The 64198-nt window shown below is 45.0% G+C and overlaps 6 protein-coding genes across 7 annotated transcripts; 2 read left to right on the top strand and 4 right to left on the bottom strand.

The window, feature by feature from the left end:
* Positions 1-15639: 15639 nt before the first annotated feature.
* Positions 15640-20528, top strand: LOC127601865 (uncharacterized protein K02A2.6-like). The gene is made up of 2 exons (XM_052067524.1): positions 15640-17013; positions 20200-20528. The coding sequence occupies exon 1, from the start codon at positions 15649-15651 to the stop codon at positions 16855-16857; it is 1209 nt and encodes a 402-aa protein (XP_051923484.1). The 5' UTR covers positions 15640-15648; the 3' UTR covers positions 16858-17013; positions 20200-20528.
* LOC127601864 (piggyBac transposable element-derived protein 4-like) lies at positions 17411-18885 on the bottom strand. Its single transcript, XM_052067523.1, has one exon. It carries the CDS (start codon positions 18882-18884, stop codon positions 17613-17615), a length of 1272 nt encoding a protein of 423 aa, XP_051923483.1. The 5' UTR covers position 18885; the 3' UTR covers positions 17411-17612.
* A 1683-nt stretch (positions 20529-22211) lies between the features above and the next one.
* tmem127 (transmembrane protein 127) lies at positions 22212-26334 on the bottom strand. Its single transcript, XM_052067327.1, has 3 exons — positions 25657-26334; positions 25409-25573; positions 22212-23499 (listed from the first exon to the last, which is right to left on the bottom strand). Exons 1-3 carry the CDS (start codon positions 25892-25894, stop codon positions 23189-23191), a joined length of 714 nt encoding a protein of 237 aa, XP_051923287.1. The 5' UTR covers positions 25895-26334; the 3' UTR covers positions 22212-23188.
* An 868-nt stretch (positions 26335-27202) lies between these two features.
* Positions 27203-33298, top strand: ciao1 (cytosolic iron-sulfur assembly component 1). Its single transcript, XM_052066863.1, has 7 exons — positions 27203-27621; positions 31551-31699; positions 31764-31875; positions 32185-32273; positions 32355-32556; positions 32634-32703; positions 32857-33298. Exons 1-7 carry the CDS (start codon positions 27483-27485, stop codon positions 33089-33091), a joined length of 996 nt encoding a protein of 331 aa, XP_051922823.1. The 5' UTR covers positions 27203-27482; the 3' UTR covers positions 33092-33298.
* snrnp200 (small nuclear ribonucleoprotein 200 (U5)) lies at positions 33219-47725 on the bottom strand. The gene is made up of 44 exons (XM_052066861.1): positions 47447-47725; positions 47090-47253; positions 46412-46583; positions 46125-46317; positions 45977-46032; positions 45796-45894; positions 45565-45717; positions 45387-45486; positions 45118-45254; positions 44943-45020; positions 43945-44118; positions 43711-43848; positions 43442-43597; positions 43167-43337; positions 42894-43087; positions 42667-42790; positions 42049-42198; positions 41701-41943; positions 41434-41622; positions 41147-41344; positions 40922-41074; positions 40743-40823; positions 40488-40571; positions 40260-40366; positions 40067-40185; positions 39832-39986; positions 39558-39747; positions 39289-39462; positions 39038-39198; positions 37597-37824; positions 37320-37511; positions 37055-37233; positions 36687-36838; positions 36487-36595; positions 35951-36059; positions 35685-35874; positions 35426-35590; positions 35123-35244; positions 34897-35040; positions 34638-34814; positions 34395-34555; positions 34170-34251; positions 33810-33902; positions 33219-33730 (listed from the first exon to the last, which is right to left on the bottom strand). Exons 1-44 carry the CDS (start codon positions 47489-47491, stop codon positions 33581-33583), a joined length of 6411 nt encoding a protein of 2136 aa, XP_051922821.1. The 5' UTR covers positions 47492-47725; the 3' UTR covers positions 33219-33580.
* A 1883-nt stretch (positions 47726-49608) lies between these two features.
* zfand5a (zinc finger, AN1-type domain 5a) lies at positions 49609-55538 on the bottom strand. 2 transcript variants are annotated; one of them, XM_052066929.1, is made up of 6 exons: positions 55298-55536; positions 52614-52775; positions 52074-52176; positions 51907-51992; positions 51348-51476; positions 49609-51209 (listed from the first exon to the last, which is right to left on the bottom strand). In XM_052066929.1, the coding sequence occupies exons 2-6, from the start codon at positions 52771-52773 to the stop codon at positions 51061-51063; spliced, it is 627 nt and encodes a 208-aa protein (XP_051922889.1). In that variant the 5' UTR covers positions 52774-52775; positions 55298-55536; the 3' UTR covers positions 49609-51060. The 2 variants fall into 2 exon arrangements, with proteins under 2 accessions (XP_051922889.1, XP_051922888.1); XM_052066928.1 differs by having other exon boundaries at positions 51907-52176; positions 55298-55538.
* Between the last annotated feature and the right edge of the window lie 8660 nt (positions 55539-64198).

The raw sequence follows: 64198 nt of genomic DNA, 5'->3' as shown, positions 1-64198 counted from the left end.
GACACAATGAGGGATTAGAGTCTTGAAACACTTGTATAAGGACCGCAAAAATTACGTACAAATCTAATAAATTCCATTGAAGGAAACCCATATTGATGGTTTAACTCTGGTGCTTTAAGAGGGGCGTGTCTGCCACTGACAGGTAACAGTTAGCGCAACGTATAAAGAGCAGCATCACAGTTAGTTTCAATCACGATTTGTTGCGTTCGCGATCGGCAGTTTAAGTAGCGTGTAAAGCCTTTCTGTAACAGTGGTGTCTTTTATTTAGTTATTTTTGCACAGTTGTCACGTTTGTGCGGTCGCACTACAATGTTTGTTTGAACTAAGTAATTTGCTTTACAGCTAGAGTCAATAATGTCGGCAGTTCACTTTCGGGTTTGGCCGTTGGGATTTGGAGTCTTTTTGCTCGATTTCAGTAATGTTTGCTGAATGCTTTCTCATGTTTGGAATAATAAATATTGATAATACATAGTTTAAAATCATGGTTGATTTAATTAATTTTTATGATTATTGTGAATTTGAAGGTATTAAATCAATTAATTTAGTATTAGTGGGCGTGGTAAGAATAGTAGTACTCAGAATATGTTTAGAGATCAGCCATCTCGTTACCTCTGCGTCCCGCGTCCTAGGCGCATAATTTTCCCACAGGACGCACAGTTCCAAACAATGTGCCAGTGTTGTGTCCATGGACCGGCAACCCGAGGCCAAGGCCAAGGACTTGAATCTGAGGCCAAGGCCAAGGACTTGGAAAATTTTCCGAGGCAAGGCCAAGGCAAAGGACTTGAGAAATTTTACGAGGCCAAGGCCAAGGACCAAGGACTTGCCTCCAAGGCCAGGGGACCAAGGACTGAGTTTGAAGCTGAGGCCTAGCCGAGGACATGTATAAAACAATGCTATCATACCACTTGGCAGGTCTTCATGATTTGCAACACCCCTCCAACATAACCCCTTGCACTCCCTAACGCTTGAATGAAGTGTTTTTATTCAAAGAGTAGAACAGTCAGGGTACGTGTTATTTATACTGAAAAAAACAAAGCATATGATATACATTTATGAATGAATGTTTTAGTGCAGTAGTTTCTTAATGTGAAGTAAATCAACACTCAACAGGCATGGCATGGCACGGAAGACAAGTTGAGAAATAACTTTGCATAAAAGTCAATCACTGAGTGCAGAAAAGGCGGTAATCTCTTAAGTGATAATTTTACAGTTTACCGGCAGCGAGTCCTAGGGACTCGCTGATCAGAAAAGTACGAGTCCCATTATGCATTGAGAGTCCCAAATTTCGAATTCTGAAATGGTCTACTTATTCAATTGCATATGATAATAACACAAACAACAACATATACATACAATTATAAACAAATGTTGCAAAATTTTAAATAATTCAGGAGCAGACCTGAGGATTTCGGCTCTTTGAAGTGAACGATGAGTCGTTTTTAGACGAAAAAAACGACCATATAGAGTAAGGTGTTTTTAGCCCCAAAAAAACCCGACGGTGTATATATAGTAAGGCGTTTTTAGACGAAAAAAACCCCCACCATGTATAGGAAGGCGTTTTTCAACGAAAAAAATGACCATGAATAGTAAGGTGTTTTGAGCTGAAAAAACGACCATGAATAGTAAGGCGTTTTAACAAAACAAAAAAAACAAAATAAGACCATATATAGTACGGCATTTTAGCCGAAAAAAAAGACCATGTATAGTAAGGCATTTTTAGCCGAAAAAAACGACCATGTATAGTAAGGCATTTTTAGCCCCCAAAAAACGACCATGTATATATAGTAAGGCATTTTTAGCCCCAAAAAACAACCATGTATACTACGGCGTTTTTAGCCGGAAAAAATGACCGTGTGTAGAAAGGTGTTTTGAGCCGAACCCCCCCCCCCCCCCTCCCCCGACCATGTATAGCAGGGGTCCCCAAACTACGGCCCGCGGGCCGGATACAGCACACGGGCACATTTGACCCAGCCCTCTAACCCTCCTGTTGTCCTCGGGTCAAAATGACCCGTCACTGTTAAAAACGCCCCAAAAAAACCCTAAATGATAATTTTTTAACTTGAAATTTATGACTTTTCCTAGATTGTCCCCAACTGCAGAAAATTTGAAATTGTGTTTTTATTCACATTTGAAGAACTCAGAGAGGGTTATTTAGTTGTTATTTATTTCATTAATAGTGTTATTATTTGTTTCCTGACTTTTTTTTCTGTAAAGAACTTGGAAAGGGTCATTTGGTTATGTGTGACTTTCTGGGAAACAATAAATTTTTTAAGCTCCCCTACAATCGTTGATGTTACAAACTGACACCGGCCCCCCATCAGAGAAGGGAAAAGTTATGTGGCCCTCACAGGAAAAAGTTTGGGGACCCCTGATGTATAGTAAGGCGTTTTTAGCCGAAAAAAAAGACCATGTATGGCACGCTGTTTTTAGCCGAAAAAAATGACCATTTATAGTAAGGTGTTTTTAGCCGAAAAAAACGATCATGTATATGTTTTTCGGCTCAAAACGCCTTTCCATACATGGTCGTTTTTTTGGGTTAAAACGCTTTACTATACATGGTCGTTTTTTTGGGCTAAAAACGCCTTTCTATACATGGTCGTTTTTTTCGGCTAAAAACGCCTTCCTATACATGGTCGGATTTTTTTTCAGCCAAAAACGCCTTACTATACATGGTCGTTTTTGGGGGGCTAAAAATTCCTTACAATACATGGTTGTTGTTTTTTTTGGCTCAAAACACCTTACTACACATGGTCGTTTTTTTTTCGTCTAAAAACGCCTTACTATACATGGTCGGTTTTTTTTCGGCTAAAAACGCCTTACTATACATGGTCGTTTTTGGGGGGCTAAAAATGCCTTACTATACATGGTTGGTTTTTTTGGCTAAAACGCCTTAGTATACATCAGGGGTGTCCAAACTTTTTGCCAAGGGGGCCAGATTTTATGTGGTAAAATGTCGGGGGGCCGACCTTGGCTGACATTCTTTACATTGAACAACAATATTGTTCAACAAATTTTAGTAAGCCAGTCTGTTTCACATTTCCATTTTTATTTTAATTTCAACAATCTTAAGAATTTCTTTTGGTTCATTTGAAACAGGTATATCACATGCAACTGCTTATTCACTTGACTTTTTCTTAAACAGAAGTCTCCTGAGTGCAAATTGATTGATTTGAAACATAAGATGTATCACCATGACTTTTCAATAGTCACAAAACCTTTGACTCGAACAACAGGGAAATGAACAAGCAATACACATATCCACAACTGCAAGGATCATTTGAAATATAACATCAGTCAATATAAACACGGAGTGATGTCTTGTTAACTCGTGAGTGATGCCCTCTAGTGTCTAAATGCTATTACTCATTTAGTGAATGCTATTACTCATTTAGCCACTAGAGGGAAGCAGTACTCTATGAAACATCACTCACCAGTCTACGAGACCTCAGTCAATGGAACAGGTGTTCCATTGCGCCCAGCCTGCGGGCCAGACGGCACTGACTTTATGACAGGGGCCGAGGGCCGGATGAAATTCGACCGCGGGCCGGATTTGGCCCCCGGGCCGGACTTTGGACATACCTGGTATACATGGTCGTTTTTTGGGGGCTAAAAACGCCTTACTAAATATGGTGTTGTTTTGTTTTTGTTTTTTGTTAAAACACCTTACTATTCATGGTCGTTTTTTTCGGCTAAAAACACCTTACTATACATGGTCGTTTGTTTTTTTTTTTCAGCCAAAAACGCCTTACTATACATCAGGCATGTCCAAAGTCCGGCCCGGGGGCCAAATCCGGCCCGCTGTCGAATTTCATCCGGCCCTCGGCCCCTGTCATAAAATCAGTGCCGTCTGGCCCGCAGGTTGGGCGCAATGGAACACGTGTTGCATTGACTGAGGTCTCGTAGACTGGTGAGTGATGTTTCATAGAGAACTGCCTCCCTCTAGTGGCTAAATGAGTAATAGCATTCACTAAATGAGTAATAGCATTTAGACACTAGAGGGCATCACTCACGAGTTAACAAGACATCACTCCGTGTTTATATTGACTGATATGTCATATTTCAAATGATCCTTGCAGTTGTGGATATGTGTATTGCTTGTTCATTTCCCTGTTGTTCGAGTCAAAACTTGTGACTATTGAAAAGTCATGGTGATACATTTTATGTTTCAAATCAATCAATTTGCACTCAGGAGACTTCTGTTTAGGAAAAGTCAAGTGAATAAGCAGTTGCATGTGATATACCTGTTTCAAATGAACCAAAAGAAATTCTTAAGATTGTTGAAATTAAAATAAAAATTGAAATGTGAAACAGACTGGCTTACTAAAATTTGTTGAACAATATTGTTGTTCAATGTAAAGAATGTCAGCCAAGGTCGGCCCCCCGACATTTTACCACATAAAATCTGGCCCCCTTGGCAAAAGGTTTGGACACCCCTGCTATACATGGTCGTTTTTGGGGGGCTAAAAATGCCTTACTATACATGGTTGTTTTTTTCGGCTAAAACGCCTTGGTATACATGGTCGTTTTTTGGGGGCTAAAAACGCCTTACTATACATGGTCGTTTTTTGGGGTTAAAAATGCCTGACTATACATGTTTTTTTTCGTGTTGAACCTACTACTGCGGAAGTCTCTCGTGGTTCATGTGTAGGCATCATTGCTGGTGACTACACGAAACGCCCAGTGAATCCAGGAACATCACTGATGATGTGTCCAGACTAGGCATCAGTAGATGTATGTACACAGCGAATACCCTGAGAGATCAGTGACAGCCAGGAAAGACTGGATGACAACCATGAAGAGCGTGGTGACGACTGGAGAGTCAGTGACAGTTCGGAGAGACGGCAACCGGGGCAGAACGGGTCAGCAACCCAATCTGCATCCTCTGAGAGGAGGGACCCAACCAAGCTACGATGAACTCAATGGAAAAATACCCCCAGGGGTGCCCGAGAGGGGGGGAGGATGAGCACCCCAGTCGGACGGACACAACGGCTACAGACCCAGGCAACGGACAATCGACTTTGAGTAAAACGTGTACATGCGGCAAAGTCTGCAAGAACATCCATGGCTTGAAGATCCACCGAGCGAGGATGAAGTGCCCGTTGGGAGCAGAAACAACACAACGCACAGGTGTTACACCTGGTGAGACGCAGGAGGTGCCAGGCCCGGAGTCACCCCACAGTGCCCAGAACCTCCACGTGTTGCAAACTAATCCCTCGAGCATCAAGTCTGAAACGAGGCGGATCAAATGGCCTGCAGCTAGCATGACCTCTCTCTGGAAGCAATTCGACGACGATGTCGACCAAATTCTGGAGGCTATGGCGAAGGGACACGCCGACGGGAAGCTACAAGCTATGACAGCAGTCATTGTCAGCTTCGCAGCAGAAAGGTTTGGCGAGGAGGAGAAGAAAAGCCCGGGAACAACGTACGCAAAGAATCAAAGAGCGGTAAGGATCCACAACATCAGGCAGGAGATGAAAACGCTGAAGTCCCAGTACAAGGCGGCAGGACAAGAGGAACGCACTGGCCTGGCCCAGCTAATGTGCATCCTACGGAAAAAGATTAGAGTTCTCCGCCGTGCAGAGTGGCACCGGAGGCGGCGACGCGAGAGGGCACGGAAGCGTGCTGCTTTCATCGCTAACCCCTTCAAGTTCACGAAGGATTTGCTGGGGCAAAAGCGGAGTGGCAATCTGGTCTCCTCGCAGGAAATCATAAACCAACATCTGAAGCAGACGTACAGCGACCCCGCAAGAGAGCAGGAGCTGGGAGAATGCAACATCCTCATAGACCCCCCTGAACCTGAAGAGCAGTTCGACATGTCGGAGCTGCAGCTAAAGGAAGTCAGGGAGGTTGTCCGCAGAGCAAGGGCGAGCTCTGCTCCAGGACCGAGTGGCACTTCATACAAAGTGTACAATCAGAATCAGAATCAGAATCAGAATCATCTTTATTGGCCAAGTATGTAGAACACACAAGGAATTTGTCTCCGGTATAACACGCTGCACTAGTATCATCGTAAACAACAAGATCATTGAACCATTTTAGAGTAACCACTAGTTTTGAAGTACCATTTTGTGGTGCAAGAAGAGTGACTACGTCAGTGACTGTTTAAGGAGTTAATGGCTAGAGGGAAGAAGCTGTTTAAGTGTCTACTGGATTTTGTGCGCATGGATCTGTAGCGTCTGCCTGAGGGGAGTGGCTGAAAAAGGTGGTGGGCAGGGTGCGGGGGATCCAGGAGGATTTTCCGTGCCCTTGTCTTGATTCTTGCAGTGTGCAAGTCCTCAAGAGTGGGTAGGGCGGTGCCAACGATTTTTTCTGCCGTCCTAACTGTCCGTTGAAGTCGGATTTGGTCCTTTTTTGTGGCGGCCCCAAACCAAACCGTGATGGAAGAACACAGGATTGATTCGATGACTGCAGTGTAGAACTGTCGTAGCACCTCCTGTGGCAGGCCATGCTTCCTCAGCAGCCTCAGGAAGTACATCCGCTGCCGGGCCCTTTTCAGGATGGAGATGGTGTTGACTTCCCACTTCATGTCCTGGGAGACTGTGATTCCCAGGAACTTGAAGGTCTCGACGGTTGACACAGGGCAGTTGGATAGTGTGAGGGGCAACTGAGGAGAAGAATGTTTCCTGAAGTCCACGATCATCTCTACAGTTTTGAGCGTGTTCAGCCCGAGGTTGTGTCGGCCGCACCAAAGCTCCAGCTGCTCCACTTGTTGGCGGTACGCAGACTCGTCGCCGTCTTTGATGAGACCGATGACCGTGGTGTCGTCTGCGAACTTTATGAGTTTGACAGCTGGATCTGTTGAGGTGCAATCGTTTGTGTAGAGAGAGAAGAGCAGAGGCGAGAGGACACATCCCTGTGGGGCACCAGTGCTGGTAGTGCGTATTGATGATGTTGTTGCTCCCAGTCTCACCTGTTGTGTCCGTCCCGTCAGGAAGCTGAGGATCCACTGGCAGATCGTAGGGGACACACCGAGGTGGAGTAGTTTGGGGGTGAGGAGTTCCGGGATGATGGTGTTGAACGCAGAGCTGAAATCCACAAACAGAATCCTTGCGTAGGTCCCTGTGCTGTCGAGGTGCTCGAGGATGTAGTGCAGACCTATGTTGACTGCGTCTTCCACAGACCTGTTTGCCCGGTAGGCAAACTGGAGAGGGTCCAGCTGGGGTCCAGTGACGTTCTTTAGGTGATTCAGCACAAGGCGTTCAAAGGACTTCATGACCACAGACGTCAGGGCGACAGGCCTATAGTCGTTCAGTTCCGATGTTGCCGATTTCTTGGGAACTGGGATGATGGTAGACTGTTTGAAGCAGGATGGGACCTCACACAGCTCCAGGGATCTGTTGAAGATTTGTGTGAAGACCGGAGCCAGCTGGTCAGCGCAGACTTTCAGGCAGGAGGGGGACACTTTGTCGGGCCCCGGAGCTTTCTTGATCTTTTGCTGCTTGAAGAGCCGTCTCACGTCCTGTTTGTGGATCTGTAGTGGAGAAAAAGAGGGTGGGGGGCTAGGTAGAGTGGTTTCTGGTCGAGGTGGGTGTGTGTGGGAAATGGGGGTGTCCTTTTCAAATCGGCAGAAAAACATGTTTAGTTCATTAGCAAGACCCTTATTGTTCACTGTTTGGGGGGATGGCATTCTATAGTTAGTGATTGCTTTCAGGCCATTCCATACAGATGCAGAGTCGTTAGCAGAGAACTGGTTTTTCAGCCTCTCTGCATAGCTTCTCTTTGCGATGTTAATTTCCTTTGTCAATTGGTTTCGGGCATGTTTGTACAGTGCCCGATCTCCACTTCTAAATGCGGCCTCTTTCTCTTTCCTGAGTTGCCTGAGTTTGGGAGTAAACCATGGCTTGTTATTGTTGAAGGAGCAGAATGACTTCGTTGGTACACACATGTCCTCACAGAAACTGATGTATGATGTTACAGTGTCTGTGTATTCATCCAGTGTGCCCGTTGAAGTTTCAAAGACGCCCCAATCAGTGCAATCTAAGCATTCTTGTAGAGCTAGCTTTGCTTCATCTGTCCATTTTTTCACAGTCTTAACAACCGGTTTAACACATTTGAGTTTCTGTCTGTATGTAGGTATTAAGTGGATTAAATTGTGGTCAGAAAGACCCAATGCTGCGCGGGCGACCGATCGGTATGCATTTTTGATTGTTGTATAGCAGTGATCTAGAATGTTGCCTTCTCTGGTGAAACAGTCTATGTGCTGCTTATATCTGGGAAGTTCACGGTTAAGATGTGCTCTATTAAAATCGCCCAAAATGATCAGGGGTGACTCTGGGTATTTTAGTTCGAGTTTGTTTACTTGTTCGGCTAGCGTTTGTATCGCCGTGTTAGCGTTAGCTTGTGGCGCAATGTAAACACCGACTAGTAAAAAGGAGGTGAACTCACGTGGCGAGTAGAATGGCTTGCAGTTTAAAGACAGCGACTCCAGGTCCGGGCTGCAGTGTGCGTCGAGCTTCGTGACATCAGTGCACCATTCTTCGTTGATATAGAAGCAAATCCCACCACCCTTCGATTTCCCCGATAGCTCCGTGTCGCGGTCGGCTCGGAGAAGGCAGAAGCCGGGTAGATGTAGCGCGGGATCTGGATGGCGGTCACTGAGCCAGGTTTCAGTGAAGCAGAGCGCAGCAGAACGTGCAAATGTTTTGTTGGTCTTTGTGAGGAGAATAAGTTCGTCCATCTTGTTTGGCAGAGATCGTAGATTAGCAAGATGGATCGATGGGAGCGGGGTTCGAAATCCGCGCTGCCTGAGCTTGACGAGCACGCCGGCTCGCTTCCCCCTCCTCCGGCGGCGTCTCCATGCTCCGTACAGCGCAGCCGCTCCGCTCGCGATTAGCTCCGAAAAACCTTGTGGATTTTCGTGTGCTGGTGAAAAAAGACCGAGCGTAGACTCCCCAATGCGCAGCAACTTTTCCCTCGTGTAAGTAAGCCGCTCAGGGTCGCCAAAAACAAACGAAAATAACAAAAACAGGGATAATACTAGGGAGCGTGTGACCGAGGCTGCCATACCTGTCGGCGCCTGATGACGCAACATGACTTTTTTTCCAACATGACAAGAACTGTCCCAAACTCCTGCTGCGTCTGTGGACAATCCTGCGAGTCTTCTGGAGAAGGGGAAGGATCCCTGAACAATGGAGAATGGCTGAAGGGGTATGGATCCCGAAGGAGGAAAACTCCACTCAGCCAGACCAGTTCCGCATCATCTCCCTGCTGTGTGTTGAGGCAAAGGTTTTCTTCAGTGCTGTTTCCAAGCGGCTGTGTACCTACCTGGCAAAGAACTCCTACATAGATACATCTGTCCAGAAAGGTGGCATCTCAGGAATTTCAGGATGTTTGGAACATACCGGTGTGGTCACACAGCTTATTCGGGAGGCCAGAGAGAACAAAGGTAACCTATCAGTGCTGTGGCTTGACCTGGCAAATGCATTCGGCTCCATTCCACACAAGCTCGTCCAGCTCACTCTGACAAAGCATCATGTACCCAGCAGATGCAGAGATCTCATCGCTGATTATTACAGCAATTTCAGGATGAGGATCTCTTCAGGAGCAATGACATCCAGTTGGCACAAGGTGGAGATCGGCATCATCACAGGGTGTACTATCTCTGTGACACTGTTCTCGCTAGCCATGAACATGCTCACAAAATCTGCTGAGCCAGAGTGCAGAGGGCCCCGCATGAACTCCGGACAACGGCAACCACCCATCAGGGCATTCATGGATGACCTCACAGTCACGACAGAATCAGTCCCAGGCTGCCGGTGGATTCTGAAGGGTCTTGAAAAGCTGGTGGCGTGGGCCCGGATGCGTTTCAAACCCGCCAAATCAAGATCTATGGTGCTAAGGAAAGGGAAGGTGGAAAACAAGTTCCGGTTCACCATCTCAGGCACAGCCATTCCATCAATCTCAGAAAAGCCGGTCAAGAGCCTAGGGAAGGTTTTCGACTGCTCTCTGAGAGACACAAAATCTATCCAGTCGACATGCACGGAGTTGGATGGCTGGCTGAAATCAGTGGACAAGTCAGGCCTACCGGGGAAGTTTAAAGCCTGGGTATACCAGCACGGCATTCTTCCCAGGATCCTGTGGCCCCTCCTGGTCTAATCCGTCCCCATCTCGACAGTTGAGACCTTAGAGAGGAAGGTCAGCAGCCACCTCCGGAGATGGCTAGGACTTCCAAAGAGCCTGAGCAGAATCGCTCTCTACGGAAACAGCAACAAACTGCAACTGCCCTTCAAATCCTTGGAGAAGGAATTTAAGGTCACCAGAGCCAGAGAAGTGGTTCAATACAGGGACTCAAGAGATCCGAAGGTGGCTAAGGCTGGGATCCAAGTGAGGACTGGCAGGAAATGGAGGGCAGAGGAAGCGGTTGAAGAGGCAGATGCAAGGCTCCGGCACAGGTGATTGACTGGAGTGGTCACACGAGGTCGAGCTGGGCTAGGATCCTTTCCATCTCCCCAGCTGAACACCAAGGGGAAGGAGGGGCGACGTCTTGTCCAGGACGAGGTGAGAGCAGCAGTGGAGGACACAAGAACCTGCAAGGCTGTGGGAATGAAACAACAGGGTGCTTGGACAAAATGGGAGAACGCAGTTGAGAGGAAAGTGACCTGGGCAGAGCTTTGGAAAGCAGAGCCTCAACGCATTAAATTCCTCATCCAGGCAGTTTATGATGTGCTCCCAAGCCCGTCAAATCTGCACACATGGGGCATAGCAGAGACACCGGCATGCCCACTGTGCTCCAAGCGAGGAACCCTGGAACATATCCTCAGCGGCTGCACAAGGGCACTTGGAGATGGACGGTACAGGTGGAGGCATGATCAAGTCCTTAAGACTATCGCGGAAGCCATTACCGCAGGGCTGGCATGGGCTAAACAGTTCCGCCCCTTCAATAAAACCATCGCCTTTGTCAGAGCTGGGGACAAGCCTACCGCGGCCAGCAGAACATCATCTGCAGGCATCCTGACATCTGCAAGAGACTGGCAGTTGTTGGTGGATCTTGAAAAAAAGCTGAAGTTCCCCAGCCATATTGCAGTTACCACCCTACGACCTGACATTGTCCTCGTATCGGAGTCCACCAAACAAGCAGTGCTGCTGGAGCTGACAGTGCCGTGGGAAGATCGCTTGGAAGAAGCCTTTGAGAGGAAGCTCTCCAAGTACGCAGGACTGGTCAGCGACTGCCAGCTGGCTGGTTGGAGAGCAAGGTGTTTCCCTGTGGAGGTTGGTTGCAGAGGATTTGCAGCCCGTTCCTTGGCCAGAGCCTACTGTAGTTTAGGCATCGATGGAGAGAGGAAAAGGAGAGCCATCCGCAATACCACTGAAGCGGCAGAAAGAGCCTCAAGATGGCTGTGGTTCAAAAGAGGAGATCCATGGAGTCATGGTAGCTAGCTAGCTGTCTGGACACAAGCCGGGACTTGATCAACCCCGGCTGGGTCACCTGGAGGAGGGCGTCTGATAGTTGAAAGACCCGAAACGCCCAGTGAATCCAGGAACATCACTGATGATGTGTCCAGACTAGGCATCAGTAGATGTATGTACACAGTAGGCACAAGACTGGAGACGTTTCGTATTTTCCTGTGGTCGCTACCACTGAGTCGCTGAACACCCAACGTGCCTCAATGCATCGTCACTGCCAGAAGCGAACTGCAGGGAAGCTCCACCCCTTTATTTTTATATACACCCCATAACACGGTATCCCTCCACACAAAATAGCACCAAACATTAAGCGATAATACCAGTGGCATACATTGTCACCCAACATTTCGGCTAAAAACGCCTTAGTATACATGGTCGGTTTTTGGGGGCTAAAAACGCCTTACTGTACATGGTCATTTTTGGGGGGCTAAAAATGCCTTACTATACATCCCCCTTCCTCAACTGGCGGACCGCGATCCACGACCGGACCGCCGACCTCCTCTGTCCGGACCGCCGACCTCCTCGGTCCGGACCCTCGGCAAATTGTATAAAATAATTTATAAATTGATTTTTACGTTATACATTTTATAGTTGTGGACTATAATCTGCGCATTACCGCGATCGCTTGTTAAAATTATCCGTTGTATTCTTTGCGTGCACTAACAGATGTAATGCAGAGGACCGCGGCAGCGCGACTTTGTGTGTATAATATTTGACTCACTCGAGACCCTGCCTGAGCAGGGCATGTCGGCGATAACGATGCGCTGATTGGCTCCTCTGAACTTAAGGTGTGTCCATACAGAAGCGTAAGCATATGCGATGCGCTGATTGGCTCCTCTGAACTTAAGGTGTGTCCATACAGAAGCGTCAGCACGCATTCAAAATGGATGCTTGTGTCAGGAAACAGACGCATGCGCGACGCCACATTGTGCTCACAGCTTCAGCCCAGGAGAGCCGCACACAGATAATTAGACAAAACGAATCGCGGGAGGTTTCGATTGTGTGCAGTTCTGCTGCCGTCTACTTTGCAGCTGTTTAATAGCAGAACACCGCAACATGGTAAATGAACATCCCAATGGCGTCCTCAAATAATATTTGCATGCCTCAGACATTGCATTCACCTACAGTGGAAGAAAAGCACTGCACATTCCTGTGCTCCCTTGTGTCAGTATTTAAAATTGTGGTGTAATTGTGTACAGCATGACGATAGTCGCTGGACGACTACGTCATGAGTGTGCGCCGAGAGCGGGAGACGAGAGAGTGATTAGAGAGAGTATACACGTTTCGAAAAAGCTCAATAAAGTTACCCACGTTAACACGACAGCTGGACTCACGTGTGCCTGACTTGATAACACGACATGGTGTCAGAAGTCCTGTGGTTGGCATGGAGTGCGTGAGGAGGATCTTTGTACACGGCGGTGAAGGGCAAAAGGCGAAATGAGCGACGGAGGGGAAGGAACCTCGGCGCGGGCGGATGGAGCCACGGCGTTAGGTGCACAGCGGGCTGCGGGACCGGTCGTCACCGCGGGGCCGTGCGCCACGTTCAACATCCAGCCGCCGGAGCCCTTTGACTTCTCAAAGCCGCAGGAGTGGGACAAATGGATCCGGAGATTTGAAAGATTTCGACTGGCAAGTAACCTGAATGCTAGTTCCGAAGAAAATCAGGTGAACGCATTGATTTACTGCATGGGTGACGAGGCTGATGATATCCTACGCGGGCTGGATCTGTCCGAGGTTCAACGGCGCACATACCAAGAAGTGCGCGGGGCACTCCAAAACTTCTTCGTTGTCAAGAAGAATGTCATCTTCGAGCGGGCTGTATTCAACATGCGCCGTCAGAAAGAAGGGGAGAGTGTGGATTCGTTCGTCACTGCACTATATGCGCTGGCGGAGCATTGTAGCTACGGGGCGCTACGCAATGAACTGATCAGAGACAGAATTGTCGTCGGACTACGAGACAGTGGATTGTCTGAACGCATGCAGTTGGACGCGCATTTAACCCTCGAAAAGGCCATAAGAATTGCACGGCAAAGCGAGGAGGTGAAGAAGCAGCAGTCTCATCTGCGAGGGGACACCAACTCAGAGGCAAGTGGCGCTGAATCTGTTGACAGAGTGTTCAAGAGCAATGTAAGGTATGCTAAAAACACACCTACCTGTGCTAATAGCCAGACAAACAAGTCCCAAAGTTCTCGTTACAATAAGGAAAGGGGTGCACAGTCTGTGTGTCAGAAATGCGGCAGCTCTCCATCCCATCCAAAATGTGATTGTCCCGCTCACGAGGCAAAATGTCATGCTTGCGGAAAGAAAGGACATTTTAAGCGTGTGTGCAAGTCTAAATCTGCGCACGAAGTTACAGAGGACGAAGATGAGGACGAGGAGGGGTTCCTCCTTGACAGTGTTACGACAGACCGTGACCCGTGGATGGTCAAAATTGACATAAATCAGCGTGGTGTGATGTTCAAAATTGACACGGGCGCTGATGTCACCGTTCTGCCACACACAGTTTTCAGGGGCACGTACAAAAACAATCTCCCTAAACTCAGAAAGGCAACAAAACGACTCCTGGGACCAGGGAGGAGCCCGCTTGAGGTCGTGGGCGTCGCCAGGCTGCTGCTGAGGAAAGGTGATAGGGAGGTGATGGAGGATGTGTACATCGCTCGTCAAGTGCATACTGCCCTGCTGGGGAGATCTGCGAGCTGCAGGTTGGGGCTCGTCGCACGCCTAGGCAGCGTCTCTATAGAGACACTAAAGGAGAATTACCCCAAAATATGCACTGGGCTCGGAGTGATGCGGCGGCCGTACAACATCAAGCTGAAACCTGGGGCTGAACCTTTCTCGTTAAAAACACCAAGGAGGATTCCATTGCCGTTACTGGACAAAGTCAAGCAAGAGCTATCCCGCATGGAACGACTCGGGGTGATATGCAGAATCGAGGAGCCAACAGACTGGTGTGCTGGCATCGTGGTGGTGCCCAAGAAATCAGGTGCTGTACGTATCTGTGTAGATCTCACCAAACTCAACGAGTCAGTGTGCAGAGAAAAGTATATCCTGCCGTCAGTGGAGGAAACACTGGGCTTGCTGGCTGGAGCCCGGATTTTTAGCAAGCTGGATGCAAAAATGGGGTTTTGGCAAATACCCCTAACACCCCATTCGGAGAAGCTGACAACTTTTATCACACCCTTTGGGCGTTATTACTTCAAACGGCTACCTTTCGGGATAGCCTCAGCCCCCGAACACTTTCAGAACCGAATGGCAACAGAGGTTACAGAAGGGCTGGAAGGTGTTGTTTGCCACATGGACGATGTGCTGATATGGGGCCGAACACAGGAGGAGCACGATGCCCGCCTGCATGCTACTTTGGAGAGGATCCAGGAGGCAGGCATCACGCTCAATGTCAAAAAGTGTGAGCTGTCAAAGTCAGAGGTGACATTTCTAGGCCATGTGATCTCAGACAGAGGCATCAGGCCAGACCCAGGCAAGACTGAGGCAGTAAGGATGATGCCGGAGCCAACGAATACAACAGAGTTGAGAAGTTTTCTCGGAATGCTGACCCAACTCGGGAGATTTGTGCCACAGCTGGCAGAGAGGGACAAGCCTCTCCGTGATCTCCTGTCCAAAAAGAACTGCTGGTTGTGGGGCGTCGACCAAGCGCGAGCCTTTCAAGATTTAAAAGATGCGCTGACGTCCACACCGGTGCTAGCCATGTTCGATCCCAACAGGGAGAGCAAAGTGTCTGCAGACGCGTCGTCATACGGGTTGGGAGGCGTTCTTCTCCAGAAGTGGGAGGAAGAATGGAGGCCAATCGCCTACATGTCGCGGTCGCTCACACCTACGGAGCAGAGATATGCACAAGTGGAGAAGGAGGCTCTGGCGCTGACCTGGGCCTGCGAGAGGTTTCGAAACTTTCTCATCGGGAAGCATTTCCTGATGGAGACGGACCACAAGCCTCTCCTGAGTCTCCTGGGGTCCCAAGCCTTGGACGCCTTACCTCCGCGGATCCAACGCTTCAGGATGCGACTCATGCGCTATTCTTACTCCATCTCTCATGTCCCAGGAAAGTGCTTGTGGACAGCCGACACGCTGTCTCGAGCTCCCATGGAGAGGGTGGAGACACCAGCCGACAAGGAGTTGCTCGAAGATACGAACATCTACGCGGACATGGTGATGGAGAACCTACCGGCGACCACCGAATACCTAGGAAAGCTGAGAGAGCAGCTGCGGAGGGACGGTGTGTGTGCACGTGTGATGCAGCTGTGCACAGAAGGCTGGCCCGAACACGGTCCAAATGAACCGGCACTCAGGCTGTACAGAGCAGAGCAGGCGTTCCTTACAGTTCACGACGGAATCTTACTGAAGGGACAGAGACTCGTCATACCCCCAACCATGAGAAATGATGTCCTCGCCAAACTGCATGAAGGTCACCAAGGCGTGGTAAAGTGTAGACAGCGAGCACAGCGATCAGTATGGTGGCCCGGGCTGAGCCAACAGCTGAACGAGTTGGTTCTCAACTGCCGAACATGCTGCAAGGAGAGACGGAACCGGAGGGAGCCAATGATTCCATCACCCTACCCGGGCCGACCATGGGAGAAGTTGGGTGCAGATCTGTTCGTGCTCGGAGGCAAGACCTACTTGCTAGTTGTGGACTACATGTCAAGGTACGTGGAGATAGCTTCGTTGGCCTCCTCAAAATCGGATGAGGTAATTCGCCACCTTAAGTCGATCTATGCACGCCACGGGATCCCCGACCTTCTAGTTTCGGATGGAGGGCCCCAGTTCTCCGGAACGGGCTTCAGGGCTTTCGCGGAGTCCTACGGGTTCCGTCACATTACAAGTAGCCCACGATATCCACAAGGAAATGCCGAGGCAGAACGTGCCGTTCAGACAGTCAAAGGCCTCTTGAAAAAGGCAGATGACCCCTACCTGGCCTTACTCGCATACAGGGCTACCCCTCTTGAAAACGGGTACAGTCCGGCTCAGCTTCTCATGGGGAGGAGACTCCGCACAACGGTGCCTGTCCTTCCTGCCCTGCTCGACCCAGCCGTCCCGGACCGTGATGCCGTTGTACGGAGTGAACGGGAGAAGAGGACAAAAGATGCTCAACGTTACAATATGCGGCATCGGGCACAGAACCTCGTCAGACTCGACCCGGGACAGGATGTGTGGATTAAGGACCAAGGAGCGGAAGGAGCCATCATTGAAAGACATGCTTCCCCACGATCATATCTGGTGGAGGGGCCCCATGGGACCATCAGACGAAACCGTCGTCATCTCATCCCAATGAGGTCCTCGCCTGAGCAGAGTGACCGTGGTGCAGCGGAACAGTTCTCGGGAAGCGTTCCAGGAAAACCATCGGCTGAACCACCGCAGCAGAACCTTCCAGACCCGCTAGCTACTCCAAATACCAAGACCAGGTTTGGAAGAGTCGTGGTGAAACCAACCAGGTTGGACTTATAAGCCCCCCCCCCTTCCTCCTACGGTTTCGGTACAATCAATGAGGCTGTGCTTGTAAGGTTGTTTGAATTATTTAAAAAAAAAAAAAAAAAAGGGAGCGTAGCGGGGGAGGTGTATGGTGCGATGTGTTTGAATGTGCTGTTTTGTTCGCTCTACGATGTCTAGCCCTCATGTTGTGTTAGAAACGACCACCACTGTCTGTTGTTTGCGGGTCAATTTTTACCCAGGGTCTAACTTAGTCCTAATCATTAAAAAGAAAGGAGTATCACTCAATATTGTTAATACTACATCCTAACTAACATTATATGCATTCATAACCATAAAATCCTATTATCATGTCCCTTATTTTTTAGCTGAAAATAAGGTTGTTTAACCATATGTTAACTAAATGTGAAACCCATTGATAATAATGTTTTCTGACTATAATAGAACAATATTAGAATATAACTTCTGGAAAAAAAGTTTAACATATATATATATATTAATCATAGTTACATTGGTGGTGCTAGGGTCAAATTTGACCCGCATAAATTTGTTAGAAAAAAGGAGCCTTTGTTCTTCAGAAAACAACTTTATTTACCAAAAACACCAACCTCAGAATAATGATGACTGCATGAACACAGAAAACATTTTTTTTCAAACATCAACACTATTTGATTCAGAAAATAAAAATTCAATCACCAACTTTATTTGATTCAAATAATATTCACAGATCAATTATGATTAATGAACACAAACTTGAAGATGTGTGTGTGTGTTCACCTGCACGAATCACAGAAAGCAAATGTTTGCATGTGCTCCCTGCAAATGTATTTTTTACAATTGTGGCAGGTTGTCGTCGTTTTTCTGTCTTTGTTTGAAGGGCAAAACTGGCACCTCTTTCTTTTGGTGCCTTTGGCATCCACTGGCCGGAGCCCTGTAGACCCTGTAGAAGTCGCTGCCTTACTTGCTGCCTGCAGCTCTCTCACCAACTCGGCACTGCCAGGAGCTCGGGGTACCCGCTGGCGTCTCTCTATATGTGGCCTCACCAGAGCTTTCCCCAGCTCCTCCAGAAAGAGCCTCCTCCTGTTGAACTTCCCAATGTTCCATCCAGTACTGACCTCCGTCCACACCACAAACGCATTGTAGGCCGACACATCCAGCATGTTGAAGAACACAACCATTGGCCACCGTAATGTTTTTCTCTGACAGGTGTATGTGCCAGTGACCTTATCAAGAACATCAACTCCCCCTTTGCAACGGTTATAGTCCAATATTATTGCTGGCTTCTTGTCCTCCCTGCTGCTCACAGCAGCGTCCTTGTGGAGGGTTGAGATCAGGGTGACATTCTTCCTCTTCTTCGGAATGTAGGACACCATTGTGGTGGTTTCTGTGAAAGCAAATTTTGAGGAGAGAGGAACTCTGTCTTTGGTGTCAATCAGGGCAGGAGGGAGCTCTGGTTTATTTTTTCTTACTGTTCCCACCATGGTCAGTTTTCTCTTCAGCAGCTCTTGGCCGAGGGCATAAGAAGTGAAAAAGTTATCGCAGGTGATGTTATGCCCACGTAGACCCTCTGTCAAGTCCAGCACCACCCGCATGCCCTGGTTCCTTTCGGCCATTCCACTTGCAGATTTGCCTGTGTAGATCTGCATATTCCAAGCATAACTGCTCCTGGCATCGCATGCTGCCCAGATCTTGACTCCGTACTTTGCAGGTTTGTTTGGAATATACTGCCTGAACGGACAGCGGCCTCGGAATGGGACAAGTCGCTCGTCTACAGTTACCTCTGGCCCAGGATTATACATGGACGGCAGACGCTCCACCCACTTGTCCCAGACTTCCCTGATGGGAGCAAGTTTGTCAAGGGCACGCCGTGCTACTCTGGTCTCCCGGTTATCAAAGCGGATGACTCTCGACAGGACATGAAAGGTCTGAAGGGACATTGTGGCACAAAAAATATTCCGACCTGACTCAGCATCCCAGAGGCTCAAGGTGGCTTCATTGTTGGATCTGTCAAGGCAAGACAAGGAGAACTTATTTATAAAGCACATCAACACGGGCAATAGAAACACATAATGATGATGATCAATAATAATATCATCATCATAATTCATTCTATTCATAAATATAGTGCATTTACATATTACATATCATTACATATTACATATTATAGATGCTTTACATCGAGAATGAGGTAAACCACAGACTTAGTCGTTATCTGTGGCTATTCACAAACACATTACATACAGGGATGTTTTACTGGCTAGGTGGCCAGTGAGCCAATTTTATAATATACAGTGTAAAATAACATTTGAGTTTGTAAGAGATGATGCAGAATACACACCTGTACACCCCAGCAAGAAGCAGAAGGCCGAAGTAGGCATCAAGTTTGATACCATCAATGTCCTCCCAACTTTGGCTGAAGACTTTCCTCCCCTCCAGGTTTGTCATCTCAATCAAGATTGATTGGATGGAGCTTGGTATAAATAGCTGAAATGCAGTCTTTATATCTTGAATATGTGACTTCGCAAATCGAGTGGGTCCAGGGGTCATTTTTATAATGTTTGCAGATGTTGCTCTGCCTTCATTTTCATATGGAATTGAGGACCAAACCTGCCCATTCTTCGAAACAAAGCCCTGTTCTGGCTCATTCAGTCCTACTTCCTCATCTGGATCGGATGTGTCTTCATCTGGATGTGGATCATATTCCACAAAATCGTCCTCAGACACGTCTTCCTCTATTTCAGCCTGATCCATCTCCTCCAAAGCCTCTCCCTCCTCGAGGATGTGATCCAGAATCTCACGGACTGTATAATGCCTTTTGCTCATGATGAAATTGACAGATGCTGCTGCACAATGAAACTCAAATGATCCAGGCTCAGGTATTTATAGATATTTCTGCGAGAAAATCTGGGCACTGGTCAAATCAAGTTCCCATGGACGGGAGGGGAGGGGGTTGTCTGTGTGTGTGTGTGTGTGAGCAAGACAGGTGTCTAGTCAGGTCAAGTTTATTTGTAAACATTGTAACATTTCATTACAAGTTCTCACGCGCGGGGGTTGGGTCACATACTGTACTGTGAGAGATTTGTTTTCTTGGAGAAAGAGTGGAGGTTGGGGTCAGATAATGTCTGAGTTTTGTATAGTTTTACCTTGCCGGGTCAAAAATGATACCCTAACACCGCAGTTGTAACATTTATTCTGACGATACCTTCAGAATTTTCAAAATGGTGAAATGTAGTTTTGCTGTGCTTATGTAGGTGTTGTGGAGGATATCATAAAGCCTTGTTCTAATAAAATCAACTACATGGTAGTTATTACATATTATAACCTTGAAACGGGTCACTGGAGACCACATCACCACATCAGGGCTAGCTGGTTGCAGATCATATGTGTGTTGGAGCCATTGTTGAAAATAAGAATGACATTTGTTTTTGTGCATGTGATTTTTTGACACAGGCTGAGATAGGAGCAGACCTCTCAACTACGAGGCAGAATAATCCTCAAGGTCTGTTGAATCATTGGCAGTCTACCCAATGATTCTAGAAAAGGGAGATGTGGTGTAATTGTGTACAGCATGACGATAGTCGCTGGACGACTACGTCATGAGTGTGCGCCGAGAGCGGGAGACGAGAGAGTGATTCGAGAGAGTATACACGTTTCGAAAAAGCTCAATAAAGTTACCCACGTTAACACGACAGCTGGACTCACGTGTGCCTGACTTGATAACACGACAAAAATGGTTCTTAACTCTTCTTCTGATATATTTTTTAAGTGATTTCAGAAGGGATGTGAAAAGGGGAATTGTACAAATGAAAATGATATTTTTGTTTTTATGTTTAGTATCTATTTTGGTAAAATTAGTATTTTGTTTTGTTTTTGTTAAATTAATGGGAAAATGACAACTACTGTTTAACAAGGTTAAAATAAAAATAGCCCTTTTAGGGAAATAAGACATTTTTATTACTAAGCAGGCACAACTTAACAAAATAAGAGTTCCTGTGCCTCAACACAATACCCCTCATTATTTGGTGTGTACTGGCAAAGTGAATAATTGTTATTTTCATGCACCCCATTATTGGTTGGTTGTGAGGAGTGTTGATTTGTATAAGCTTAGCTTGACCATACTAAATGAGCATATTGCCCTGCTCCCCATGACCGTTGTGCATGGGACCGGACCTTGGTCTTTAAAAAAAAAAAAAAGTGGACCGACAGCATTTCTAGTTGAGGACCACTGCTATACATGGTCCTTTTTTGGGGGGCTAAAAATGCCTTACTATACATGGTCGTTTTTTTCGGCTAAAAACGCCTTACTATACTTGGTCATTTTGGGGGGGCTAAAAACGTCTTACTGTACATAGTCGTTTTTTTTAGGCTAAAAATGCCTGACTATACATGGTAGTTTTTGACGCTTAACATTCTTTACGATACATGGTAGTTTTTGGGGGGCTAAAAATGCCTTACTATACATGGTCGTTTTTTGGGGTTAAAAATGCCTGACTATACATGTTTTTTTTCGGCTAAAAACGCCTTAGTATACATGGTCGGTTTTTGGGGGCTAAAAACGCCTTACTGTACATGGTCATTTTTGGGGGGCTAAAAATGCCTTACTATACATGGTCCTTTTTTGGGGGGCTAAAAATGCCTTACTATACATGGTCGTTTTTTTTTCGGCTAAAAACGCCTTACTATACATGGTCGTTTTTGTGGGGCTAAAAATGCCTTCCTATACATGGTCGTTTTTTTTGGATAAAAATGCCTTCCTTTACATGTTCGGGTTTTTTTTTCCGGCTACAAACGGCTTCCTATACATGGTCTTTTTTTCGGCTAAAAATGCCTTAATATCCATGGTCGGGTTTTTTTTCGGCCAAAAATGCCTTACTGTACATGGTCGTTTTTGGGGGCTAAAAACGCCTTACTATACTATACATGTAAGGTATGTTCATGGTCGTTTTTTTTTCTTTTCAGCTAAGAAGGCCGTGCTATACATGGTCGTTTTTTCGGCTAAAAACGCCTTACTATACCTGGTCGTTTTTTTTTAGCTACAAACGCCTTACTATACATGGTCGTTTTTTTCGGCCAAAAATGCTATACATGGTCATTTTTTTGGCCAAAAATGCCTAACTGTACATGGTCGTTTTTTGCAGTTTCACCATAGTTCACTAAATATGACTTTCATACACCACCCACAACGTTAATAGTTTGTGCAGATTTAAAATGATATGCAAGGCAAAGGTCATTATTAAATTTTGAATGAGTACAAAAACTCTGACATCGAGGTCCAAACAGTTCTGGTCATATGTATGTACTGTATGTGCAACATCTGGTGATAGTCTCAAATTCGTAGCTGCAAATGCCAAAATAAAAGACAAATAGTACTGTTATATTTTTACTACTTTTTTATGTATAAACAGTATTTACAAAGCGATGATGAACAATAATCCAAAATCAAGTAATACAAAGAAGGAACTGTGTGAAACGGGAAAGCACACAATCAACTTGGATAACCAGGCTAATCACAATTTGAATCCTTCTTGCACAAATGCCATGAGGAGGTTTTAAGATTAGCACACAACATTTCTCACATGAACAGAAACGTGACTGATTCACACAGTACAAATAAAGTTGTATTGAAACACAATTGTATATTAAGGGCATAACAACACCAACTAACGCAGTGAGGTTTCTGTACAACGTGAATCTTACTTTTAGAGCGAAGCGGTTTACTTAATCTCCATCGGTAGTGGAGAGCTTGTCGTCCTCCTGGCAAAGAAAATGTTCTCGTGTCATCTCAAGCATAGAATGTGACCATGTAAGACTAAATACCGACAGAGAAGGAAAAGTGATACATCTAACTAATCAATAAATAATGGCCGTTTGTTACTTTGTAGAAAAAGCAATGTCAAAAAAATGCCTCGCGTTTTTCTGTACTTTTGAAGTATCAGAAACCAAGCACATACATCTTGTTAAAGCATTGAGGGGAAAAAACAAACAAACAAAAAAGAGAAAAGATTGCTCAAACCACTAGGAAGCCAATCAAACAGTGGTCATCAGCCAGCTTCGATATTACTAATCAGCATTGATCAGGCTGCTTGATCAATTACTTCATCAGCCATGTTGAGTTGGCATTCTGCTTTCGATGAAGAGGTGAGTCCTATGAGCCATTTACATGCAAATCAACATCTGTGAAAGCAAGAACCATTTCTTAGCTCTCATGCAACCAAGCGCTTTGTCAGTCGTTGAGTGTGCGCATTTGCCGCACGCACCGCATTCAGCTACTGAGAGGATTTGCAAATACTGTATATCCATTTGACTGCGAGCATGTTGACTCCTCAAGCGAATGACGCCGCGCGCCCTGTCAGGGCGTGTACGCTGGCGGAGGCTGAAACTGGTTGCTAATGTCGTAGTCGACGGGGAATGTTTCGCTGCTGTCCTCCATCTCGGAGAGCAATTCTAAAGCCTGCTCTTCCTCCTCGGTGGGGTAGTGGCGCAGGAGGTTGGCGGCCGTGGCGAGGATGGAGGCCCCGCCGGCACCCGCCACCAGGTAGAAGCTGATGGCGAAGGTGACGTACACAAGCGAACCGTGGTATTTTTTGTGTTGTTGCTGCAGCGACAAGACGAGCTCTGAAGCCCAGTAGCAGAAGCCTATGACTGTGGCACACTGCAACACTGTGAGGAAGCAACACAGATGAACACTGTTAGGGAAATGAGACACTTGGAAACAAATCATGACCAGCACATAGGGTTGCAAGATACCTCATGACTAGAAAAGTGTTGAAACCTCACCATCAAATAAAACAATACAATGTACTTTTTAGTGACAAGGCTGACAGTGCAGGTAACGGTGTCTGTACACCTGAAGCCAAAGCTCTTTGGTAACAGGCTGTCAAAGAAGTACAGTGCACTCCGCTTAATAGAACACCATTGGGCCGAAGCGCTTCTGTTCTACTAAGCGGGGTTTCTATTAACCGGAGACACTTTATTAGGTACACCTTCAGACACGTCGACGACCAAGTTATGCACGCAGAAAAACCCCTGCTGACGAGTTAGAAGAGATATTTCGACTGTGGACGTCCATATCTTTAATCAAACAACAAAACAACAACTTTAATCAACTTCAGTCAAACATCTCAAATCACGAGAAAAATTTCGTTACTTTTGTCTGGAAACAGGAGTCCGTAATTTTGCGGTTGACTTCCCTCTCAATGCGCTGGATAAGAGGGAAGTCCTGGAAACCGCGGGCGTACCTTCTGAGAATCCGGCAATGCATCGTATCGTCTGAGTATGTCCTTCTTATCCGCAGGTGATAGCCCTCGTCTCTTGAATGAAGTTGAAGCCATTGTGACGTGCGTGTGTCTATGTGTGGAGTGACGCGTGCTACCTGTTACTGTATACGGCTAGAACTACCGCGTTTTCTCGCGATAGTGGTACAGTATCGCGATAGCTACACTTCGAAAACCACTAGTTTACAATGTTCATTGCTTACGGCCTGTTCTATTAAGCGGAGATCTGTTCTACTAAGCGGAGTATCTTTATAGGAAATTGCATTAGGCAAATCGGTTCCAGAGCCTTTTGCTCTATTAAGCGGATTACTCTATTAACCGGTGTTCTATTAAGCGGAGTGCACTGTACTATCAATTCTGTCAACCCTTGTGCGTACAGTCTGCAGTTTGGAAGATAGCGAACAGTTCTTTCAAAGACTCAACGTGTGCAACGGTTTATTGAAACTACCACTTGAAGTTTACGTCAAGTCAAGTCAACTTTATTGTCAAATGTGCTGCATGTGCAACATACGTAAACATAAGTTAAAAAAAAAGAATCACATGCCTTTTCATGCAACCACACATCTTTGTCTTGCAAATTTCCATCAGCTTAGTGCTAACAATTCATGTCAAAACCCATAGACAAGCTAACAAAAAGTAGTGCAAGATCACCAAACAGTGCAGCAAAGTAAACATTTTGTGTTTTTGAACAATATCTAATTAAAATGATCCACCATCAAAATTACAAATATTGTCAGGACATAAATGTAAGGACAGGGAGTTGCACTCTGAAAAAGTGGTGCTGGTCAACCGTATTAGAAAAAGGAAACAAGAGAATTGGCCACAACCTCTGCAACTTGTGCAGAAAGAACAAGCAGGCAGTGAGATAAGGAAATATTTCCCTTTGACAGCCAACAATAAAGGCCGGCTGCTACAGCCTGCTAAAAAGCCACACAGAGCAGAGGAGCGAACACCTCCAATATTGACAAACACCACCGTCCTTAATTTTATGACGCGACACATTTAAATGACTTCCCTTCAAATAGAAGTCAAAGAAGTGTAAATTATTTTGCGACAAGGAAACTTGCACTCGACTGGTTGCATTTGACTAGGAAATTAGTAGTTACGCCACATAGAGCACCTGGCCCGAACTTCAGAGATGCAATAAGTCGTGAGCTATTATTTTAACTCATTGGCGATGGTATTGTTTCTTTACCGGTATTGAGATTCTTTTTGCAGATATTCTGTCAGTTCGAATTTTGGTACTGTGACTCACTGCCAAGAAGTCTGTCAAAAATCAAGATAGGAAGGCTGACCTGTGAGGATGTGTGCAAAGGCATATCTCCGCGTGATTTTGAGGGCAGGATATTTAGGTCCAAACACATCCAGAAGAAATGCAGTCAGGCTGCAAAAGATGCCCAGGAAACAGAAGGCTGCGATCACTCGGAGCAACAATATGGTCTGTGGATTCAGGCAGTTATCTGAAAGACCGAGTCATATAACAACTTATTACACAAATATCAGCGTCTCCCAGCAGAGTGTACACAGGAGTCCTTGTCCTTACCACCCAAGAGCTTGGGGTCGATATAGCCCAGGACATCTGCCACCCCGAGCTCTTGTCGGGGGCAGATGCCTCCATGAACCCGGAGCCATGCTGGTTCTGCCAGAGCTGTGCACAGGGCGGTTATGGAAAGTGCTCCGGGCAGAGCCGAGACGAGGCTCCGCTCTGGTTGCTTGGGCAAAGGAGTACCCCCTCTCCTTCTACGACCACCGGGGCCGGTCGAACCCGGTGGGGCATACATGCTGGTCCGGTCCTTGGTAATTAGTTGGTCCGGAGGACTCCGCTCCCAAGAGCACACTTAGCGACGCCTAACACGTATCGGAAGAACAGCAAGCAAATGTTTCGAACGCCGCGGTCCCAAAATCTTTCAGGTGATCAAGAGAATGGATCGTCGACAAACGATGAACAGATGGCCTTCAGGCCTGTTAGCTCTGTTAATAGCGTCAAAGCTAGCCCAAAACTAACGTCAAATACTGTCGCCAAAACCCCTCCAAAACCATCTAAATGAACAAAAGAAAACTGACCACTGATTTTTAATTTAATCCAAAGAACTGTCCTCGTAAAAATAACGATCGCGACGAAAAAACGAAACCAAAGAACAAACAAAACAAAAGAAAGCCTACAACAGCTTCCCGTAGACTTATTGACTTCCTTGTTCACCACAATCTTTTTCGCCGCTGTCGCAAAATGCTTTTTAGGTTCACAGTCTTCAGTGCTGACCTCTATGGATGAATATCAAAATAGCAAGTTTTCTTGCATACTCTTATAAACTAAATATGTCACGTTTCCAATTAAAATAATAATAACCATAGATTTCATTTATAAGCGCCTTTCAAGGCACTCATTGACACTTCACAAACAAAAGAAGAACAACTTTTTTTCTGGGTGTACACGTATAACACATAACTCAACCAAATTCATCTTTATATAGCACTTTCACAACAGGTAGCTGCAAAAACACACTTTCCAGAACGCATGACAATATTTCGAATTGTATTGTTTCTATAAAATAATAAAATCACATGTTGAACCTTTTTTCCTGACTATGCATATATATATATCACATAATATTTTTTTATTTTAGATTATTGGGATAAAGCCTAATTATGTTATATTTGGAAAAATCTTATAACCTTGATACGACCCCACAAGGTCTATAATTTCGTATTGTAGTAATCAGCGCAAAAATGTAAATTAGATTAATCAACTGTATTGGAACCTGAATAATGGGTTCCGGGCACGTTCATCTGATAATAATTATAAGTAAAATCTCTGGCTTTGCTTGAACAGGAAAGATTGTGATTCTTTAAATTGACTTCAAAAAGAATGATAAAAAATCCAAGTGGTTTGGGAGAAGAATGTGTGATGTCAGTCCCAGAATCTCAAGCTTTATTTATTTACAGCCGAAAATAAATAAATGAATGAATGAATGCGCTAATTTTCTTTTTTGTTTATCCTTAAGTTCTTACATGATTTCGCACACAAGGTTTAGTTTTAGAGATAAATTATTTTTTTCAAAAATTGAAATCAATCGCGGTACTTTCTGTCCCACAATGCCTTGCGTAAAAGCTGATAACAAACATGGCGCCGTTTCCGTATTAGCTCTGCTTTTGTACTTTCGCACTTTGTCTAGCGGTATAAATCCGAGATTGCCATTTCATGTTCATATGATTATTAATATTCCGTTCAAGAAACAAGACCACCATATTTGACAGGCTCATTATTTAGTAGCGGCGTGCTGTCTTTCCATCGTAAAGTCCCGCGTGGGTTAACTGTCACATTCGGTGTCAGTCAAACCAAATTCAAATATCCGTGCTGACTCTTGAGACATGAAGGAGAATTTGACTCTGATTCAGAGATTGAACGCGCACCCGGACTCGAGGTGCTGGTTCGTTGGCTGGAATCCAAACGGGACTCTCCTGGCCTCGTGTGGGGGCGATAAGGCCATTCGGATCTGGGGACGAGAGGGTGAGTCTCCCCCACCTCATCCTGTATAATTAAAACTGTCAAGGCGAATGCACTTTTCGTTAAGTATGCTCATTTTCTCTTTGTACTATTACTCTTCTCCCTTCAACCCCCTTCATTCACCAACACTGTATATAGTATTCGGGTTTACTTTGGCTAATCTTCATTCCTTTCCAGTGCTTGCCTTTTAAATGTCATTCTACCTGCTCAATGAAGATCACAATGTCATGTGCAACAATCTATGTCCACGGGATGATTTAATAACTGAAATATACTTTCAAATGTGATGTGTGTTTTTTTTCTCTTTTAACTACGGGTATTTCTAATTTTCCTTTTATAATTTTGTTTGACCTTTGTCAACCTGTTATTGTGTGTACTATATATGCTCAATAAAACAAACAAACAAACAAATGTCGGAATCACCTGTAAATTAAATTTTCACATGAAAATTATTTCAACAAAAACAAGCATATCAAAATTCATATTGGTGTACAAGCCCCTCCGTGAGCCGTCACCGTACCGTGGTGGAGGGGTTTGCATGTCCCAATGATCCTAGGAGCCAAGTTGTCTGGGGCTTTATGCCCCTGGCAGGGTCACCCATGGCAAACAGGTTCTAGGTGAGGGGCCAGACAAAGCATGGCTCATAGACCCTTATGATGACTACAATATATGGACCAAGGTTTCCCTTGCCCGGACGCGGGTCACCGGGGCCCCACTCTGGAGCCAGGCCTGGAGGTGGGGCTCGTTGGCAAGCGCCTGGTGGCCGGGCCTACACCCATGGGGCCCGGCCGGGCACAGCCCGAAGAGGCAACGTGGGTCCCCCTTCCCATGGGCTCACCACCCATGAGAGGGGCCGAAGGGGTCGGGTGCTATGTGAGCTGGGCGGCAGCCAAAGACGGGGACCCTGGCGGTCCGATCCTCGGCTGCAGAAGCTAGCTCTTGGGACATGGAATGTCACCTCTCTGGCAGGGAAGGAGCCCGAGCTGGTGTGTGAGGCAGAGAATTTCCGACTGGATATAGTCGGACTTGCCTCCACACACAGCTTGGGTTCTGGTACCAGTTCTCTCGAGAGGGGGTGGACTCTCTTCCACTCTAGAGTTGCTCACGGTGAGAGGCGCAGAGCAAGTGTGGGCATACTCATTGCCCCCCGGCTCAGTGCCTGTACATTGGGGTTCACACAGGTAGACGAGAGGGTTGCCTCCCTCCGCCTTCGGGTGGGTGGACGGGTCCTGACTGTTGTTTGTGCATATGCACCAAACAGCAGCTCAGCATACCCACCCTTTTTGGAGTCCTTGGAGGGTGTGCTGGAGAGTACTCCTGCTGGGGACTCCCTTGTTCTGCTGGGGGACTTCAATGCTCACGTGGGCAATGACAGTGAGACTTGGAGGGGCGTGATTGGGAGGAACGGCCCCCCCGATCAGAACTCGAGTGGTGTTTTGTTATTGGACTTCTGTGCTCGCCACGGATTGTCCATAACGAACACCTTGTTCAAACATAAGGGTGTCCATATGTGCACTTGGCACCAGGACACCCTAGGCCGCAGTTCGATGATCGACTTTGTAGTTGTATCATCGGATTTGCGGCCGCATGTTCTGGACACTCGGGTGAAGAGAGGGGCGGAGCTGTCAACTGATCACCACCTGGTGGTGAGTAGGCTCCGATGGTGGGGGAAGATGCCAGTCCGTCCTGGCAGACCCAAACGTATCGTGAGGGTTTGTTGGGAGCGTCTGGCGGAATCCCCTGTCAGGAGGAGTTTCAACTCCCACCTTCGACAGAGCTTTTCCCATGTTCCGGGGGAGGCGGGGGACATTGAGCCCGAGTGGACCATGTTCTGTGCCTCTATAGTTGAGGCGGCCAATCTGAGTTGTGGCCGTAAGGTGGTTGGTGCCTGTCGTGGCGGCAATCCCCGTACTCGCTGGTGGACACCAGCAGTAAGGGATGCCGTCAAGCTGAAGAAGGAGTCCTATCGAGCCTTTATGGCCTGTGGGACCCCAGAGGCAGCTGACGGGTATCGACTGGCCAAGCGGACCGCGGCTTCGGTGGTCGCCAAGGCAAAAACCCGAGCGTGGGAAGAGTTCGGTGAGGCCATGGAAGCCGACTTCCGGACGGCTTCGAGGAAATTCTGGTCCACCATCCGACGTCTCAGGAGGGGGAAGCAGTGCACCACTAACACTGTGTACAGTGGGGATGGGGCGCTGCTGACTTCGACTCGGGACGTTGTGAACCGGTGGGCAGAGTACTTCGAAGACCTCCTCAACTCCACCAACACGCCTTCCTTGGAGGAAGCAGAGCCTGAGGACTCTGAGGTGGGCTCTCCTATCTCTGTGGTTGAAGTCACCGATGTGGTTAAAAAGCTCCTCGGTGGCAAGGCCCCAAGGGTGGATGAGATCCGCCCGGAGTTCCTCAAGGCTCTGGATGTTGTGGGGCTGTCCTGGTTGACACGCCTCTGCAACATCGCGTGGTCAACAGGGAGAGTGCCTCTGGATTGGCAGACCGGGGTGGTAGTCCCTCTTTTTAAAAAGGGGGACTGGAGGGTGTGTTCCAACTACAGAGGGATCACACTCCTCAGCCTCCCTGGTAAGGTCTATTCAGGTAGGCTGGAGAGGAGGGTCCGTCAGGAAGTCGAGCCTCAGATTGAGGAGGAGCAGTGTGGTTTTCGTCCCGGCCGTGGAACAGTGGACCAGCTCTACACCCTTAGCAGGGTCCTTGAGGGTATGTGGGAATTCGCCCAACCAGTCTACATGTGTTTTGTGGACTTGGAGAAGGCGTTTGACCGTGTCCCTCGGGGAGTTCTGTGGGGGGTGCTTCGTGGGTATGGGGTACCGAACCCCCTGATACGGGCTGTTCGGTCACTATACCACCGATGTCAGAGTTTGGTTCGCATTGCCGGCAGTAAGTCGGAATCGTTTCCAGTGGGGGTAGGACTCCGCCAAGGCTGCCCTTTGTCGCCGATTCTATTCATAACCTTTATGGACAGAATTTCTAGGCGCAGCCGAAGCGTTGAGGGGGTCTGTTTTGGGGGCCTCAGTATTGCATCCCTGCTTTTTGCAGATGATGTGGTGCTGTTGGCTCCTTCAAACGGGGCTCTCCAACTCTCACTGGAGCATTTCGCAGCCGAGTGTGAAGCGGTTGGGATGAAAATCAGCACCTCCAAATCTGAAACCATGGTCCTCAGTCGGAAAAGGGTGGAGTGCCCCCTCCGGGTCGGGGGGGAGATCTTGCCCCAAGTGGAGGAGTTTAAGTATCTTGGGGTCTTGTTCACGAGTGAGGGCAGGAGGGAGCGAGAGATTGACAGGCGGATCGGTGCAGCGTCTGCTGTGATGCGGACGTTGGTGAAGAAGGAGCTGAGCCAAAGGGCGAAGCTCTCAATTTACCGGTCGATATACGTCCCAACCCTCATCTATGGCCACGAGCTATGGGTCGTGACCGAAAGAACGAGATCCCGGATACAAGCGGCCGAAATGAGTTTTCTCCGCAGGGTGTCCGGGCTCTCCCTTAGAGATAAGGTTGAGGAGCTCGGTCATCCGGGAGGGGCTCAGAGACGAGCCGCTTCTCCTCCACATCGAGAGGAGCCAGATGAGGTGGCTTGGGCATCTGATTCGGATGCCTCCTCAGCGCCTCCCTGGTGAGGTGTTCCGGGCATGTCCCACCTGGAGGAGACCCCGAGGAAGACCCAGGACACGCTGGAGAGACTACGTCACCCAGCTGGCCTGGGAACGCCTCGGGATCCCCCGGGGAGAGCTGGAAGAAGTAGCTAGGGAGAGGGAAGTCTGGGCTTCCCTGCTAAAGCTGTTGCCCCCGCGACCCGGCCCCGGATAAGCGGTAGATGATGGATGGATGGATGGATGGATGGATGGTATCACACAAGTGAGCTATTTTCTGTTCCTCATGTTTGTGTACTTTATTTGTCTAATCAAGTATTGTACTTGCAGGTGACTCGTGGGTCTGTAAGGGTGTGCTGGAGGACGGCCACCAGCGCACCGTGAGAAAGTTGGCGTGGTCTCCCTGTGGGAATTACCTGGCTTCTGCTAGTTTTGATGCCACAACGTGCATCTGGAAGAAGAAAAATGATGACTTTGAGGTTCGTTTTAATTTTTTAAACTGTTGGAAATGTTTGTCCTCTGACTTTCCTCTTCTCCTTTCAGAGTTTGACCGTGTTGGAGGGGCATGAGAATGAGGTGAAATGTGTGGCTTGGGCCCCTTCAGGGAACCTTCTGGCAACGTGCAGCCGGGACAAAAGTGTTTGGATTTGGGAAGGTGTGTATTACATGGCACATGTTGATTTACAGTCAGTGAACCCCTGTTTATCGCACAGGATACACACATATTTGTTTGCATTGAAATTGGATGGATGGGTATTGTTGTAATCTGATTTCTGACTAATTTATGATCACACCAGACTTGTTTGGTAAAATTTTGTGCAGGTTTCATTGTAAAAATTCAGTTTGAAGTCGGTAACCGTTCTGTCATTGTTCCTGTCTTTATCTTAGTGTAAGCCTAACCGACAAGACAAAACATTTTTGTACAAATAGCACAGTTGACAATCTGCTCTCTTTTGTTTCATAGTGGATGAGGAGGACGATTACGAGTGTGTTACAGTCCTGAACTCCCACACGCAAGATGTCAAACATGTAGCATGGCACCCGACACAGGAAGTGAGTCCGAGGACTTGACCAATTTCTTCTTCCTTGCTTCTTACTAATTTTATTTTATTTTTTACATAAATGTACACCTAGCTTCTGGCCTCAGCGAGCTACGACAACAACATTTGTATTTACAAGGAGGTAGATGACGACTGGGAGTGTCAGGCCACACTGCAGGGCCACACGTCCACCGTGTGGAATCTGTCCTTTAGCGCCACCGGAGAGAGGCTGGCGTCATGCAGCGATGATCGCACTGTCAAGATTTGGAAGGAGTATCCAGCCGAAAGTGGTCAAGGTGAGTTGATTGGCAAAATGAGCTTCCTCTTGTGTTCTCGTTTTGGAACTGACCTCAACCTTTTGTGCTGTTGTCAGGTGACATATCATGGAAGTGTGTGTGCACGCTCTCTGGCTACCATGGACGCGCAGTGTATGACGTTGACTGGTAAGATCGGTCTTTGTTTTGTAAATTGCATTTTTTCTATGAAAGTAGATTAAATATTATTTGGGGGGGTTGTTTGATTGAGTTGGCTTTTTACAGTGAGAGTATGATCCACACCACAAAGTTCCTGAATACATCACCCCCTGTTCCTCTTAGGTGTCGTCTGACTGGTGCCCTGGCAACAGCCAGCGGTGACGACGCAGTGCGAGTGTTTAAGGAGGAGTCATCAACTGACCCTGACCAACCGGTGTTCTCCTTGGTTGCACACATGCCCAAAGCTCACAGCCAGGACGTCAACAGTGTGGCATGGAATCCAAAAGAAGCAGGACTGCTGGCTACTTGTAGCGACAGTGGTGACATTGCCATCTGGAAGTTCCAAGAGCAGGACTAGGACTGACTATGGTCCACATACTGCACAGACCTCTTTGTTGCTACAAAGTCACAATCCCAAATGTGTGCTCCAGTCTCATTCATCTTCATTAATTTACTTAAGGTGTTTAAAAAAAAAATCATCAACGCAACGACAAGAATTATCTTTATTGCAAAACTCCGATTACTAAAAACACACGGACTGGTCAAAATTAACTTGAGTCACTGAGTTAGCCACCGTTAACTTATTGTTGCAAGACAAACTTGAATGTTGTGTAACAACAACAAAGTGCCTACAGGTAATATGAAATCTGAATGATTCTGTGTATGTTCCCAAACTAAAAATATTCCCTTCTGGATCAGTGTATGTCATAATAAAGCTGACCTGAACACATACCCAAAAGTTGTAAATAAAAAGTCAGAAAGCAATTGTTTGAGTTGAGAGTAAATAAACCCGATAACGTATGTACAGAAAATCAAACTTCCAGGGTCTGTTGTGCTGCTTCTCAGATCAGTCGGAGTCGCTGTCTGCATCACTGTCTGCCTCTTTCACATCTGTGCTGAACTTGTACTCCTGGTCACAACCCATGTAGGCATCGCTCATGAAGTACAGCGTGTAGTTGTGAACGCCCATTGCCGGTGCAACAAAGTCCAGTTTGACCTGTTGGAAAGGGACGGAAGGCTGGTTTAACATGGAGTATGCTCACAGGCTTCACACAGGAAGAGTGCAGCGAACGGACCTTTGCTTTCTGTTGGAGAGTCAGTCGCTTGATGGAGATGAGACTGTTGGACTTGGGGTCTCCAATCACAACCCACCAGCCCTCTTCGCGATTCTGGGGAATTGTATTTGTCAGATTAGAAACAAATTGCTCTAACATTTTTCACATATTAAGTAAACTAGCACAACAATCACATTCAGTTCTAAAGAATTAAATAAATAAAGGCCTTCATAACGCTTTAAAGGTCAGATTCGACCAACGCCCCCAGGAAGCTCAACGTTTCACGACCAGTCAGTACAGTTTGTAGACATCAGTAAACTACAATCACTCAAGTTTTTTTGTATATATTACAACTGTTAAAATGCTTTCTCAAACAAATACCTGAGGGAACATAGGTGCAATGACAGGCCCAGTGACCTCTTCCTCTCGCTCCAGTTGAACTTGAACCAGAACTGGATTTCCACTGAGAACAAAGGAAAAAAAAATGCCATTCACGGAAGCGTTGCAATTATTCCAATAATAATTTGCGGTTAATACACAGTCCAATTCGAAACAATCAAATCCTTGAAGAAGATGAAGCTCAACATGAAAAGTTAGGAGGCAAACCTCTTGATGTTGTCCTTTTCGGCCACCTCGTAAGACAGCTCGATGTTGGGATAGCGGTTACAGAAGCGGGCCACGTCAGCCATCTGAGCGTCAGAGAGCTGAAGCAAAGCACTTCTGTCTTCATCCTCCATCTCCATGATGTCAAAGATGCTCTCCACACCCTAGTTCATTCAGGACGGCTCATGACTCCAAAGCTCGTACGTGGAATGGTCTTCAGCGACAAAAGACAAGACGTTTGTGTACCTTGTCCACGCAGCGCTTGATGTGCTCCGAGGTGAAGAACGGGAGCTGTTTGAGGTAGGAATCCTTAGACCACATGGCCTGTGTGACCATCTGGGCCAACTCCATAGCTGCCAGAGCAGGGCTCAGCCAACCGTTACTGGACAGCACATCCACGCAGGCCTGGATCAAACGCACTGCCTGACAAGCACAACACCGCAAGGGACGTTACTGAAGCTGTCCCACAGCACTTGAAAAGTAAAACATGCTTCTAAATGCACACTTTGCTCAGGATCTCCTCGGTGTCGGACTGCAGCTCGGCACTCAGCTGCATCCTGGAGAGGTGCGCTTGGAGCAGCAGATTGGTCTTCACGTGGGGGTCGTTGAACTTGGGGTTGTTCAGTTTGTGGGGTACCTTTTGAGCCAGCTGCAGTTGACAAAACCAGATGCTTGCGATTGTTGATACTTGTTTACATCCGTGCGGGCAGGTTTCAGCAAGATGCATTTACCTGTCGGAGGAGCGTGTCCTCATGATGCCTGATGGGAATGTTTTTGTACTCTGCAGCGTTGGAAATGATCTCGATTAAGCCACGGATCTTTGTCTTGGCGTTGAGGGACATGCTGAACAGCTCTGCCCAACAAAACAACACTTCAGTTGGAAATCAAGCATTTATGGGGTTTTACAGCAGACATACAAGTCCACATTTTGACTTTCAGTGTCGTGCCACGTTTTGCATCATGTAGGACACCACTGAGATCTACTGAAGACGCGATTAATTGGGTTCTTGGTATTCCAATATGATGGCACAAACCGATGGTGGTGTAGTTGATGTAGTAGTAGGCGGCAATCATGCCCAAGTTGAGCGGCGCCACATCCATCTCGTCCTCGATGCTGATGCACTTGGACTGCTCCAGGTCGTGAAGTGTGTGTTCCACTAACTCCGACAGATGATCAGACAGGTGGCGATGGGACATGCCTGCCACAAGGTCAGCACCGAGTCAGCGGGTTCCAGTCTGGGCTCACTCACCTGCTTGTTCTTCTCCATATCGACAAGACAAATGCGTATTCACCTTGCAGGTTGTAGTAGTTGGGGTTCTGGGTCATACGACGGTACAAGAATGTCCAAGTCAGGTAGTCCACAGCGTCCTGTTTGTTCTCCACCGTTTTGGTGACAATCTCCGCATTGAAGTGGTCATGCAGACAGTGGTCCAAGTGGGATTCCACAGGGAGGGGCTCATACAAGAACTTCTTGAAAAAGTCCTAACAAAAAGGGAGGAAAAACAAGCTTAATTGTTGTTGACCCATTCATTTATTTGGCCTAAGAAAAAGTGCATACCTTCTTGGAGCCCTGACACATGATCACACAGCGCCCCTCATCATCAAGAATAGGTCTGTTGGCTTTGCCTACCATCTGGAGGACGTCATATATGGGATAGTCCACGTAGCTGCAAGAATTATTGACAATTAACACCAATGCCGAATTTCATCATCTGCTTATCTTGCACGCTGCCCCTTTAAGGATGGATGGATAGACAGATAGAAATTGGGTTTTTTTCCATTTTATTGTTTGTCAACAAAAATATAATAGGAATACATGAGTAATATGGGAAAAAATGATTAAAATGAAATGCAGTAATAATGTCCACAATCAATTACATAATTTATTAATTTAATCCCACAAATTTTCAATATGTCACTGTCATATTAGTCAATTCAATTTAAGTCCATTCTGTGGCATTTTGTATGAGTGAAAATCTACTTTGGTGCTTGCTGTTTCAAATTTGATGTTTTCAGAATATGTATCTGTGATTTCTCGTTTATGTCTGCATCAGCAGTACCCTGAAATGTGCACAGCGTTTCATCTTTACTTACGCATGTATGATGCCATTGTAGTACTGCGTGTCCATGACGATGACAAGATGAGCGGAGATGTTGACCCCCCAGCAGAGCGAGCGAGATGACACAACTACCTGGACAGCCCCTGGAAAACAAGATCAACACAGACATGATGAACTTCGAATCATTCACAGTCAAATAAGTGCGGCGAAAGTGCAGCGCATCAGTGGTCGTACCCGAGTTAAAGAGCTGCTCCACTATTTTGCGTTCGGTAGCGGACAGGCCCTCATGGAGGTAGCCCACACCGTTGGCCAGAGTCTCCTTCAGGGTCGCGTCGGTTATCTTATCCAAGAAAGGCTCAAGATCTTTCTCAGTGCAATGTAGGAACCTGAAGGATGACAATCATTTGCAACGAACCCGCATTCATTGAGGGGGGTTATGTTCCAGACCAATAGAGAGACCTGCAATATTATAGTAGTATTGTATTCTAAAAGTGTCCTTGACAGACATGCTCTGTGATTAACAATAGGTGAACTATGATTAGTGGGAGGAGAGTACTCGCCACTGCGAATGTGACCCGGCACCAACAGGAAGGCAGACTGACCTCTGAGGAACCACATCAGCAGCACAAAATGTGAGGATGTCGATGGCCGTAAGGCGAGTCTGCCTGCGTGACGGCACAAACACCACTGCTGGTTTGGAGGGCGAGTGTTTCATGATGGCGTGATACACCGGCTTGGCCATGGAGAGCAGGCGAGTCTGAGTGTGACTCACGTTAAAGCCCTAAAACAACAGAAGGGAAACTTCAGAGTGGAGTACTGAACTTGCTACGAACTGTTTGAAACTTAATGGGACAAACTTTTCCACACCTGGATGTGCAGCTCCAGGGGCACAGGCCTGACGTTTGGGTGGAAGTTGAATGTGGCCGTGGTGCTGCAACCCAACCAGTGAGCGACATCTTTGGCGTTGGACAGAGATGAGCTGAGCGCCACGATCCGTATGGGCCGCTCAATCTGAGAGGAGATGTACCTCATCCGTGAACAGATGACCTCCAGCACAGGCTGTTGAAAAACAAAGGTTTCACAATCATGCTGAATGTCCCATTGAAAAAAAACCCTGCACTTTAGCTTGCGACTTTATTCTTACTCCATTTTCTCCTCCAATGAGGTGTGTCTCATCCACAATAAAAAGACTGACGTTTTGGACATTCTTCCTCTGCTTCCAACGGCGAGACAGGATGTCCCATTTATCCGGCGTGCTGACAATGATGTCTCCTTTACCTAACAGTTTCAGATCTGTGCTTGTTTCCCCCGTCAGCAACACCACCTTCTTGTTCAGAAAGTCTTGGAACTTTTGGTGCCAGTCGACAAACACCTGACCGGGGGAAGAAGAGAAAGATGATTTGAAACAAGTCTGGCCTTCGAGTTAGGCGGTGCACTTTGTCCTTCAAATAAAAACAGTTTTGTCCTCCCCCCAACTCACAAAAATGGGACTTTCCTATTTCAATCGATATTCAACCCTTGGCTGAGAAAAAAAAGCAAATGACAATCAAAACAAGTTTTGCCCCTCACACCAACATGAACAACAGAATGTATTTATTTATATGGATCACTTGACAGGTGCTTCTGCTTAAAGCCATGTCAAAACACGAACGAAATATGATCCTTAATAAATCCATCCATCCATCCATTTTCCAAACCGCTTGATCCTCACTAGGGTCGCTGGGGGGCGCTGGAGTCTATCCCAGCTGTCTTCGGGCAGTAGGCGGGGGACACCCTGAATCGGTTGCCAGCCAATCGCAGGGCACACAGAGACGAACAACCATCCAGGCTCACAATCACACCTAGGGACAATTTAGAGCGTTCAATCAGCCTGCCATGCATGTTTTTGGAATGTGGGAGAAAACCGGAGCACCCGGAGAAAGCCCACGCAGGCCCAGGGAGAACATGCAAACTCCACACAGGGAGGTCGGAGCTGGAATCGAACCCGGTACCTCTGCACTGTGAAGCCGACGTGCTAACCACTGGACTGCCGGGCCGCCCCTTAATAAATCACACTGCTAAATGTACAACAATTTATCATCATCAAATCCATTTTCTAGCTGATCCATATGTCCTGTTGACAAAGTGTTGCACCACTTCCCTTCGCAAGCCCTTTTCTCATGTTGCGTTTGACAGATAAGGCAAGGCGACCTCTGCTGCAAAAGTTTCCAACATCACTGCTTTTGCAACGTATAAATGGGCATTATGTCTTAAGTAATTTTCAGCGTGATTGTCTTTCATTGGGCTCCTTTCTTATCATACACACAATTTGAAAGAGATTCCACTCGTATTGTTTGCTTCTTAATGGAAGTAAAAGTGACTCAAAATAAAAATCAACAAAGGACGTTAAATGAAGCCACTTAAAATTGATAAGCTGGCAAGATGGACTGTATTTTTGTAAATGAGCGCACGACACCCATGGCACACTTTGAACTACAGAAGCTGCTAAAATGAAAATACATTGATTAGAAAAAATACTAAGAACTTGTCCTGACATATAAACTCAAATAATTCCATAAAATGGACTGCTTCAAATGCGACCGTACCTGCTCTGCAAGTGCCTCCATGGGGGTGATGTAGACACAGCGACCTTCCGCGTTATGGAGCAGCATCCTCAGAATCGCAAATTCAGCACAGATTGTCTTTCCACTGCCAGTGGGGGCTCCCACAAACACATTGTCATCACTGTTGTACACTGCATTGAACACTGGAGGAAGACAGAATTAAAATCAATTCAAAATGAAAATGCTCCCTTTGGTTCAATTAAAGATGCTCAACATTGCCCTGTTGATTGTACCTTGTGTCTGAATTGGGTTAAAGAAGGGGAACTTGTTCTGGTAGAGGGCTTCAAAGGCAGAGTTCCTGAGAGCAGTGACAGGAAGAGGCTGCAGGTCAAGCAACTCTGTGGGTGGGGGGTACTTCTCAGGGAGAATAAGGTGACGGAATGACACTGGAAGCTGGGTCTCACAAGCTGAAACAATCACAAATACAGCAATTCAAGAGGTTACTGGAAAAGTTTACCGAGACAACACAAAGCGGAGTCCGTATAAAAGACGCTTCGCTTACAGAGCCAGCGGTCAGAAACCACGCGAATAAAGTACTGTGGGGGCAGAGGCTCGAACACGGGGACAAAGAAGGTCACAAGGTGCTCATCCTGGGCGTATTTGGCTTTGAGCAGAAAGTACTCATGGTGGAGGATGACCTCACTGTCGACGTCCTCCACCAGGATCCAGAAAGCCTCTGAAGAACCGTGAATCTAAAACATGCCGCATAAAAACATTATCGGCCGACTGTACAGTGCTGCAAATCATCGGCTGTTCAGTACGTTGCAATTAGTGACCTTGTCATCCCACTGGAAGTCAGGCGTGATGGTGAGCTCCACTTTGAGTGTGGAGCGGGTGATGGGCTGCAGATGGACAGCTAGGTCCAGTTTCGGGAACTGGTGGACATACTTGTGGATGGTCTTCCCCATTTTTGGCATTCGAATCAGTTCCCCTGGAAAAAACAAACAAAAAAAACCAGATTATGATTCTAACTGGAGATGGGGTAGAGAATTTAGAAAGGGGGAAACCCACCAATTTCATTGTGGTTGAGGTCATAGAGACGCTCAAAGGGGAAGTTTTTCTTCTCAATCTTCTTGATCACTTCTTCTGGCAACTTTTTAAACTGTCTCAATGGAGACATTGACTGCCACCTGGAAGAAATTACAATACATATTAGTATAATGCCTTTGCAAACCATTCACTTTAGATTTTGTGAAAGATTTACATTCTCTTATCAATCATCTTGCACAGATTCATGGTTTTGTCGGAGAGTTGAGCCCAGCCTCTGTTCAGAACGATCTCAAAAATAGCTCGCATCAGCCTTCCAGCACTCTGCAAGAGGATGTCAACACACTTGTTTTGGAAAAACATTGGTTGTATGAGGTCATATTTCCTTGGACAAACATGATTAGGCAACACATGAGACCCTAAATAAATATGTAACAGTATATACCTGTGTCACATACACCATGTCTGCCATGAGGGCAAAGCCTTCCAGTTTTAGCTGAGAGATGAATGCCTGAAGCAGCACATTGATCTGTGGAAAGACAAAACATTGTCAAAAGTACAAATAATAACGACGACAATGACTAATAACAAATGATAAATGTGTTTCAAGAAATCGGATGCAGTCTGTGGACATTCAAACCCATGTCTGGATTTTGTATGATCTGGTCATGTTTATTGTACAGCGACAACTGACAGCTACCTTGGCACTGGGCTCCTCAATGCTTTCCTTCACTGGAATCGGAACTCTCTCCAGCAGCTTCTGAAGTTCCAACTTCTCCTCCTAAAAAAACAAACCCACGGCATTGTAAGCGTCCATGCATCCTGTTATCTTGTTGTGATTAGACAACTGTGACTAGATTTGTCCGGAGTCCATCATACCTCTCTTACAGTGATGTTCCTGAACTCAGAAGACAATGAGAAGACACGAAAGAGCTCAATCTCACTGAGGGTCGGCTTGAGCAGCTGGTTGTAGGTTTGAACCGAGTCGTGTGTGATGTAGAAATGACTGGCAATGCGGCCCAGATCAGTCACCTTTGATGAGATAAAGAGACCAATTAGAAGCGGTCTATGAAAAAGGGATCATAGAAACACAGAGGCGTATACCTGGAAACTGCCAGTCCTCTTGTCGTATTTGACTAGGCTGTTTTTGTCGAGAACACTGGCAGCTGTGTGCACTAGGTCAGTTCGGCGCCGCTCCAGGAGAGGATCTGTAGACCGGTCATCGTGGGAGACGCCATACAGTGTCGGGTTGCGAAGCATGCGCACATACAGGTAGGTGTAACCCAGCCAGTTCACTGCATCCTAAAATGAAGCCCCCCAAACGCATAAAACTTTCAGTGACTGCTTTAATACTAATGTCGGAGGGCCGTCTGTACGTGACGGCAACTTACCTTCACAGTCTGAACATTTCCCAGCACTATCTCTGCATTAAGCATGTCAGGAAGCTTGCCCACCATCTGACTCTCTATGGGCAGCTGCTGGTTGAGCAGGGACAGGTAATACTGCAGCTCTCCATGGGATGTGATCAGGATTCCTTCTCCCTTGGTGTCGTACTGGGGACGGCCAGCTCGACCAAGCATCTGAAATTGGGTGATAATCACAAATGTCATTTGCCTGTCGGAGGAGCCTTTACTTCATTGCATGCTCTCGACGCTGACCTGCAAAATGTCCAGGGCACCGAGCTCAGTCCATCTGCCTTTCTCGGGACTGTACACCTGGGTACCTTTGATGATAACTGTGTGCGCTGGCAAGTTGACACCCCAAGCCAGGGTTGCCGTGGACACCAGAACCTGAATGTGCCTATCAGCGAACAGATCTTCCACCAGTGTACGATCCACTCTGGTCATTCCAGCGTGGTGGATGGCAAAGCCGTAAGGTAGCAAATCCTTCAGCTCAAGGTTCTATAAAATGCAATTCGGGCAATATGAAGGTCGTTGGAATTTTGCACAAGTGTTCAAAGCGTTTATTAGCTGCTAATTTTATGTTATTTTCGTTGTGCTTGTTACCTTGCATTGTTCTGCTTCAGTGCGCAACACTTCAGTAGATGCTGAGCCCTCTCGAAGGAAAAGGCCCAGTGTATCCTTCTCCAAACACATGTCTCGAATGGCCCTGGCTGTCTTTCCGGTCTCTTTCCTGGAGTGAACAAATACGAGCACCTTGCAGAAAGAAACCAAAATTAGAAGCCGGCTAAATGGGCTTCAACATCAGTGTACAGTAAACCTGCGCAATTAAGACTGAGCTCTGCTGCACATACCAAAAGCCTCCATCGTTTGTTAGCATGGGCTTTTCAAATCCCACTGAGCAGAGCATAAACACAAGGCCTGTGACTTCCACTAACAACACAGGCTAAATTTAGCTTCTCACTAACTTACAAAGATGTTAAATAGTTGAGACGTATCATGTACTTCCTTGCTTACTTGATACGAGTTACTACATTCCTAATAGCCAGGGCTTTGGCAGTTTACTAGGGTGTTACAGAACGGCGACAAAAATATGCACAAAAGCCACAAAGTGGTGAATTTGCAACTAGATGGGGGTTCGTTGTAGTTCATAGGATTCAATAAAAGTGAGAATGATCACAGGCCAGAGTGTTTCCCTCAAATGCACAGTAATACAACATATACCTGGTTCTTCCCAGCATGCTCCATTATCTTCTCATAAACAATTTCATTCATGATCTGGAAACGTTTAATGGCTTTCTTCTCTGTGATGCCAACATACGTCTGCTCCAGAGGAACTGGTCGGAAACTGGAGAGAGAACGCGACACATATCACCATTTACACCAGGAGCTATATTTGAGCAAGCCACAAAAAGGGTCCTAGCTAAACATTCCACATTTACATGGCATACCTGTTGTCAAAGTAGAAGAGGCCCTTTGCAGGATCAACACGCAGGCAGGTTGCCACATCCTCGTAGTTGGGGAGCGTGGCACTGAGACCAAGCAGGCGCACGTCTTCCTGGGTCAGCTCCACGTTGCGGATGGTTCTCGCCACCAGAGACTCCAACACGGGCCCACGGTCATCATGAAGCAGGTGGATTTCATCCTTCATAAACATTCACATTTGTTATATCAAAACATTTCCTAGAACAACAAAGTTGAAAAAACACAGGGACAGCACTTACAATGATGATGAGGCGCACTAGTTGTGTGTAGGTACGCTCGCCACCTTTACGAGTTATGATGTCCCACTTTTCAGGTGTGCAGACAATAATTTGAGTAGCATTGATCTCTTCCTTGCACAGTTGGTGGTCTCCTGTCAGCTCAGAGACTGTAATTCCATAGCTCGCCAACCGCTGAAAGAGGAGAAATGGTTGAACCCTTTTTTTAAAGATGGTGAAGACATGGTATGTTGGAACGCAGTGAGCCATTAACTATGTTGGAAGGTGGTACGACTTACCTTGCTAAAACTTCCCACCATCTCCTGTACAAGAGAGCGCATGGGTGCAATGTAGATTATTTTGAAGTCATCCACATTTATGGTTCCATCCATGTTTATGTGCTTTCCTATTTCCCTCAGGATTGCCATCAGAGCAACATTTGTCTTACCAGCTCCCTGTAAACACACAAACACACATCAAAATGAGTTTATAGAGAAAGCAGATGTGAAAGAATCTCTGGATTGGAAAATCCAATGTATCCCTTCAATGGTGCACTAATTCAACCTACCGTTGGTGCACACACAAGGAGGTTCTCATCAGTATCCATGGCGGTTTTAAACAGCTTGCTCTGGATACGGTTCAGGTTTTTGAAACCTTCAAAGCCAGCCTGTGCATATTTGGGCAGCTTCTCAATTGAAACCAGCACCTAATGAAACACCAGTGAGAAAGAAAATGAGGAAGAAAAAAAAATCAGTCAACACTCCCAGTGGTTTGCATGTGGGACAGCAGGCAAAACACAAACCTCATCATCAGCAAAGGGCTTAGGTTTGAGTGCAGGCACATGCACTTCTTCATAACCTTTCCTTTGTTTACGGAAAGAACCATCTGGCAGCTGGCACCGCTTGTTGGCCATGAAATGACTTCCCTGAGTGAAGGTTAAGTCTTCAAGGTCCAACAGTTGTCGGGGGGCAACTGCCTGTAGGACAAGGACAACTATCATGAACGGCTTTCTAACTTGTACACATTAGGACTGAGCGATACGAACAAAATTTCATATCTTCATATTGATGCCAAATATTTTGCAAACTTTTTAAACAACTAGTACATAACAATATAGGTTCAGTGAAAGGCATTTGGATAAAAGCAAAACGTCACGAAATGATGTAGACCGTGCGCTTCCTAATTAGAACTGACAGACAGTCATCATCTGCAATGTGAAAATTGCGTATTTTGAGGGTCACCATACAATATGTTGTACTGTATACCTTTTCTTAACCCGCAAAAAGAATCAGTCAAAGAACAGACAGGTTGATACAGAAAGGGGATATGGGTGATAATTAAGACCAAAAAACAGGGACTCGCTCAATCACTTGAATGGACTGGAGAGGTGTGCACTTTTACCATCTTATCCAGACGTACATATGAAAAGGAAATGGCCATCTTGTGTGTGTCTCTCCTTCTCCCTCCCTACATGTCAGATGATTGTCATTGACTGGCCTTAGCTATCGATACAGACCAAACTCAAAAGGAGGTACGAGGCTGGTTGGCCTGAGCTGTACACGCAGTGCAAGCATCACAAGTCTACATAGTTGACTGATATTGTTACAATTTTCAACATGAATAATTTGAATGTTCATATCGAAATGATAAATATATCGCTCAGCCGTAGTACAGTAGACCATTTTAAGTTGCCTGTGCGTAATTTTGCAATGGATATTACTTTAGCTAATCGTGACAACATGTACACAGTAAGTGTCAATATGCTGTGCTGCAACTACATCAACACTGCTGCATATTTACCTCTCCGTGACCCGTGTCCATCGCTTCCATGTCATCCACACGGGACTTCCTTACCCTCTCCCTGCGGGATCTCTCCTCCTACAAAAAAAAAAAAAAAACAACAACAAGATATGACATCAATTTTTTACAAAAATAACAATAACTGCATACTAATAAATGCATAGCTACACCTTACCCGAATAATATCCTCCTTCTCTGTCTCTTGCAGTTGGTAGAGAATCTTTGACAACTCCTGATCAGACTCCATTTTTCCTGTGATTCGTTCCTTTTCTGCCTCACTTTGAGCACTTGCCAGCATTGTACAATACTGAACTGTGTGTAGCAAAAAACATGGAAACAAAATTTGGACTCACAAGACAATGTACAAATTTCACTGTCAATTATGCAAATATGCACCTAGTTCCAGGCCAGAATAACGAAATAACAAAAGCAAAAAGCACTTACTCATGCGGCGATGTTGGCGAAGGATTTTGATGAAGTCAAAAGTGTTAAAGCCAAGAAGTAATACAAGCTGGTTTTCACACTCCCTGTCATCACTGGCAGTCTGAAGAAAAGAGACAAAAACTGAGTTTGTAAAAACAACAACACACCGAGACGTCAAAGCACAAGAGGGTTAACAGACCTTGAGGATTTCTAGAACCTCGTCGGCTTTCTTCTGAGAGACGATAGCATCATCATAAAAGCGACTCAACTGTCGTTGAAGCCAAAAGGCGTCAATATCTCGAGGGTGGAGATCCTTTTTCTTCACAGTCATGACATCGCCTGTGACACCAAGCTAAATAGGACGAGGAGAGTCATCCGTACACAATCCTGCTGACTTCATCTCAACTACTTAAGCAGATTGTTAACTTACGTTGGCGGAAAGAGCGCAGCCAACATCAGCTTCCTCTCCTTCACTGTCTTCATCTGAGTGCTCATCACGCACTTCTCCATACTTGTCTTCATCACCCTCCTAAGGAGCAATACAGTAAAAAATAATCACCGCTTGGGTGCAAAATTGATTTCCCTGAGATTCTCTTACAAGATAAACATACCTCCTCATCAGATCCAAATTGGACATTAACGCCATATGTTTCATCAATGTTGTCATCTACACAAAAAGTGAGGATTTGTTAGAAAATGCTTATTTAACAGTTCTTTGGCAGCCAGACCTTAACACCCAGTTGCTTCTTTAGAACGTACCCATATTCTGCAAATCTTTGTCACCCCCATAGTCTGTGATTTTCTTGCCCAGGTTGACCAGCACGTGGTAGCGTGTGTCATCGGCAGGTCCAAGAAGCTGCTCCACCTCACGCCGCCTTTCCTTATCCCTCATTTTATCATTCTTTAGCACTGCCAAGACTTCGTCGGCTGCTCCACAGAGAATATCACGCGGCTGTAGGGAGACAACAGTCAAGTTAATTCAGTTATTGTTATTGGACATTCATTTGAAACAAAAGTTCAGTTGTCAAAAAGTTTCATTTTCACACCTGATCTCCCAAAGCAGCATGGATGAAGCTGAGCAAAACTTCATAAGTCTCCCTGGTTTCTTTTGTTTTGGGTTTGTATACAATTCCCACCATTTCATCAATGCCTTCTGACAGAAGAGTAAAGCCCTTCATTTTGTTGATATCATGTCTGTCCTCATCCCTTTTCCGTCTCCTGCGTGAACAAAGAAATCAAAAGAATGACATGACCAAACGAAAGATCTAAAGAAATATTTTAAATGTATAAAACACATTATAGAACCCACAATACACGTGTCTTAAGGTTTCTAATAATTACAGAAAGTTTTACGGATAGAAAAAAAATACTTTGAGTCTTTGGTTACATTCAAGATTATTCAGTGAAAATTGTGGAATTTGTGATAACCTATTTTCATATCTCCATGTTCTTTGTGTTATAATGCATTGTATGAGAATGTGAAATAGCTGTCTGTCATTAAGGAACATGCTTAACCGATACACGTTTAATAAATTTTAACAACCTCAGAACCAAGTATCTAGGTATCTATCACTGAACTAAAGCAAAATTGTATATATATGATATTGAATTACACATCAATTTAAACGGCGGACAATGCAAATGAGGAACTATGATGTGTATATTCGTAAGACTTTGTCTGATATACAGAAATGTAAGAAGAAATTTATCATAACAGTACTAACTTGTCGCGTCTCTCTTCCAGTTTTTGAGGTTTTGTCCTCTGAGCTTTGTCTCCCATCTTGGTTCCCTCCAGCTTCCCCACCAGGGACAGTACTTCTCCCGTAGGTTCATCTCTCCGTGTCCGGTCGATCAGAGAGCGATCAGCTTGCAAGACCAAGTTCGAATTCTGTGGTTCACAATACACACAATGAATTGGGTCCAAGTGAGGCTAACCGCTAATGGACATGCTAACATAAACTGTCAAAGGTAAGAACCAATACACTCAGTCAGCGTATTTTATATCGTATTAAACCAATTTAAACAAATATGAAAACCCAGGTAAAGTTCAATAAGCTAGGGATGCTGCAAAATATACTCACCGCCTTGTATTCATACTGCAGGCTACGAGCGGTAACATCCGCCATTGTGCCACTTTGTTAGCTTTCAGCGTAGTTTGGAAAATAACGTGATACAGACTCAAAAATACCACACCACTCGTTGCACACTCTTCTTGCAAGTGTATGTGGGACTCATCAGCGTAAGACTTGAACGTATATAATGAAATTTTTAAAGAAAAATGATCCCCCTTCAGTCAAATCACGCTCGCGTTACGTTACAAGACGGCGCTAACACGAGCCTTCAACCATTTCCGGGCTCCCGGTTTTTCTGTTTCCGGTGTCAGAAGTCACACAAACTGCGAACATGGAGGCAAAATCCAGCGCCCTCTAACGGGTTTATTTGCAATGCAGGTGTGAGGTGACGCAAAGTTAACGCGCTTCGGTTGTTTGTAATAAGTTGTCATAAAACTAATTTTTAAAACTAATTTGTTTTTATTGCAGCTCCAAGTCTTTCTAAACAAGATGCCACCCTACAAAAAAATAAAAATAAAAAAAACCTAAACCAACCTTATGCTGTTTTTGTTGGAAGATGGTGACACCAGCAAAAACTCTAATGGTCTGTTAAATTGTTGTTGTTTTTCATAACGGAGCGGGTGATGGTCTATCCTGGTAGTTGTTGGCATCAACAAGACCAAATATGAGAGTTTATGCTGGTCCTCTTTGCAGCCCAGCTCTGAAGCTCCAAAAGGTTGGATGAGGAGTGTCCTACACAGCCATTTTCAGATCTCTCCAGAGGTGTTCGTATTGAAGTCTGGGCTCTGGCTGGGCCACTCAAATTTTCATACATTTGGAAAAATTTCACACACACAAAAAAATCACCTTGTCATTATGGTGTTGTTAATTCTAATGTGTGTGTGTGTGTGTGTGTGTGTGTGTGTGTGTGTGTGTGTGTGTGTGTGAATTAGAATTCACCTCTCTGCAGTGTGTGTGTGAATTAGAATTCACACACACGCACACACACTGCAGAGAGGTTCATATTGTGGCGAATCATACTAAGATATGTTGTAGTTTAAAATAAAGAAATAAAACGTTTTATTTTTGTTCTATTTTTGAACTACAGAGAGTGCAGGAGCAGGTCAGGGTCAGCAGTGTGACGCATGAGCCTTATGTGCCAGTGAAAACTATGAATTGTGTGCTTGTGGTGGCAGATAAATGTCAACAAAGTGTTTCTTCCACACTTTTGCTCTTGTTTACAAGAGGTCAGTATCAGTTCCAAGTTATGTGCTGAATCTTCCTCTTAACTCTCTCACATGCAAAACACAGGGTTTGCCAACATGGTGCCAAAAGTAGCCCCCAAGGACTTCATAAGTAGCCTGCAGGCCTGTTCTAAAAATATCTCACTGGTGTGATTTCCTGGAAATCATTAACGTGACCACGGTCTTCACAAATATCAATACTGTATAAGTATTAATAATCACATAACTAAAAGGAGCAAAAGTGAATGTTATCCCAAAAGTGTGTATCAAACTGATAGCCCTCCGCATTAATCAGCACCCATGAAGTAGCTCAGTTTCCAAAAGACGAGTGACCCGTTTGAACACCTTGATCCACGCTGTTATCTAATATGTTGTCCAAATCTTCTATTGTCCTCGGCCGGTGTCCAAACAACGTGATCTCTGCCACTCTCTGTGACAGGAACACCACATGAGCACGCCTCAGCTGTCTGAGCAGCTGTTAAGGTGACGTCATCTGTGAACTCACTCCCAACAGGAGTGTGAAAGAACACATCGTTTTTGAAGCATACACACTCTGTGCATACAGTACGACCTTCAGCCATTAAAAATGCAACACTAACACTTCCTGTGTGACCCCGACAAGTCTTGAATGACGCTTGTCTGTGTTTTTCAATGAGTGTTGTCAGGTCTCGGTAATAACACGAAGTTCAAGCAACCAGTTTAGCTGAGATGAGGTATTACAGTGTACACAGGAGGTGCCACTCGCTATTGTTTTTCTGGCAATTCCTGCACTTCTATGCTGAGTCATCCTTTGTGATGTCATTTTATTCACAAGAGCAGGTTTCTGGCCTTACGGAGCAAATTGAGAATTGCAGCCTTATATTTATATGCTTCAATACAGTAAACGCATCACACACACTGTTTACAGTCACACACAATCTAATAATATACAAAGTATACACAAGACCATTGTTAATGTCTCTCTGTACAGTTTTATTTACAAGATACTATTCTGTGGTAATGCTGGAGAGCAGGATTATATGCAATACATAAATATCAACAGTTTTGTTGTTTTTTCATTTTTTTGTACAAATTTGCATATAACTAAGAATCAGAAACGGGGAGAAAAAAAATCAAAACGGATACTTAGTTGTCTTAAATGAAAAACACTGGGAACATGAACAACTCGTACGTACAGTCAGGCAACCATGAAAATAACGCACACACACGCTCGCATACACACTCACGCGCTACAAATAACTGTGGTAGTCTAGTATATTTTATTTCATTTAAATCTACCACTGGCATGCTCCTGTAGTTTTCTGTAAACATGTGCTGATAAACCTTGTTTCTGCGTGCACGCACGCTGTGCTCACATGAATGTTCGGTTAGCACACTTAAAATGAATAAAAACCAAAGACAAAATCATGGTTCACATATTCTAACTGCAGATATGCATTGCATACATGTGCCAACATCAGAACAATATCAGTATGTGGAAGGATGCATGGGTGGGGGCAAAAATAAACATAATTGTCTCAGCAAGTAAAAATGCCTGCAAACCAACTAGATTGTGGCCATATTTTCTAAAAACGCTCCTGTAGACGAAGAAAAATTCATGCCTAAATTCCATTCCTTGTAGCCAAGATTTATCTGTGAGGCATCCACCCTTCCTTCCAGCCTGTCACTCACGTACAAGCTCGTTCACCCTGCTCACTGCTAAGGTTTTAATTCAGGAAAGATGAACGTGTATTTGTCCCTGCCCTGCACTGTACCTCCACAACGAAACAAGACCGAGCCTCATCACAATCAAACCAAACAGTCAATATAAGAATGCTGATCTGAGGGGTCACTTAGGCGAAAGAGAGGTGCCCTGCTTCTCTGCCAAGGTCACAGCGGAAGAGCACACGCAGTTAGAGAGAAAAGAAGGCTAACAGAGCAGCTGTGAGGTAGGTCAAGCCGGGGAAGACGAGGGACAAACTAACAGAACTTCTTGTGCAACATTTTGGGGGACAGCTCCTCCAGCAGGGTCTCAATTCTCAATGTGGTTCCTAATGCTTGACAGGGAGTGAGAAGGAAGGGTGGTCTACAGTTTGGCACACTAGGTTAAGGTGAGGGGAGCGCAGTTTACTCCGGGCTGCCCTTTCTAAGACAATATGTATTCCTGGGAAGAAAAAGTCACACCACAAAAAATATGATAAAACTAACAACATGGATTAATCAAAAGGAGAGCAAAGTGATCATTCATGCATCTCCCTCAGACAGGATTCTCTTTTAATGTCTTGTTGAGGTTTTAATTTTGTAAATTGAGTCCTTGCCATCCTCACTTGGCCACGGATGCCAGTGTTCAATTCCAAAGGTGAAACACTTGAGTCTTTTTCCAAAAAGTGTTATCTTCATCATTGCCACTTGCACCATGACCTATATTCTCTGGATCTTGTCAGCCACCACCATGGGGTTCTCCTTACGAATCTTGGCGGCCGCCTCGGCTTTGTAGTCATAGGGACAGTTGTGCTTGTCAGAGTACCGGTGGATACCACAGAAGAGGTTTCCACAGCGACAGTCAAATCCTGGAAGTAGAGAATTGAATTGAATACAACTTTAGTGTCAAATGTGCTGTACGTATGTGTAATACAGCACAGAAGTTGACAACGGTTGAGAACAATAATAACGGAAAGACCATTTTAAACAATGTTCCCGTCACATACCTGTAAGACCCACCCTCTTGCGGCACATGAAGCACCTGTTCTTCTTCGGTTTGGACGAGTCATCCTTGCTCTCGTCGCTGCTCGAAGAAGCTATGGGAGTTGCGCTCGAGGCACCAGGCTGGTTTACAACTGTAGATGAGAGAACAAATATCTATTTTTTTAAAGGACAAATGATCTCATCTAAGCTGCAAATGCAGCAGAATTAGGACACTTCTTTGAAGTGATGCCAGCACAGTAAATTACAACGAAAAACGAAATGCAAATGTATTCTATTGTATCTATTGTACACCATTTTCCTTAGCATCACTCCATGTTACCCAGACAGTAATTTATGTAGGTTCCATCTTGAAATTACCCCTTTCTGCCCTGTTGAGTGGGCTTCTACTAGCAGCTAATCCAAAAATGTCTTCTGGTGTGGAGTTATTTTAAAACAGGTCTATTTCTTGACAGCGTTGCTTTCTTAGATGCAGAAAGAAAACCCCCGTGGTTCAGTGGATGGAATGTAACATGGCCTCACAGAAGACGGTCTGCTCAAATATGCGTGCGCGTGCGTGTTTACCAGCTTCTAGGGATTCAGGCTTGTCCTCTGTCGAGATGCTCATCTCGGTCATTTGTTGAGTCACAGGAAGAGATCCTTGAATAGTTCTGTAGGTGTGGGGGAAAAAGGGAACATGAGGCAAAAGCAGGAGAGCAGCATCCAGTAAGAGTAAATCACTTGATACCGACCTAGACATGTCTGGCGAGGAGGCAGGGTGGGCATCAACCTTGGCTAGACTAGCTTCTAGTCTCTGGATTGCAGACACCTCTGAGGTAGGACTAGAAGTTGAGCCTGCATGAGCACAAATTTAGCAACGTTAGACAGCACAAATGACCATTGAGCTCTTTAGAACGTCAAGTCAGACGCTAATAAGATCTCTGTTTTATGCCCTTTTCTCCACTTAAAATTATGGAGCTAGTCTATTGTTAAGATTTTGATGGTTGACTCCCAAGATTGACCTTATAAGTGAATGTAACCTTGGATAATGCCATTAAGGAAAACAGACGTCTTTCATTACGCTGAGTGGAAAAACAGAGCGGGAGGGTAGGGTGTGCTGGGAATACACACTCGCTGAAGGAGAGTCATAAATGAATTTCAAAACAATTCCTCTTGCTCCTTTGGAGACCTAAACTTTAGCTATAGGAGCACTCGGGTTACATTGTTTTGCAAGGTGGCTAACCAAAAAATTGGTTAGCCACCTTTTCATATTTTGTTGTGGTCTAACATACCCATAGGGCTAAGGGGGCTCATCCGGTCGCTGCTCTGTTGCCTTGTCAGGTGTTCCTTGTAGCATACAGAGCACATTCCATTGGTTCTTGGGTTGCCATAGAAACCACAGCCTGTGGCACACAGCATGGGCACCGGACTCTGGTTTGTCTCTTGGGCCATTGCTGATAAGATGAGAAGGACAGAGTGCGATTACATTATTTTGAAAACCTGAAACACCAGATGCATGTGTGAAGAATATCATCACCTGACAGAAATTGGAGCATTGTTCAACCTTCACCACCCTCCCCATGAGTGAGTGCTGCCAACAGTTGCCATTACTCTCCCTGGAGCTGACGCACCATTTGTCATCAAGGAAACCTCACCCTACATGATCTATCAGCATGATGACGCCATCCTACTTTTGTCCATTTCATAGAACATTGTGGAAATACTGTTCTCAATTTTACTTTCGTACTGCATAATGACTTGACTCACCACCATGTGATAATTACAATAATTACACACCCTTATTAGATAAACGTAGCCGGTTCACTCTCAGTAAAAATGAAGCAAAAATAATCATGGAAATTACACCCTCTTCACTTCTCTGTAGAGACATCTTACCAAATAAGGCCTTTCAAAACTTCCTCACTTACACGAAACCCCTGCCCCCCTTACACACACATATCCAGTAAACATGCATGTTCTCTTGGCAAACCATGTAGTTTAATGACACTGATGTACTGCAGTGATGAAATACAAGCGGAGATAGTGGAATGGGAAACTAAACAATTCAAACAGTCCATGATGAATGAACAAGAGAAAGGAAGGCTTAGACTAGGTGTTCTGTTCTGAAGCTTTAACCATGGATCTGATCAACTAATACAGACCCCCCCCCCCCCAAAAAAAACACCTTGTACTGCAAAAAGCATCACATTCTTCTAATTTACCTTTGACACTGACCATAACATAGCAGCTGTTTGTTGTCAATATTTTGGTCACAAAACGCATTGGGACAGTTTCATGTTACAAAGGAGCTGGCAGAATCAGTAGTATCAGAATATCATGACACAACAACAAATATATCCTCACAATATAATTTCTTAAACCACCGCCTCCTACTCCTTTCCTCGTGCATGCAATGCACGTCAAGGCTTTCCTCGGAAAACCCCACAGGTGACCTTCTCTGCCTTCGCGTCACGTGTTCGTCTGCTGACTGGTGAAAATTCTTCCCTCATCAGCTCGGTAAGTTAGAGGCCGTTTGACCTCGGGCCAAATCCACCAGACTTAAAAATAGAACTGTTTTAATCAATAAGAAGTACCTAAGAATTCCAGAATTGCCTCCGGGATCAATTAAGTATCAAGCTAACCTCAGTTAACATGACTGGACATGTATAAACCATGCACTTATGGCAACAAAGGAATAGGCTTAGCATTCACATTTGAGCCCTCCTTTCTCAATCACACATGCTGGCCAGACCTTTCATGAAAAGCTCTAAAAACATGTCAAGCTGTAAAGGTTTTGAGACATAGAGAGGTGCATAAAATAACCCTTCAAATTAGCTTGGAGTTTTACCTAGATTCTCTGACCTCTTGATAGTTTAAATAAGTGTTCAGATAAAACGCATTGGTTTCAACAAAAGCATCTCAGAAAAGAATGCCTTTCTCAGCACACATAAAGCACTGAATTCTAGTGACTCGTATTATTCAGGCCAGGGTTGGTCTTCCTCTTATGTTGACTGTAGAGTATCAGCAGGAAGCTGAGCTCATATTTCAGGCCCTGCTAAAAACTACTGAGTCACATTGGACAGATCAGAACGAGAGACATGTTTTATTACGATTATTGTTTTTTTTAAGAAAGAATTGTAACAGAAATCGTGAGCGACAGGACGTGAGGCGCAAATGTTTAGTCAAACAGTCTAGACAGTGTGCTCTCGGTTGCCTTTGTTTCTTCCTTTGTCTGAATTTTCCTTGTTTCCCGTTTGGACATTACGAGAACAGCTACCATTTCTCATACGATGTCAGCCGATTACTATATACAAAGAAAAAACATTAATGGAATGACTAAGACCCACCAAAATAGCTCATAAGCAACATCGACGACACATCGAATTACCCAAAAGAAGAAACTAATTTAACCACTTGGTAACGCCGTACTTGACTCTTTTGCGCAAGACTGTGATGTTTTGCCTCATTTATCTGGCTTGGCTTGTTTATTCGGCGTATAAATGTTCAACTTGTCGACAGGAATGATCTGGTTTTGGTTCCCCCATCCCCCCAGCTTGAGCTATGTAGAACCATAAGAGACAGTAACAAACACCAGCTATATCTCTCTCCCCCATGTTTTTCCTCAAATCAGACTGAGTCACGTTCGATGGCTACTGACGCGAATGTATCGTGCTCACGATGTTGCTGGCAAACACTTCCAACACGTAAAAAGAGTAAATACCCTACCTCATTTTTCCCCCTGTAACGACGCGTTCGCACGTGCGCGCGCATACACACACTCACACAAACACACACACACCCGAGACCGTCACGCACACGCCACCTGACCTTTCAATCCACCGTTAAAGGTCGCTATGACCGACAGTTCCTTGATTATCACAGCACCATTCTTTTATTTATTTATTTAACCACTGCTAGCAAAAGCCCAGACCAGCTCTATTCAAAGAGTAAGCGATTATGAGTCCAAGAGAATCACCTGATGAAATTCGATGAGTGTCTCGCCAGGCGTCGGGGGCCAACCAACGTTTGTGGGAAAAAATGGGCGATTTGTCAGTTCCTGCTGGACGTCTTTTTCTCGCCTTTGTTTGGCGTGCTTGTCCGTTTCGAGGGTGGTTCGGATGGGTTAAGTTCCCCCTTCCTCGGCCTCGGCCTCGTCACTCAGATCCTTTCTGCCTCTGGTGAGCTCCAGCTCTCTCTGGGTGGATGTTTGTTTCCTTCTTTAGCAAGGGGAGTGGCGGATGGAGTCACGGGTGAAACAACGTGTCGCGATTGGCTGCTCGCGGAGCCCCCAGATTACAGTTTCGCACGGCGCAAGCGCACAACGGGTCGAGCCTTTATTACACGCGTCGTTATCCACCTACAAGGACAACAACCTTTTTATTGAGTAATCTGACGAAACGGGCGCGATTGTAAATGCCGCGTTCCTAACAAAAAGACCGAAGATACAAGGGTGGATAATAACGCGGGGTTCTGTCTTTGCTGCTTCTTTTTTCCACAGCAGTATATTATCTGATAAACTAAAAAGGTTACTTTTCACGTTAGTAGAGAATCACACCCTCGCCCACGCATACATACACCAAAAGCCTCGACAATGTGAGAGAGAAGAGGCAACAAAATCGTACAGGTAAAATATCTCGTCACCCACTACCAACAAGTGAATTAATCCATTCCATTCATCCATTTTCAACACCGCTTATCCTGAAGAGGGCCATGGGGAGTTGCTGGAGTATATCCCATCTGATTTTGGGTGAGGGGGGTGGGGACAGACTACAGTACACCCTTAACTGGTCGCTAGCCAGTCACAGGGCACATACAGAGACAAACGGCCATTCACACCCACACCATCACTGAGCGGAAACGGATCCCAAACTGCCCGCACACATTTTAGGTGAGTGCACCACTACACTATCAGCGACTCATCGAGTTCATATCACCATAAACTACCTTTGAGACTACTCAAAAATTCTCCACTTTTTTGAATGGACTTCTTATTCATTGGAAGATGTTAGAAATGCGGAGTTTAGTTGTTTTAACAGACGTCTGTTACTTTTTTTAAAAATGGAGTAACATTCTGGAGTTCAAAACAAACAATAGACAGCGTAGTCTATCTTCTGTCACTAGTCAACATATTCAACTTGAATAAATATAATGAAATCCTTCCTTATATTTAGTCAATAATTCTTTGTCAAATCAAACACTGCCATTTGATAGCATGTGTGGGAAACACAAGAACAAACTGAACAAATCATGTTTGCTCCCTTCATGTAGTTTCACTTCAAGATCACAGTCTGTCTTTGTTTTGTCAAGTTTCGGGGACACAAAAACACGTTCCTTCCATTCACTTGCAGTGTGTCAGTTGGCCCCTCAGGCCTGACAAGCCTCAACATATTCCTTCACCTTGTCAGTCATTCACACATAACACATCCTCTGACACAGCCCAGTAAAAACACAAACACTCTTTGGGCACTGTGTATGTCACTGCATGTGTGTGTGTGTGTGCTTCATGCAGAACATGCTGTCTATCAATGGATTCGTGGAACTCAGAGGACTTGTATGGTCTGGAAGCCATCGATACTGACATTGGAGAATGGGAAAAGGGATGTAAGGGACCTGCTAATCAACATCACAATTTCAGCCAAAGTAGCCCCTAATGTTTGTTTCCTCACTGTGAAATCTTCACACAAACTGAAACAAAATATCAAGGCTATTGGCAGCTATGAAGGCTGGAACACTATTTGCCAGTGTCTGAATGGCAACAGAGCAGTAGCTTATTTGAAGTATTGACAGTGGTGATACACTTTCATTATGGAATGTGAGATGTCTATAAATTCACAAGCGGCAGTGGCTGTTTGCCAAAGTTGATTCACTCAGTGTAAACAAGGTAGCATGCTCTTGGTCCCTCTATTATTGCCATGTTGCGGAATCTCTGTGTAAGAGGCTCAGGGCAGACACTTTTAAGATTTCATCATCGCTTTATATGATGGCAAAGTACATCAACAACCAAGTTAAAGCTGTTGATGTCAACTTCTTCTGCAATGTATTTTGTTCATGACAGCATTGAGGGCTTAGTACTGCATTTACATTTATTTCAACATCTATATACAGTATATAAGATAAGAAAACCTTTATTAGTCTCGCAATGGAGAAATTCCCAATTCACAGCAGCACAGTTATGAAGGGAAGAAGTGGAACAACAAAATATAGGAGCTGCTGGAAAGGCAGATATAAGCTAATAAATGAGTGTATCATCACTCAGGTGATTGCAGATGCCGTTCTGTGACTGAAGTGAAAGCACAATAAAATTAAGTGATTGTAAATGTTGACACCTATTGATAAGGCAGCCTTTACTATTTGGATCATGAATCATTTCATATGTGAGTATATAGTGAGCTCATTGTGTCATTATTGTGTATTTATTCTAGCTGTTAGACACCATTGGCCGATTGTTCGATAGATGTGAGCTTTTCATATGTCAGTAAAGCAAGCACCGCGAATGATGGGGGAGGGTAAAGCTACTTGGCTCTCGACACTGAGATCTTTGTGAGTCTGAGTGTTATGTTAACGTGGCGATGTACAGAGGAGAAAAGACGGACCGTGTGTAAGTGAAATGTATGTCTGTTTAGTATGCAAAGGTTCACAGGTTTCAGTGAGGGCAGGGAGGCGACTAAGGAGAAAGTGGGAGGTGTCGAATATCGAGTCTGTATGTTTAGAAGTTTCTCTACCAGTGTGTGCTGGTGGGGGAGGAGGGGTCTTTTTGAGTATTAGTTATATTGAGGAGCTCTTCCTTTCCACCACCATGATAGATACGCGTGAGGAGCTCATAGTGACAGTGTCGTCCTGGCAACTGAAATATACACCTTTTTGGAGTTTCCTTCTTTGGGTGTGAGGATTATAAATGGAAATCTGGAACTGTATAAATCTAGTTACTAGGAAGATATTAGACACACACAGACAGACACACACACATACACACACACACGTGCACACACACACATACACACACACACACACGAATACACAAATACATAAATACATACACTCAAGTACACGACTTGCACTTGTGTTTTGCAAAACACTGTTGATAAAGAAGCTTGCATTGGAAGTGGCAGCTTATCCGTTGACATAAGCTGTGTGTGGTGCACGATAAACTATGCACGGGGGTTGACTAAAACCATTGCCTCAAAAGTTGATCCCCACCCTGCTCTGCTCACAGTGAACATTCAACATTATGTTTAGCCCCCAGATGAGGGGCCGTTGGGTAATGTTTCAAGAACACGCTTGCCTGTATATTTTTGAGGGATCATGAACTTTGTTAGTTTACACGATTGGTTTAGTAATTGAATTTAATATACAGACTGTGCTTATGCATGTCCCGGACTGCATGAGAACAGTCATTCTTTGTAAATTCCGTCAGCTGTTAATTAGTTGAGATAACTACTTGAAGTCAAGTCAAACAGAAAAAAATGTTTCAAGTGAATCAAAACTAATGACAATCAAGAAGGGTTGATCAGCTGATTTAGAACCTGCTCAGCATTCATCCATTTCCCCTTTCATACTGTGATACATCTCTTGTGCTTCATAATGTGTTTCTTGTTCCTTGGCCAAGGAGGAGCCCCCCCAACCTTCCTGCCACGTTCGGTTGAAATTCTTACTTCTTACTACCCTCCAGTAGTCTTGCACAAAAACCGCTCCCTTCCGTAGCTTAGAGGATGATTGCTGCAAAAACAAGAACGTGTGCTCGAATGTTGTCCGTGTGGTAACTCTCTCTCTATATATATATATTTACAGTATATACTGTACATTCACACACACACACAACACACACGTGAACGTGTGTGCAATGACCTAAAGGTCAAATGTGCTGAATTTGCATATGAATGAATGAATGAATGAATGATGAATGTTCACGTGGTAAGAAAATAACTATTTGTCTGCTTTTCCATGCTTCGTCATAGGTGTTCGAACGCCATACGAGATCGCATGCATGTGTGTGGCGAACGTGAATGTGAGTGTGCCTGTGCAAAAAGTGTGCGCGCGCGCGTGTCTGCAGCAGAAGTCTCGTGTACTGTTCGAGACTAGCTGCTCTTTGTTGCTGCTCCCTCGTGCAGACTGGCCCCGCCACGTGCTTCTCTGTCTACGAGTACAAGCCGCGCCCCCTCCGCTGTAATCTGTCAATTGAAGCCGCCAAGTACCGCCCCCAAGCAAAATAAACTCTGCGGCTTTCTTGATGACGCGCCCATACTCACCATGCTTTCCTCCTTGCCCTGGACACACTTGCTGTGGCGAGATCACGTCGTTCAGGGCTATATTGAGGAATATTTCTTTGCCTACTCTCCACTTGTTCAAGATAAGGCTGGTTCCTGAAATTGTCTCCTTGTCCAAAATTCCGTTTTCCACACTTGGAAACCAAAAGTATAAAGAAAGAGCAAGATAAACGAGGGGCCAAAAACATACTTTAGCATAATGCGCCTCTCTCAGTATCTCAACCATTATTTAGCAGACCAAATTTGAAGAAGCACAGGGAATGTCTGTGCAATGACAACCGAGTAAAATGGGAACAATGTGTGTCCACAGTGAAATGCAAAAAGCAACTTAAAAGCGTGCATACCAGGTCAAAAGTTAATTGCATTTGCACATGAACTGCTTGTCTTTCCTGCTTGTCTTGGAAGTCAAGGAGTAATTATAGCTGGGAACAGTATTCACTGCCTTTATTTATCTGTTGTGCCTTTACTTATACTGGATTTGTTCTGTAGCCACACACGTAACTCAACACACTGATTTCACAAATAAGCATTCTCCATTGAAATTAATACAAATGCCATTAATATGCACAGCTTCACTTCTTCCTTCTTCTTTTGTACTAGGGGGCATATAATACAGATATTAAAACACACAAGGAGGAATTTTACAACTGACTCCAATAAGCTGTAGTAAATCGTTCTCTACAAAGGGTAAAGTATGGTATGATTGTCTATCTACATGTGTTGTTGCACTGTTTGTGTTCAAATGTCTATTGCTGAAAGGGTTGTAACACTGCAACACTGATGCTGTTTGTTAGCTCGTGAAATTGCTTTATGTGTGTAGCTGACTTTGTAAAGTCAAAGTTGCATGCTAATTTTAATCCAAACAACGTGTAATTATTTTAGTTTTATGTTTAGTTTGACAGTAAACTTAAATTGGCAGGAGCAATAATTTGATGAGGCCTCTTTTTTTTAAATAGTAATTGTTCATTTTCTGTCAATCTGCTGCTTGTTGTGAAATTAGTTGGCAACACTAAGAGGAAGAATGACTGATAACACATACATTATATTCTTAGAAAAGGGTTATATGGTGCAGGAAACTCAAACACTACCACAGCACTGCTTTCCACCAACATTGGTTGGATATAAAATAAAATACTGTATTTGCACATGCCCGGACTCAAAATGTAAACATGTTCTTCTTTTCAGGTGACATCAGTGCCTTCAACACAAAGTGATATGGGCAGTGCGTTTTGAGTATTTAATTTCACACATTGTCGTAACACATTGTTACACCTCTGATACCACGTCAGACGCGAGCAAGTATACAGCTGTACTTCACATCCCCATCCTTACAGACAGGATAGCGAGTTGGGAAAAAGCAGTGAAAATGCTGGCTCAGATGGCCAGCAAGAAAGTAGCAACTGTGTCCATTCAAAAGCTGATGGTGGTTTGGCATGCATGTCTTTCTCAAAACAGGAAAGATGCAATGTAGCACGATACTGTTTGTTCTGACTATATGCGTCTCCAGCAGATGCATTGTCCTGCCGTTGTGTCCAGTAGAAATGCATTTGTTACAAAAGTCTTCATTTACCATACGTCAGCTGCAACAAAAGCTACTCAGGACGGAGGTTGGTGCACGGGGCCATGCTTTTCCTTCCCCAAGCACCATTCCGAGTAACTGTCTCCACATTCATAGTCGAGCATTGTTTTCCTGGATTCATGTAAACAGGAGTTGTTTGGACAACATGTTTTGTGTACATGAAAGAAAAAAAAGTTTCCTCTTCCAACACCCTATCCTGTCAAGCCTTTTCAAATTGTGAGCTGTTTTTCTGGCTCCAAAAAGACATTGTCATGTAAACGAGGGCCAAATTGCCTTTTTGTTTTGTTTTTATTAAAAACACTCCTCAGTACCCCAATGAGAACAATGATCCTTGTAAATATAAACGAGAACCAATTTTATACAGTCTTTGAAAATAATAGAAAAACTAACAAAAAACATCCAACCGCGAAATCAATCAATAAGTCATTCCTTGCTGAGATCATCTTGCATGTAAATAACCTTGAGCACGTGTCTATAATTTGCATTCATGTAATGACAAGACTCTGCATGTTGTGACTGACTACCTTACTGTTGAATCCCTTTTGAAAAATATATTTATATTATATGTGAGCCACATCCGATTCACCTGCAATCTATTCCTCCTGCCAGCTTTCTCGTTGGGGAAAACAGTATATTTTTTAACCTCATGGCCAAACTGCCTTCTGTTTTACATCAATGTCAATATTGGTCGGGGGAGACGTTTGTGTGTTGATTGTTAATAAACACAGGCACGGACATTTGACATTTGTTTTCTTACTTTTTTTTCCCGTACGTCAGCGGACATTTATTTATTTATTTATGGGGAAAAATTCCGGCATTCTTTCATTGAAACTAAAACCTAGTTTGGAGTTGTCCACATAACCAAGTAAAGTATTTACTTCAGTAAGCGACTACACGATGCATATACCAAATCTCGAACTTTGTGTGTTTTCTCTGACCTCTCTTATGAGTTGCTAAAACAAACAGAACTGCTGTTTGCTCCATAGCTCACGCGGGAAATTTTGTGGGGCTCGGTAATCTCTTATCGTGATGCCTGTGAGTCAGTTATTTATCTCTACAAATTATTTCTCTACTTTTGCTGATAAACTTGACAGGCAGCAGTGAACACGCTGCACTATTTGTTCCTACCTGGTACACCCTGACATGCATGGCTATCAAAACAAGAAGAAACAAATATACATTTTGATTATTCGTGATACAATCTTGTGGGGGAGGATTGTTTGTCTCTGTGACTGAGTCCAGTGCAGTGTTTTCCCAATGTCATGCCAGAGGCATCCCATAAACCTGAACAGGATGAAGGCCATAGAAAATGGATGGAGGGGTACCATTTTCCTTTTAAATGAGTGGTTCATCTAAATGTGAAAATACAACTAGAGAGTATTGTAAATGCAATTCAACAAAGCATCCCAGGGTATTGTAACTTTACAATTATGTGGATCTCCACTCACGTGAGCTCAACACAAGTCTCTTCTTAGAGTCTGCATTATGTCTTATAGTGTGTTATTTTAATCCTGAAAATCAAAATACGCTTTCTTGACACATGACGAATATTGGAAACCAAACCCCACGTGTAATGTAGGTCATTTAAGAACAAACGTCTAAAATTGCACATGAATCTGCACAAATGGGGTTAAGAATCAAATAATATGCATCACATTTCATTCAGCAAAAAAAAAGAAAAATAAACTCACCACTATGGGTGACTAACATTTACTCCTTGTCTGGTAAAAAACAGAGAAATTATTTTACTACAGTATCCGTTACCCGTCATCTGCAATTTACAGTCCCTAGAAATTATTCTGCTCAGAAGGCATTAACGGCTTCCTTCATCAAGCTGCAGCTAAGTTTAGAAAGAGGGAATAAACCCGAAACAAGACTCTTCTTGCCTCCACGCGACAAACACGCACTCCTGCCTGCATCATATTTATTTCTGTATTAACTCACGCGTATGAGCAATCAGAAACGAGATCATTTAAATTGGTGCAATAGCGTCTCCTGCTGGTTCATCACAATTGGATTCAACTCGATACCTTTCACAACTACAGTACTGTACTTGTTGGTAAATTTTAGTCACTCAGTTAGGGGATCGGACACAAATGAGATTCGATCGTTCATCATAGTTTCATGAAAGGAGTTAAAAGTAATTGAAGTAATACAAGAGATTGAACAGCAGAAAGGCTCCAACGGGGAAACAAGAAGTGTGGAAGAGGTAAAAGGTGGGACAGAGGTGAGCTGAGAGAAATGGAAGACTGCATGGAGCACAGTGAGGATGTGAGAGAAACCAGAAGAAAATGAGATGAGATAACTGGAAATCAGCAAAATACATAAAAATGCACAATAGCTGCTGGATAGTGATGCTGAAATAATTAATGAGGAATACATTTAGTTAATAAATGTTCAGTTCTCCTAAATTTTAGTAGAACTGAACTGAATATTATCGCACACCCACACCTACACCCACACCCACGCGCACACACGCCCCCCCCACACGCACACACACACGCACGCGCACACACACACACACACACACACACACACGCACACACACACACACACACACACACACACACACACACACACACACACACACACACACACACACACACACACACACAACGCACTGGATAAGGGTGGTCATAACATTTTTGAATAATTGATTGGCAGTGAAATTGCAAGGCTCTTAGGTTTCCAGGATGTCATTGTATGTGTTTTGGGTCAATGGGTGGCAAGAAAAAAGTGAACTTCTCATGCGAGGTGCTCATCATAGAGATGCCTCTCTATGCACAAATGGCCACACTGTTTGCTGTTATTGCAGTGTGTCCATCCACTTCATCGAAGAGAAACCAGCTTCATTTTCATCTCACATGTTCACTAAGCTCTCTGGACCTCGGGCCATGAGAGGAAGATGCCTCGCCACAAACTGATCACTGTGGATGACAGTAAGTGCATGCCTCTTTTCTACACGATCACCTTGGTTTCCACTGTACTTGGACAAGTCAGACAATGGAAGGCATAAATCCAATACGTTATGTGC

The sequence above is a fragment of the Hippocampus zosterae genome, chromosome 6 (assembly GCF_025434085.1).
Source record: "Hippocampus zosterae strain Florida chromosome 6, ASM2543408v3, whole genome shotgun sequence".
Taxonomy (NCBI): domain Eukaryota; kingdom Metazoa; phylum Chordata; class Actinopteri; order Syngnathiformes; family Syngnathidae; genus Hippocampus; species Hippocampus zosterae.
The sequence above is the reverse complement of the archived record's forward strand: the minus strand, read 5'-3'. Positions and strand labels throughout refer to the sequence as shown.

What these genes read in the sequence shown, in the direction of transcription:
- tmem127 (XM_052067327.1), bottom strand. Translation starts at nt 25,894, where the DNA reads ATGTATGCCCCACCGGGTTCGACCGGCCCCGGTGGTCGTAGAAGGAGA. An exon ending in CGACCCCAAGCTCTTGGGTG is followed by an intron (nt 25,574 to 25,656) that starts GTAAGGACAAGG and finishes TCGGTCTTTCAG; the next exon opens with ATAACTGCCTGAATCCACAG. An exon ending in CTTTGCACACATCCTCACAG is followed by an intron (nt 23,500 to 25,408) that starts GTCAGCCTTCCT and finishes GCTTCCTCACAG; the next exon opens with TGTTGCAGTGTGCCACAGTC.
- ciao1 (XM_052066863.1), top strand. Translation starts at nt 27,483, where the DNA reads ATGAAGGAGAATTTGACTCTGATTCAGAGATTGAACGCGCACCCGGAC. An exon ending in AAGTGTTTGGATTTGGGAAG is followed by an intron (nt 31,876 to 32,184) that starts GTGTGTATTACA and finishes TTTGTTTCATAG; the next exon opens with TGGATGAGGAGGACGATTAC. An exon ending in CATGGCACCCGACACAGGAA is followed by an intron (nt 32,274 to 32,354) that starts GTGAGTCCGAGG and finishes ATGTACACCTAG; the next exon opens with CTTCTGGCCTCAGCGAGCTA.
- snrnp200 (XM_052066861.1), bottom strand. Translation starts at nt 47,491, where the DNA reads ATGGCGGATGTTACCGCTCGTAGCCTGCAGTATGAATACAAGGCG. An exon ending in CTGAAGCAGAACAATGCAAG is followed by an intron (nt 41,944 to 42,048) that starts GTAACAAGCACA and finishes TGCATTTTATAG; the next exon opens with AACCTTGAGCTGAAGGATTT. An exon ending in TAACCCAATTCAGACACAAG is followed by an intron (nt 39,199 to 39,288) that starts GTACAATCAACA and finishes GTCTTCCTCCAG; the next exon opens with TGTTCAATGCAGTGTACAAC.
- LOC127601865 (XM_052067524.1), top strand. Translation starts at nt 15,649, where the DNA reads ATGCAGCTGTGCACAGAAGGCTGGCCCGAACACGGTCCAAATGAACCG.
- zfand5a (XM_052066928.1), bottom strand. Translation starts at nt 52,773, where the DNA reads ATGGCCCAAGAGACAAACCAGAGTCCGGTGCCCATGCTGTGTGCCACA. An exon ending in GAGCCCCCTTAGCCCTATGG is followed by an intron (nt 52,177 to 52,613) that starts GTATGTTAGACC and finishes GTGCTCATGCAG; the next exon opens with GCTCAACTTCTAGTCCTACC. An exon ending in CAAGAGGGTGGGTCTTACAG is followed by an intron (nt 51,210 to 51,347) that starts GTATGTGACGGG and finishes CTCTACTTCCAG; the next exon opens with GATTTGACTGTCGCTGTGGA.
- LOC127601864 (XM_052067523.1), bottom strand. Translation starts at nt 18,884, where the DNA reads ATGTGCTTTATAAATAAGTTCTCCTTGTCTTGCCTTGACAGATCCAAC.